Raw genomic sequence first — 72,089 nt, 5'->3', positions numbered from 1 at the left:
TTTGCCATTAGTGCACCCAGCTTCGTCGTTGAGTACACCGTCGCAGGCACTCCTGTCTGTGATGCAGCGTCAAGGGTAACCACAGCCATGGTCTCTGAGCTGATAGTCCATGCTGCTGCAAACGTCATTGAACTGTTCGTGCATATGGTTGTCGTCTTGCAAACGTCCCATCTGTTGACTCAGGGATCGAGACGTGGCTGCACGATCCATTACAGCCACGTGGATAAGATGCCTGTCATCTTGACTGCTAGTGATATGATGCCGTTGGCAACCAGCACGGCGTTCTGTATTACCCTCCTGAACCCACCCATTCCATATCCTGCTGACAGTCATTGGATCTCGACCAACGCGAGCAGCAATGTCGCGATACGATAAACCGCAATCGTGATAGGCTACAATCCAACCTTTATAAAAGTAGGAAACGTGATGGTACACATTTCTCCTCCTTACACAAGGCATCACAACAACATTTCACCAGGCAATGCCCGTCAACTGCTGTTTGTGTATGAGAAATGGGTTAAAAACTTTCCTCATGTCAGCACGTTGTAGGTGTCGCCACCGACGCCAACCTTGTGTGAATGCTCTGAAAAGCTAATCATCTGCATATCACAACATCTTCTTCCTGTCGGTTAAATTTCGCGTCTGTAGCATGTCATCTTCGTGGTGTTGCAATTTTCATGGCCAGTAGTGTAGTGTTTCAAAAGGCACTGTGTCAAAGATTTATAATGCATACATAGAGAGCAGAACATCATCATCTGCTAAGTCACAATGCAGGTGAAATTGTATGTTGAGTGATTGTGACAAACGGTCATTAAAGAGGGCTGTGATGGTAAAGAAGACGACAGCTGCAAGAGTCGCTGCACTCTCAGACCTCGTCAGCACCACAACAACATAAAGAGAGTGAGCTTCACAAGCAGGAAATTACAGGGCAAGCTGGAATTGGAAAACTGATCATCAGTGATGCAAAGTACCATAACAGGAAAACATGGTACCAAAACCATAAAACCTGGACTGTGTAGCAATAGAACAATGTCGTTTGGTCGGATGAGTCTTGTTTGACAGTGTTTCCAACTTCTGGTCAAGCACACTCACAAGAGTGAAACATGATGGGAGTTCGGTGACGATTTGTTCTGCCATGTCAGTGTATTCATTTCTTCTCATCCCATCTGGTAAGTCTCCCATGACCCAGGTTCTAGGTGACTTTTATCAACTCTACCCCTTTTCCTAAACCTCACGTCCTTTTCTTTCCCCTTCAACCCTTCTGGCAGAAGAAGCCATTGGCTCCAAAAGCTTGCATATGCATGAATAAAATGTCCGAGAAACAGTAAGGTTAGATTTGCAAACAAACTGAGAAAGTTTCTCCTTATCTCATCCTATTCTGTAAGAATTTCTCATTTCGTAATGTGTAAAAGGTGATCAGCAGGGACAGTACTTAGAAAAAAAATGTTGTTCATTAGAATGTAGCCATATTTACATATGAATGTGTACTGTGAATGTAAAATGACTCGTTCCAAATAATACAAATAAATAATCCACAGAACATGAAAGGCTATGCTTTGGTATTGGTTTTGATAAGTGAATGCAGCATCATCACTTGGCACTCTATTCAGTTAAACCATGTTTGCAACCACTCAGTAAGGTGTAGATCAGTAGCGCCGGCCGGGGTGGCCGAGCGGTTCTAGGCGCTACAGTCTGGAACCGCGCGACCGCTACGGTCGCAGGTTCGAATCCTGCCTCGGGCATGGATGTGTGTGATGTCCTTAGGTTAGTTAGGTTTAAGTAGTTCTAATGACTGTAGAAGGTAAGTCGCATAGTGCTCAGAGCCATTTGAACCATTTTTTAGATCAGCAGCTATTGTTCTGCTCAAGTCTTCACTGGCTTTGGTTAAATCTTTGGACATCTATCATACACAGTTTTCTGCCCACCTCCATAACTGAGTAGTCAGCTTAGATGGTAACCATGCAGAGGACCTGGATTCGATTCCTGATACAGCTCCTTGCTGGTAGGAGTGGTTCATGATACACTCAGCCTCATAATGCCAATTGAGAAGCTGCTTGAATGATAAATAGCAGGTCCAGGATCTGGAAAGTCGACAAAATGACTGGGAGAGCAGTTTTCTGACTATGTGACCGTCCATACTGCATCTGCACAACTCTGATCAGTAGAGGATGACACAGCAGCTGGACGACATACCTTAGGTCTTCAGGACCTTGGCAGGGAGTTTGCTATATGAAGATTATTGTGAATATCAGAGATAATTTGATGTTGTCAGGAAGTTACAGCAGTGGGACAGTCACTCCAGTAAGTATCAAACTGTGAGCTGCCGTGATCACATCATTATTATCACACGTACCATAAATCAGTAAAACCACACCCTGTGTCCTCAAACAAATAACCAGTACACTTTCTGCAGGAATGAATTCTATACTATACATGGTTATACACTGTCCAGCCACATCAATGTGACCACCTGTCAAAGGCCTGAATAACCACTACCTATTGAAGCAAGAACTACTGCAAGATGTGCAATGAGTTTCTACAAGGCACTGGCATGGATGGGGAGCCAGGCCAACTCCATTGCTGCAGCCAGCTGTGCTAGGTTTCTCAGTTGAGGATCCGTGGCATGAACAGCCTGATTGATTCTCGAGTTTCGACTGGGTTTAAATCTGGGGCCAGGGGAATACTGTAAACTCGTCCTAGAGCTCTCTGAACTCTGCACTTGCACTGTGAGGTGTGGCATGTCAGTAGATGTCATTGTGCCGAAGAAAAGCAAACTGCATGTAGGAGTAGACATGGTCCCCCAAGGATAGATGCATACTTGTGTCGACCCACTGTGTGTACTAGAAACAAGATATCATACAGGGAATGCAACAAAAGCATTTCCCAAACCATAACTGCAATTTAGCAAGTCAACCTGAACAGTAAATCAAACAGTGGAAACTCCAGGTTGGAATATCAATATTACAAAAAGGATAGACTCAAATCAAATAATGTAAAATCCAGGGTGTAATGTAACAATACCAGAGAAGGGAAGTTGCTACTCACCATATAGCGGGGATGCTGAGTCGCGACAGGCATCAACATCATCATCATTTAAGACTGATTATGCCTTTCAGCATTCAGTCTGGAGCATAGCCCCCCTTATACAGTTCCTCCATGATCCCCTATTCAGTGCTAACATTGGTGCCTCTTCTGATGTTAAACCTATTACTTCAAAATCATTCTTAACCAAATCCAGGTACCTTCTCCTCGGTCTGCCCCGACTCCTCCTACCCTCTACTACTGAATCCATGAGTCTCTTGGGTAACCTTGCTTCTCCCATGCGTGTAACATGACCCCACCATCTAAGCCTGTTCGCCCTGACTGCTACATCTATAGAGTTCATTCCCAGTTTTTCTTTGATTTCCTCATTGTGGACACCCTCCTGCCATTGTTCCCATCTGCTAGTACCTGCAATCATCCTAGCTACTTTCATATCCGTAACCTCAACCTTGTTGATAAGGTAACCTGAATCCAACCAGCTTTCGCTCCCATACAACAAAGTTGGTCGAAAGATTGAACGGTGCACAGATAACTTAGTCTTGGTACTGACTTCCTTCTTGCAGAAGAGAGTAGATCGTAGCTGAGCGCTCACTGCATTAGCTTTGCTACACCTCGCTTCCAGTTCTTTCACTATGTTGCCATCCTGTGAGAATATGCATCCTAAGTACTTGAAACCGTCCACTGGTTCTAACTTTGTTCCTCCTATTTGGCACTCACTCCGTTTATATTTCTTTCCCACTGACATTACTTGCGTTTTGGAGATGCTAATCTTCATACCATAGTCCTTACATTTCTGATCTAGCTCTGAAATATTACTTTGCAAACTTTCAATCGAATCTGCCATCACAACTAAGTCATCCGCATATGCAAGACTGCTTATTTTGTGTTCACATATCTTAATCTCACCCAGCCAGTCTATTGTTTTCAACTTATGATTCATAAATAATATGAACAACAGTGGAGACAGGTTGCAGCCTTGTCTTACCCCTGAAACTACTCTGAACCATGAACTCAATTTACCGTCAACTCTAACTGCTGCCTGACTATACATGTAAAGACCTTTAATTGCTTGCAAAAGTTTGCCTCCTATTCCATAATCTTGTAGAACAGACAATAACTTCCTCCTAGGAACCCGGTCATATGCCTTTTCTAGATCTATAAAGCAAAGATACAATTCCCTGTTCCACTCATAACACTTCTCCATTATTTGCCGTAAGCTAAAGATCTGGTCCTGACAACCTCTAAGAGGCCTAAACCCACACTGATTTTCATCCAATTGGTCCTCCACTAATACTCGCACTTTCCTTTCAACAATACCTGCGAAGATTTTACCCACAACGCTGATTAAAGAGATACCTCTGTAGTTGTTACAATCTTTTCTGTTTCCATGTTTTAAGATTGGTGTGATTACTGCTTTTGTCCAGTCTGATGGAACCTGTCCCGACTCCCAGGCCATTTCAATTATCCTGTGTAGCCATTTAAGACCTGACGTTCCACTGTATTTGATGAGTTCCGACTTAATTTCATCCACCCCAGCCGCTTTATTGCACTGCAATCTATTGACCATTTTTTCCACTTCCTCAAATGTGATCCTGTTTCCATCATTCCTATCCCATTCTACCTCGAAATCTGAAACATTACTGATCGCATTTTCACCTACATTGAGCAACTCTTCAAAATATTCCCTCCATCTGCCCAAGTCATCCACAGGATTCACCAGCAGTTTTCCTGACCTGTCCAAAATACTTGTCATTTCCTTCTTACCTCCCTTTCTAAGACTGCTAATTACACTCCAGAATGGTTTTCCAGCAGCTTGACCCATAGTCTCCAACCTGTTTCCAAAGTCTTCCCACGATTTCTTCTTCGATGCTGCAATTATCTGTTTGGCTTTGTTTCTTTCTTCAACATAACTTTATCTACCTGGGTTCTGGTATGTAGCCATTTTTGATACGCCTTCTTTTTCCTTTTACAGGCCGCCTTGACTGTATCATTCCACCAAGCTGTTTGCTTCATCCTACTTTTACACACTACTGTTCCAAGACATTCTTTAGCCACTTCTAGTACTGGGTCCCTGTACCTTGTCCATTCCTTTTCCAATGACTGTAATTGACTACATTCAACTAACTGGTACCTTTCTGAGATCGCTGTTATGTACTTGTGCCTGATTTCCTTATCCTGAAGTTTCTCCACTCTTATCCTCCTACATATGGACCTGACCTCCTGCACTTTCGGCCTCACAATCCCAATTTCACTGCAGATTAAATAATGATCAGTGTCATCAAAGAATCCCCTGAATACACGTGTGTCCCTCACAGCCTTCCTGAATTCCTGATCTGTTATTATATAGTCAATGACAGATCTGGTTCCCCTGCCTTCCCAAGTATATCGGTGAATGTTCTTATGTTTAAAAAAGGAGTTTGTGATTACTAAGCCCATACTGGCACAGAAATCCAAGAGTTGTTTCCCGTTCCTGTTGGCCTCCATATCCTCTCCAAATTTACCCATAACCTTTTCATACCCTTCTGTTCGATTTCCAATCCTGGCGTTAAAATCGTCCATGAGCAGAACACTGTCCTTGTCCTTTACTCTAACAACTACATCACTGAGTGCCTCATAAAAACTATCAATCTTATATTGATCTGTCCCTTCACAATGCGAATATACTGACACAATCCTAATTTTCTTGCTAGACACTGTCAAATCTATCCACATCAGTTGTTCGTTTACATACCTTATTGCAACTACGTTGGGTTCCATTTCTTTCCTGATGTAGAGCCCTACACCGCATTGTGCTATTCCTGCTTTGACTCCTGACAGGTAGACCTTGTATTCTCCCACTTCCTCTTCTTTCTCACCCCTTACCCGAATGTCACTAACAGCTAAAACGTCCAGCCCCATCTTACTTGCAGCCTCTGCCAGCTCTACCTTCTTCCCAGAGTCGCCCCCATTCATATTAATAGCTCCCCATCTCATTACCATTTGTTTGCCAAGTCGTATCTAATGAGTCCCTGGTTTGTCAGTTAGAGGTGGGACTCCGTCACCTCCAAAGGTCCGAGGCATTTTGCTCTGATTATTGCCAGCATCATATTTAAAGTACCAGGGAAGCAGGTTGCTAGCCTTACTTGCCCCGAGTCCCATTGGGTTTTACCCCTAACAGCTGAGGGACTAACCGGTGGATTTGGTAGTCTTTGCCGTATGAGTCGCGACAGGCACAACAAAAAAATTCACACAATTAAAGCTTTCGGCCATTAAAGCCTTTCTCAGCAGTAGACACACATACACACACACTCATGTAAAAGCAACTTGCACACACATCTGCAGCCTCAGAGAGCTGAAACCACACTGCGAACAGCAGCACCAGTGCATGATGGGAGTGGCGACTGGGTGGGGGTAAGGAGGAGGCTAGGGCTGAGAGGGGGAGGGATAGTGTGGTGGGAGTGGCGAACAGTGAAGTGTTGCAGTTTAGACGGAGGGCAGAAGAGGAGGTGCGGAGGGGGGAGGGGGCACGTAGCGGAAAGGAGAGAAATAAAAAGAAATTAAAAGACTGGGTGTCGCGGTGAAACGACGGCTGTGTAGTGCTGGAATGGGAACAGGGAGGGGGCTGGATGGGTGAAGACAGTGACGAATGAAGGTTGAGGCCAGGAGGGTTACGGGAACGTAGGACGTATTGCAGGGAAAGTTTCCACCTGCACAATTCAGAAAAGCTGGTGTTGGTGGAAAGGATCCATATGGCACGGGCTGTGAAGCAGTCATTGAGATGAGAGATATCATGTTTGGCAGAGTGTTCAGCAACAGGGTGGTCCACTTGTTTTTTGGCTACAATTTGTCTACATCTACATCTACATTTATACTCCGCAAGCCACCCAACGGTGTGTGGCGGAGGGCACTTTACGTGCCACTGTCATTACCTCCCTTTCCTGTTCCAGTCGCATATGGTTCGCGGGAAGAACGACTGTCTGAAAGCCTCCGTGCGCGCTCTAATCTCTCTAATTTTACATTCGTGATCTCCTCGGGAGGTATAAGTAGGGGGAAGCAATATATTCGATACTTCATCCAGAAACGCACCCTCACGAAACCTGGCGAGCAAGCTACACCGCGATGCACAGCGCCTCTCTTGCAGAGTCTGCCACTTGAGTTTGTTAAACATCTCCGTAACACTATCATGGTTACCAAATAACCCCGTGACGAAACGCGCCGCTGTTCTTTGGATCTTCTCTATCTCCTCCGTCAACCCGATCTGGTACGGGTCCCACACTGATGAGCAACACTCAAGTATAGGTCGAACGAGCGTTTTGTAAGCCACCTCCTTTGTTGATGGACTACATTTTCTAAGGACTCTCCCAATGAATCTCAACCTGGTACCCGCCTTACCAACAATTAATTTTATATGATCATTCCACTTCAAATCGTTCCGCACGCATACTCCCAGATATTTTACAGAAGTAACTGCTACCAGTGTTTGTTCCGCTATCATATAATCATACAATAAAGGATCCTTCTTTCTATGTATTCGCAATACATTCCATTTGTCTGTGTTAAGGGTCAGTTGCCACTCCCTGCACCAAGAGCCTATCCGCTGCAGATCTTCCTGCATTTCGCTACAATTTTCTAATGCTGCAACTTCTCTGTATACCACAGCATAATCCGCGAAAAGCCGCATGGAACTTCCGACACTATCTACTAGGTCATTTATATATATTGTGAAAAGCAATGGTCCCATAACACTCCCCTGTGGCACGCCAGAGGTTACTTTAACGGCTGTAGACGTCTCTCCGTTGATAACAACATGCTGTGTTCTGTTCGCTAAAAACTCTTCAATCCAGCCACACAGCTGGTCTGATATTCCGTAGGCTCTTACTTTGTTTATCAGGCGACAGTGCGGAACTGTATCGAATGCCTTCCGGAAGTCAAGAAAAATAGCATCTACCTGGGAGCCTGTATCTAATATTTTCTGGGTCTCATGAAAAAATAAAGCGAGTTGGGTCTCACACGATCGCTGTTTCCGGAATCCATGTTGATTCCTACATAGTAGATTCTGGGTTTCCAAAAACGACATGATACTCGAGCAAAAAACATGTTCTAAAATTCTACAACAGATCGACGTCAGAGATATAGGTCTATAGTTTTGCGCATCTGCTCGACGACCCTTCTTGAAGACTGGGACTACCTGTGCTCTTTTCCAATCATTTGGAACCTTCCGTTCCTCTAGAGACTTGCGGTACACGGCTGTTAGAAGGGGGGCAAGTTCTTTAGCGTACTCTGTGTAGAATCGAATTGGTATCCCGTCAGGCCCAGTGGACTTTCCTCTGTTGAGTGATTCCAGTTGCTTTTCTATTCCTTGGACACTTATTTCGATGTCAGCCATTTTTTCGTTTGTGCGAGGATTTAGAGAAGGAACTGCAGTGCGGTCCTCCTCTGTGAAACAGCTTTGGAAAATGGTGTTTAGTATTTCAGCTTTACGCGTGTCATCCTCTGTTTCAATGCCATCATCATCCCGGAGTGTCTGGATATGCTGTTTCGAGCCACTTACTGATTTAACGTAAGACCAGAACTTCCCAGGATTTTCTGCCAAGTCGGTACATAGAATTTTACTTTCGAATTCACTGAACGCTTTACGCATAGCCCTCCTTACGCTAACTTTGACATCGTTTAGCTTCTGTTTGTCTGAGAGGTTTTGGCTGCATTTAAACTTGGAGTGAAGCTCTCTTTGCTTTCGCAGTAGTTTCCTAACTTTGTTGTTGTACCACAGTGGGTTTTTCCCGTCCCTCACAGTTTTACTCGGCACGTACCTGTCTAAAACGCATTTTACGATTGCCTTGAACTTTTTCCATAAGCACTCAACATTGTCAGTGTCGGAACAGAAATTTTCGTTTTGATCTGTTAGGTAGTCTGAAATCTGCCTTCTATTACTCTTGCTAAACAGATAAACCTTCCTCCCTTTTTTTATATTCCTATTAACTTCCATATTCAGGGATGCTGAAACGGCCTTATGATCACCTTGTCGGTTGTCATGCCTACATAGAATGCAACACAGAAGCTGCAGCTTAGTTTGTAAATCACATGACTGGTTTCACAGGTAGCCCTGCCTTTGATGGGATATGTGATGTTAGTGACTGGACTGGAGTAGGTGGTGGTAGGAAGATATATGGGACAGGTCTTGCATCTAGGTCTATTACAGGGGTATGAGCCATGAGGTAAGGGTTTGGGAGCAGAGGTTGTGTAATAATGGACAAGTATATTGTGTAGGTTTGGTGGACGACAGAATACCATGGTAGGAGGGGGTGTGAAGGATAGTGGGCAGGACATTTCTCATTTCAGGGCACGGTGAGGTGATCAAAACCCTGGCGGTGAATGTAATTCAGTTGCTCCAGTCCCGGATGGTACTGAGTCGCAAGGGGAATGCTCCTCTGTGGCCGGACTGTGGGAGGTGGTGAGACTGGAAAGATATGGCACAGGAGATTTGTTTTTGTACAAGGATGGGAGGATAATTATGGTCAGTGAAGGCTTCAGTGAGACTGCTCGTCACTGCAGATGCGACGACCACAGGTGGCTAGGCTGTACGGAAGGGACTTCTTGGTATGGAATGGGTGGCAGCTGTCGAAGTGGAGGTATTGCTGGTGGTTAGTAGGTTTAATATGGACAGAGGTACTGATGTAGCTATCTCTGAGGTGAAGGTCAACATCTAGGACGGTGGCTTGAGTAGGACCAGGTGAAGCAAATGGGTGAGATTGGACGGGACAAGAAGGCAAATTGAATTACTCGTGGCATTATTAAGGTATCGGCTGCCACAACACTAATGATGGATGTTTCTCCATCAGGCCAGACACATGGTAGCAGTCTTCAGTTCCACTGGTCAAATGGTGTCAATCATGAGGGTCTGCTGTGGCCATTGCAGTCAACATGTTGCAGAATCATCTCAGAATTCACCCATGTTTAGCAATATCCCAAATCAGGATGGTAGGATGAGGGTCTGAATCACACTCCCAACAAATCATTTCATTACCATTTGATTCCATAAAATTAATTCAACTGATGTACAGCCCTGTTGCGCCTATGACCTTACCACAGTGGTACCACCAGATACCATCAGATCACTGAAGTGCTGTCAGGCTTGACTAGTACTTGGATGGGTGATCATCTGGCTCTGCCAAGTGCTATTGGCACACAGCCCTTGTGGAGCTAATTGAGGCACTACTTGAGTGAAAAGTAGTGGCTCCTGTCACGAAAACTGACAACACGGGTGGGGCCAGGGGATGCTGACCATGCGCCCCTCCATATCCCCATCCAGTGACACCTGTCAGCTGAGGGTGACTTGGCAGTCAGTCAGTACCGTTCGGCCTTCGGAGGATTGTTCAGATGGAGATTGTTGCTATAAAACACCTGTTGCATGGTAAGCTATGGTCCTCCTCACATCGGTTCCTCTTGTAGCACATTGTTCATAAAGGAGGAAAATGTTCACCTGCCTAAACATACTCTTAGATATCCAAGAAGTACGGTGATTTAACTACAGTGCCAATTTTACCAGTGTGATTGTTTCAAATGTTCTTTTACCTTTGCAAGGATAATTTACAGGTGTGGTTCCCTCACAAGTAGTTATAAAGTTGTAGGATCCCAATATCAGCAGTCCTTGCACATCGATACAAGGAGAGCTGGACCAAATGGAAATATCTGAACTGTCTTTGAACAGCTGTGGTTACCTTGGCTTTCCAAACCTTGTGGGTGAGGTGCAGTGCAGAGAGCTTCACATTTTACTCGTCTTCTGTTCCTTGTGCAGTGTTCCTGAGAAGGGCTTACAACACTGCAGTCCAGATCAGATGTGACCCATTTTTGAACTAAAACTCTATAATAGAAATCATTCATTACCTTATAAGTTTATTTATGAAATATGTATCTTGGATGAAATTCACCTGAATTTGATTTCCTTTGAAGACTGCCAGTAACTCAAGGTCACCCAATGTTAGTCCGTCCCCAGTAGCTGGGTGGTCAGCGTGACAATGTCAAACCTAAGGGCCCGGGTTCGATTCCTAGGTGGGTCGGAGATTTTCTCCACTCAGGGACTGGATGTTGTGTTGTCCTAATCATCATCACTTCACCCCATCGACACGCAAGTCGCGAAGTGGCTTCAAATCAAAAGACTTGCACGTGGCGAACGGTCTACCTGACGGGAGGCCCCAGTCACATGATATTTTTTTTACCTGATCTTAAGGGTATTGCTGGGTTAGCCCAGTAGTGCCTATGAGCACGCAGGATGTGCCTTCTGGGTTTTCTCCTCTATGGCAGTTGGCTTCTCTAAGCCTATACAGCCTGTCCAGCACTGATTTTCTACGTGGGTTTACTCCCTTAACCATTCAAGATTTTACAGCAGTGAAACTCTGGTCCTCACAAAGAGAAATGATAGCAAAATACAGGCAGATAAATCAGATTTACAGTGCAAGGTTCCACGCCCACTAGATTAGGAATGAACAAATTAACGAAGTGAATGTTGATGAGATAAACACAACAACAGGGAAAAACAAAAACAGGTGGAAATAACGTAGGAGCAGAATGGCAGAAGAAAGCCTGATGGAACTGCTGAGATACAGCTAGAGGGAGAAGTAACTCTGGTGGGTTCAAAGCCTCAGCAATAACCTTTGAAGATGGAACAAGCAGTAAGCCTAATTCCCAATTGAAGATGATAAAACAGTACTGCAATATATTTGATACTTCTCATAGGATCAGTAATTATTTTACATTAATGAAAGTCATTAAGTCCATTAGCAACTGATTGTTTTCTCCAAAAACTTTCTTTACATACACCACTTCCATCTTTTGCATTAGGTTGCTGAGCTTCTTGATGTATTTGATAAATACTACTTCACTACTTCCTGAAACCCTACATAAAAGAACATGGATTCATCTCTTTCCTCTTCATGTTCAGAAAAGTTCTAATTACTGTCCTAATTCTTCCACAATTAATTCTTTCCTATATGATCTTATTTCTTACAGCCATTAAATACTGGCATGCCCTCGTTCTATTATGGCACAATTTTCAGCAAATTTGCTGCTATTCCATTTTTTCTTAATATTGGTAACTGTACACACATCTATTCTTCAGTGTAGTTAGGACTTTAAAATTTCTTGTTCTTTGTAAATAGTTATCTGGAAATTTGTTGTTGCCAATCTAATTTTATCAGAAATCCATTTCTGGCTGTAGATCATTGGAGGTAAGTTTGGGAGCGATATTTCTACAATTGTTGATTATGATCATCTGCATGACCCTTACCATAGAGGACCCAGATTAAATTTTAACTCCCCTGACAGTGCAGAAGCCACTCATCTGTCATTCTTTGTTTTACATTACATATTATACAGTGCTGTTACCTTTAGCATGAAAGATTGCCACACTTTCACCCAAGATTATTCAGAAATACTTACATGGTTTTCATGCATAATGAGCTCCCCAGACAGAAAATTAAGTCACCGTAATGTGGACATACCATGCAGGGACTTTCATCTGAGAACTTAAGATACGGGCCACTATTAGTCACGCGTCCAACATTTCTCCCCCCAGCATGGAACTGCTGGTGGGGGCATCTCAGCAATCTTGAAATCACCTTTACAGATGGCATAGCAATCGAGTCACGTGCTCAATCACATGTGCATTGCCTCTGAGAATAAAGCAGTAGCAATCAGTGAGATATTTATGTTTCGAGAGGACACACATGTAAATATGGGTGACAAAGCAGAAAGTAAAGGGGCAATAATTTTTTGTCTTGCCCATGGCAATACAGTGAGTGAAGCTGCTAGATCTGTTGATGCTTCGTGGCAAACTGTTCAATGCATCCACAAGCAGTGGTGTAACATGTGGCTACGGAAACATGTCACAACTGTGGTTGGAAAAAGATGTTGACAGAGACCGGAGACGCATTTCATGGCTTGTGAATCAAAATTGCTTCCAAACCGGACAAAAAGTGCTGTAGGCAGTTGATGAAGATCCATTCCAACCTGGTAGCGAGGGAACTGCTTGCAGTGAACGTTTGGAGGCAGTCACCTCGCAAAAGGTCTTTGCTCACATACACACACAAAAACAGCAACAAAGTTCATAGGGCTAGAAGAATGAGACCGTTTTCTGAACACTCCTCCCCACCCTATTACATCTCGAATGACCTGCAAAAATCACTGACTTCAACCCCATAGAATATCTATGGGACATTTTGGAATAGCAAGTAACATGCTGACAGCATCAATGCAATTTGGTTGAATTGTGAAACCAAAACTTCAGCAAGTAGCTTAACCTGGACATGACACACCTGCACAACTTTGTGAACTCACTTCTAACCAGATTCACACTGTTACCCAATCCACAATTGGAATTGCACGGTATTAAACATTTCTCTTGGGGGGACTAATTTTTTGTCCAATGTGCTTACTTGTCGAGTTCCTTCCATGCAGGAACCTTCATCTGGGAACTAAAGATACAGATGCTATTAGCCACATGTCCAACATTTCTCCCACCTGCATGGAACTGGTGGTGGGGGCATTTCAACAATCTTGAAGACGCACGTGTGTCTCAAATGACTGCAAACAAGACTAATACCAAGTACATTGTCCAGAGAACACTTAAAAATAGCCAGAACGAATAAGGGTTCTGAAATACTATTGTGTTACCATGTGGTTACAAATGAACTGATGGTGTTCCGAGTACAAGTGGTGTACACATTAGGATGCTGAAACATTGTAGGTATGTTCATTTCTTGGTGCACTCTGAGTATACTGAAGGGGCAGGAGAAGAAAGAGGGGGGGGGGGGGGGGGGGGGAGAAGAACAGTTCCACTACATTCTATGCTTACACAATCATATTTTCACCTGGTGATAGAAAGTGGAACTAATATTTTCTTCGGCACATTCCACAAGCACACCAGTTAATGAGCATACCTGCAATATTCCAGCATCATACAGTGCGCATTGTAGCAGTCTAAATACAGTTTAATTATAATCAACTAATATACACCATACTTCAAAATTTTAAGAAAATATTGTAAAAATCAAGTATGATATCTAGTAATATAGTTGGGCTTGTTCATTCTTTGTGTTGAGTTCTTTCTGACCTTTATTGTAATTTTTATTTACAATTTGAATAAAATCTGATGTGTGGATGATCTTGTTAAGTATGAGAAGGCTTCTTTCACATGGCATAACAAATTAACAATGAAAATTATAAGTATCTGCTGCACTGTTTTGACAGTTGATGAAATGCTTGGAAGTGTTGGCTGCACTAGGCTAGTGTCCATGTAAGCTACAATGAATCTGATAATATAGTGTAAAAAAAGATAGGAAGTTCCTAATTCTTTAACATATACATTAACTATAAGGCTGAAGACATTTTGGTTCGGCTATTTTTGCCATGAGAATAACTGCTAACTGGAAATAAAAATCAGCAAACATTTGTCAGATTTCATTCACGTGTGTCCTACAGCATACTATACCTGTCCTCAATTTTTCGAAGTATTCATAGCACAAAAACAAAGTAATAAGAATTAAATGCAATGGTACACACATGTACATTTTACAATCATATGCAGAATGGTGACTTATCCAAAAGGAGGGTATAAGATGAACAATTAGATTAGGAAATGAGATGCTTGAAGTAGTAAATTAGTTTTGGTAGTTGGGGAGCACAATAACTGATTATGGTCGAAGTAGAGAGGATATAAAATGTAGACTGGCAATGGCAAGGAAAGTCTTTCTGAAGAAGAGAAATTTGTTAACATCTAGTATAGACTTAAGTGTCAAGAAGTCCTTTGTGAAAGTATTTATATGGAGTGTAGCCATGTATGGAAGTGAAACATGGACGATAAATAGTTTAGACAAGAAGAGAATAGAAGCTTTCGAAATGTGGTGCTACAGAAGAATGCTGAAGATTAGACGGTTAGATCACAGAACTAATGAGGAAGTACTGAATAGAATTGGGGAGAAGAGAAATTTGTGGTACAACTTCACTAGAAGAAGGGATCAGTTGATAGGCCATATTCTGAGGCATCAAGGGATCACCAATTTAGTATTGGAGGGCAGCGTGGAGGGTAAAAATCATAGAGGGAGACCAAGAGATGAATACGCTAAGCAGATTCAGAAGGATGTAGGTTGCCGTAGGTACTGGGAGATGAAGAAGCTTGCACACGATAAAGTAGCATGGAGAGCTGCATCAAATGCATCTCTGGACTGAACCACAACAACAATCCAAAAACTTCCATTAGACTTTAAATGTTTTTTCCAGTTAAAATTCCAAATTTCTCTGAATCAATAATGGTAGTGTATATAAGCTAGTTTTACTTTACATTCGATACCCGCAAACTATTTGGGTGCCACATCACTTTAGTGAGAATGTAATATCAAGAGCCTTGATTGCAAGGATCCATTTCAGTTAAAACATGACCTCTTCACACTAGTCATTGATGGCACGAAGTACAACACTCCACTTAGTGAAAATCAACAGAACGCCTAATATTCATTGCTGATTATGCAACTGTTCAAATGTGAATTTGCAAAATTCTGTGCCATTCTGCTTTCCATACAAGATCCAACAATCTATTGTTTCTGAAGCCGAACCTCAGCAATTGAAATGAAAATCTCTTTCTGTCAATGAACGGTTAAACTTTCACAAGTGCCTGAGACTTTCATAAGGGTTATATTCCCCGAGATTTACAAATTTTTCAGATAAGTCAAATCTGCTGATACGTTTAAGCAATTTGGAATATACATCACAGGTTCACCATATATTTATTCCATGGACAATATTTACTGGCCACAACCCACAGCAGTCTGGGAGCAATGGATACAAATAAAATACTACAAATGTCAGAGGTATTTAGAAATGTAGATTAAAATTTTTTTCTGCTTAACTTCTATAGGATATAAGCAAACAGTCAAAAACCAAAATCTAAGTGGCCAATATGAATTTATAGTAGCTGGTCTCAACAGACAATGAACTAAAGCTTGTTGGTCCCAGCACAAGACAGGGCTGCAGTAAGGCACATACTTGTCCAGTCATTGGCAAATACGGTCTTGCAGGCATACAAATGACCGTCAGATACATGGTTGCAATACACACATTGTTTTGCAGAATGATGTCAACTGAGCTTGATGTGATGATTGGTTTGTGCCACGCTCAACTGCGCGGTCATCAGCACCCGTACAAAGTCCCAATTGTTACACAGTTCACTCTAGCCACTGTCACAAATGATAAAGAAATGGAAACAAACACTGAGTCCCCAGGAAGAGAAAATCCCCAACCCAGCCAGAAATCTAACCTGGGACCCCGTGATCCATAGGCAGCAACGCTAGAACTTGACGTGACAACAGCAAAGCAAAAGAAAGGTGGGATAATAAATAGTGTGCCCTTTTAAAAGTATCATGCCACACTTGGCTTAGCTGATTTAGCCAAAATCTGGAGAGCTTTCTGGGGATGTAAACTGCCGCAATCCACAAATATTTGTCCAGCATCTTACCACTGCTCCATCTCACTCAGTCCAAGCCAACCCCACAACTTATAGCTGTGAGTTCAAGCAACTACCAAACACTTACGTGGATATAACCCAGTTCATTCAAGAGGAGCTGGGAGGGAACACTGGTCCTAATCCCAGATTTTACTCATAGTTCTGTGGTGTACAATATTAAGAGGCAATATTGAGTTCAAGGTAATTCCAAATGTGTATTACTTATGATATATCTTTTGACTCACTAATTTCAAAATTCAAAAAACTGCTCTCTCTCTCTCTCACACACACACACACACACACACACACACACACACACACACACACACCATAACAAAACTGCAATATTTAATAAAGCTATGGTGGCAGTAACACCCTTTTGTGACCCATTTTAAGCAAAATTAATCTGAAGGACAGCGATCTGTCCTGGCAATCAAAATACACAGCACATACTCTAACCTTTCACTGGTTATGCAAAACTGACATGCTGTAATTTACACACCTCAAGAGGAAAAATTCACTGGCTTGCAGCACTTTTATTTTAGACTGCTTACCATCAAATTGTCTCGTTACTAATGAGTGTAGTCTTCATATGAAGTGCTACTTACAGTCTGCTTTGATTTCTGTAAATGTGTGTAGTTGAAATGACAACAGGTAAATATCCCACCTAGTTCTTGTTTCACCATTAGGGTTAAGGTACCAACATAAACTCAATTCAAATCAAAGTGTTTTTTAGATATTGAAATTTGAGAATTTTAAAGAGTCAAGTGACTTGTACAATACCCCTTATATGATTTATAATTAATTTGCTGCAACCATAATTGGCTTCACATTATGTAGCGTATCAAATCCATCAACATATACCACCAATTAGATAAAAATTTACCAAACATGTTAGTCCATATTTGCCGGTGTCATTGTTATTCAAATTCAATGTGTAAGAGCCAATTTTGTACAAGAATTCTTCGTAGCCGTGGCTAGTAGTTTGGACATTTATTTTTCTCAAAAAGCCACAATTTACAACAGAACTGAAAGAAAATTAAGAAAATGCATCATTTCTTGGCAGCTGCAGTTGCTGCATCATCTTCACGTTGGTACGATTGTAGCAGCTCCTGCTTCTTTTTGCTGATTCTCTCCTCACGACGTTTACGTGCCTCTTTCACCTTTTGCCTTCTGGCCTCAGCTTGATCCCTGTAAGAAGAACGTGTAATTATATATACTTATCGGAAACAGCCATTTATTACTAAAGGATCTGATCTATGAAACCAAGGTTGATGCAATCTGCCTTTGTTCCAATTAGCATTACCTAATGTTACTGAAGCATGATAATACCAGCTCCTGAACCTTTAGTACTATCACCACAACATCAACTACACTGTAGGCCCCACATTATTCTAGGAGGCACAGGGACACAATCTTTCACTGAACTTCATTGTCATTTAAGACTTGTACTCACTTCAACATCTTTGTCCTAGCCTTCTCCGCCTTCTTCTTGTGGATGAACTCCATCAGCACACGCTTGTTCTTGAAAACATTACCTATGAAACAATTTTAGTCCAAAGTTACTCTTGTAAAATGTAAATTAGTTACAGCAATTCAGATCTACCTTTCCGTACTATGTACAAAATGAGACATTTCCAGAACTGTGGCAAATTCTACACACACACACACACACACACACACACACACACACACACTCTATCTGTGTGTGCTTTTTATCACTTTCAAAATATCTATAATTAAACTTACTGTTGTCTTAATTAAAAGGAATATCTGTAAAAGTATCAAGAGGAGGAATATGGCTTTCTGTTGCGTACTGTCACAGGTGCCAATTCGCAACAAACAACGAAGTGTGCAACTGGGTCAAGTCCTGGACCGACGGCAGCCTACTAGCTTCCTCAAGGATCGCAATGTGTCGCAATGGGACAAATGTGCCAACAGTTTTGTCAACTGTTTTTGAGTATGCTTACTGCATATAGCTACATTTTTGAGTTAGTAAAATAGTTACCATTACTTAGTGACTGGGTTTCATTTGAATGACCCTTATACATTTTTATCTATCCATTTATATTATCAATAATTAGCAAAACAATTGATTTTTAGCAAAGATTATGTACTTTATAACATGCTCAACATGTCTGCTGTAAAGCGACAATGTTGCGACATCACTGTACAGTATATCACTATGTATGTTGGGAAATTGCTACCAGATGAAGTCGTTAACATCCCTGATGACGTCAGGAGCAGGAAACTTTCGGCTACATGTGACAACGTACCAATAATCACGAAGACTGAGGTCTACGGACCTGGGATGCCAAGCAGGATAGAAGTGGTGGCTCAGCAAGCGATCCTCATCAATGTGCACACAAGATTTCCACATATGTAGTAATATTGGGTGGAGGGCTGCCTGACATGAAAGTCGTACCATACAGCAGGTGCTTTATCACAGCAGGTGCTTCATCAATCAGGCAAGGAATGATGCGATTCTGTAACATATCTGCATGCCTCGCACCAGTCACAATTTGAAAAGCAGCACCCTGCATTTCCTCTAAGAAAAAAGGTTCGATCAAGATTGACGGAAATCCACACCACACTGCAATTCATCATGGAACGGAGTTTCCACAACAGTTCCAAAATTTTCATTAGCCCAAATTCTGCACTAATGGGAACTGACGAAAGTCAGAGTGAAACAGGCTTTGTCGTTACAAAATCAGAGGCTATCAGTTCAAGACAATGCTGAATTTTTGTATGGACAACATTGGAGGGTAATGCCTCAGTGGTCTCCAAACAGTAGTGCATAGAATGCCAGTGTGATGCATGAAATCATTAGTGTTGACTTCACCGTGCACAAAACAACTCGCCAAAGTCTCCATTTCTTCCTGAACAGTCCATGCAGCAGTAGCACTAGTCTGTGGTCACCCACTGAGGGCCAATCATCTATAAAGAACCTATTATTTCGAACTGTTATGATTTTCTTCCTGCTGACACTTGTCACAGAACTTTCAATCATTCAAATCCCATTATTATGGTGACTGGCTCATGAAGCTGCACTAGCCGATTCTCCTTTCTGATAGTAAAACTTCAGAACATTGCTTTCTGTGGTTAAGTCAACATGCCACAATTGCGGATGCCTCCAACTCCCTCTCGGGCAGCTTGTTTAGTAAATGATTCTCATGCAGTGTCACTAATATGTTGCCGTCCATGACCACATGTTTGCTGGTGTCTGTACTCAACTATTGGCTTCAATAAAAGGCTGTATTATTTCTGGCATGTATGTCAAGTTTTACTTCTCTACACACACACATTCTGAAATCAGTACTTTTTCAAATGTTAATGGCCTTCTGGCTTGCCCTGTACATTCCCGACTAATGGTGAATGGACCCACTGCCTACACACACACACACACACACACACACACACACACACACAGGTTCGTGACACATTCTGTAATAATTGATACCAATCAGAAGTACACATCACTGAAGCAGAAGGTAATAACTGCACTGGCAATGCCTGAAATAATCCGCAAGATTTTTGGTGCATAAAAAATTTTTTATTATGAAAACTATACCAAAACTATTTTTTGAAGAAGAATGTTAGCTATTTGAGTGCATACTGCCTTCATCTTTGCAATATCTGTAGACTTCTTTGCAGTAACAGTGATGTTCTAAAAATATTTTTAATGAAACGTTTTCTAAACAACTGAACACTCACATTTGAAATCCATATGGTTCAAAAACATGAGGCTTCAGCAGGCCTACCACCCACTACTCGGCATTCCCACTTTCATAGTGGGTGGTAAGGGTTTTTAAAAAACTTCATGAAGTTTTCATGCAATTCTGACAAAATATTTGGTACGTAAGAATAATTACTATTATACATTTTAACTTTTAAAAAGTTTTCAAAATCAAATCACTTCCTTACTTTATAACCACTACTGTGGAACCAGTGAGGGGTTAGCAAATTTTGCTATTGGCAGACATACTGAAGTCTGTGGTAAGTAAAGAAAGGTTGACCATCCCTGAGCTAGAGAGATGCATTTGCACCATAATCCATGCTTCCATGCATCTGCACGTATTTATTTCAGCCACTTAATGAGCATAGAAGTGTGTTATATCTTTTATGGTAAATATTTAGGATAACTTGTGCTAGTGTTTTGATAAATGTGAGGGCATATCTGCTCAAAAACTGGCACTGACATATCAGTTTCGTACAAATACGAATGATGCAAGTCCAATGATTTACGAATAAGTTACTCACATAGCACATCTAGCATTGATTTTAACCATCAACTAGATCATGCAATATAACGCAACATCACACATACGTATGAGGATCTTTAATTTTTAGTAATAGTTTATCACTGATGACTTATCAAGTTGTTTCTCACCTTTTGCCTTCATGTACAGCTGGTGATAAAGATGCCTATCAATTTTCTTTGCTTCCCTGTACTTTTTCAATAGTCGCCTCAGAACTCTCATCCGCTGGATCCACAGGGTCTGCAAAATAAAATAACTAACACTGGCTCCTTTAACGAAGTAGATCAATCCATATAATAGGTTTTCCCTTTTTACACACCTATCAATGATTCAGCACCTGAATTATCTTCTCTTTTGTTACCTTCCCTTACTAAGTACAACATTTTTGTAAAATTGCAATGTTTTTACATTCTGTGTGTCATAATTAGTGACACTAGCTGAACATTCCACTACTGTACTATGAAACAAACATGACACAGTTATGAGTTAGAACTGTCAAATCTATGACAAACCATCAGTATTTTTTTAAATGACACAAAGTAGTATAAAATGTTTTGTGTAAACATGACTATAGATTTCAGGCTTTTAAATACTGAAACAGACTGCTACAGAATGGATATTATTACAAACTACAGACAGAGCCCTGAAAGTAACACTGGTATTCTAGCATCTTTTATCCAATTTCAGGTATAAAAGTGTGTTTTTATTGAATTTTTATGTGCCAGCAGACAAAGCACAAAGCTGAGTTGGTGAGCTCCTTCACAGACTGCACTGTAGAGTACAAGCTTTTACTCAATGTGAACACCACAGGAAATCAAATAATCATTAAAATGCAGGAGACTAGTTTCCTGGACAGACAAATTAGTACAATCTGAATGGTACAGAGCATCTGCTCTATTGTCTGATTGGATTCCCCATAAACTATTGACTTTTAGAATAGGCTTGAACATATAACTGACCTCTCCAATCACCAGTCATTCTCCAAGTACATGTTATGTTCAGCCTGCCTTCATATAGCTATGTACCTTATAAATCAAAGTGAAACATACATGCAACCGTCAAGGGTATCATGAACTCTAAACTACACTAAGTTTTCTGCTACCTCAATTATACAAACACCCCAATAGGGAGGGAGGGGGTGGGGCATCAACTGGATGTTTGACAAAATAAAACAATTTAAAGGAACAACCCAAGCCAAGCATTCCCGTGAAGCAACTAAAAATACATAAACTCATTTGGGCAGCCAAAAATGATATGTTAACAAGATACTGAGCCATTGTGCAAAAGCAGCAGCTGAGCTACATTATCTGCATCAACAGCATCAATTTCAGTGTAAAACCTCAAAACAAGGTTAAATAATATTGAAAGTCAGGAGGTCAAGTACAACAGGTGAAAGAATGACCTAAAAAAAACTGACAGCAGTCTACAAAACTGCTAAGATAAAAGAAATTACCTGCTGTATACAACAGAAGTTGCAAAATAAAGCTGAGCAGGTAATGGTGAAGTCATTATCTTACAGCATGAAAAAATTTACAAAATCAAAATTGCAACAAAAACTACATTCAACAGAGCTATGCACCACAAACCTTCTGTGGCATACGAGCATTAGCTGTTCCTTTCCTTTTTCCAAATCCACAGTGACGTCCTTTCCTCCTCGCTTCTGTATTCTTGCGAACACGCGCACGTGAGTGAACAGCAACAGGCTTCTTTATGATTAAACCATCTTTAATCAACTTCCTTATATTTTGCCCTACAAACAAAGTACAAATTAAAGGTACTACAGAGTTAATAAACTGTTTACACTATAACATAACAACAATATTTACACAAACTGTAAAAAATATTAAATATTTTACATTTGTCAACAATTTTCTCTGTCCAAGTTCCCAAAATTACACTGCAAAACCTATCACTTACTGGAATTGGTATTTGCAATTTCGTTGATTTCATTAGGATCCAACCACACCTTTTTTTTACCACATCGCATCACAGAGGCGGCAAGCCTCTTCTGGAGTTTTAGGGAACTGAAAAATAAAATAATTCAAAATGTACATAATCGCCAAAGCTGTCTTAAATAATTAAATCCAACATGGTGACAGAAGTAGAGAGCTTTATACCACAGGTAAACTTCGATACGAATACCACTTTCATTAATAACCGTCAACAGACTATCAGCCTTACATAAAAAACGAATGTAACAAAATCTAGACTGTCAGCAAACAAAATGAAGGTTACCGCGGCCAGTTGCAAACTCGAAGTACACGACCAGATACTCTTTCGTGTATATTTACCCTACGCAAGTGTTTTACCTTATATTGCGTGATACACGGCTGCCTGAAGTAACTACTCTCTTAACACTGACATCATATTGTCTGCAACCGCATCAGTTGGAAGATATATGCACGAAATCAATTTCTGCTTACATATTTGACTACATCCAACCCGACAAAGGCTTAACAAAATTTGTAAAAAAACTACTACTACTACTACTACTACTATTTTTTTACTACTGATGCAAGTCTGGGTAAACAAATGGGCATTGTTATTAAAACATAACCTTACTTCTAATGCTGCATTACTTTACGTGGCGCAATACCCATCTTGTCACACGTATCAACACTTCCTGCAAACTTTCATATAAAGCATTTTATGAATCATGCCGCCTTTAATTAATTTATAGCTGCAATGACGCCGCTTCATGCATATTGTTTAACGAGATGTAATAGATCAGTCGATAAGAACCGTCCATGTGGCAAAGAGACATCTTTGAAAAATAACTTATCAGTGCGTTAAACTCTAACAGATCGAGAAACATTTATAGACACACAGGTACGTGCAAAACGTATATAACAAATTAGCAGCTAAAGCAAACATGTTGTTTCTACTCTTCGAAAAATTATCCAACATCACTTACCTCATGGTCACTGAGTTCCTACCACCATCAAACAGAGATCAAAAACTGCACAATATGGCGTAGACCAGAGACATACCACAATGGTTCCGGAGAACAGTGCAGCCAAACTACAAACTTCACAAACGAGTGACTGTGGTAAATTGGTAATATCAAGACTTTTGGCACAAAATTTACCGTATTCTATAAAATAATATATTTAATTTAGACTGTAGTTGATCAGATATAAGATACTGAAATTGAGATAAGCTAATTATTAAGTACCACAGAAACCTCGTAGAATACATCAGCGTGTGGCACGTGGCAGACAGCTAATTTGAAATTCTATATAGCTGCTTTAACACTTAGCTCTCTTGTGTAACTCTAATAGTTTTTTGAGATGTAATCTCAGTTTTCTTCAGGCAATCTACATGTAAATTTCTATTTTCATGTACACTTGCATAGTTTTTTCTTTAAAATTCAAAAAAATTACAATTTGTATTAGAAAGTTGAAGCATTTCCTGAGAAGGGAAAAAACCTTCAGCGCCTCACTGAGGCAAAAAAATCTAAAGTCCATTTTCTGACTAGCCTGATATTTCTTTTAATTATTAAATGTACCGTACTATGTGTGTGCCACAGTCTATTACTGCAATGGCCTAATGAAAATAAAATTATTATTATTATTATTCAGATTCAAGTAACTGGTTTAACAATAAACAAAATAAATTTGTCTCAAATTATCTATGATGATCTGTGTACATTAATGACAACTCAAAGCCATTTCATCATTGTAGCTCTCAGGAATAACTAGTCCTGATTTATTCACAACATCCAATACGAGTTATTTAAATGATTCTTCTAAGATATTTTCATCATGTTCATAAGGTATACCAGCAAGGAAAGTTCCAAACTTTTTCTTAGGAAGTTTAACTACAAACAAAACATTTACTCAATAGAAACAACAAAATAGTTAAAATATCACTATGTCATTTGTAAAATAAAAAGTGATACATAATGAGTGATAGTATTTCAATTTCCATTCTTATTCAGTCACGATAATCCTCCAGCAATACATAAATTTACCGAGTGAAGTAGTGTAGTGGTAAGTAACTGGAATCGTATTCACAAGGACTGTGGTTAAAAACATTGCCAGCCCATTCAAATTTAAGTTTTGTATAGTTTCTGTAAATTGTTTAAGGTAAATGTTTGGGTGGGTTCTTAGAAAACGGAAATGGCTGATTTCCTTCCCAAACTTAGCTCGATTTCTGAATCTAATGATCTTGTAGCAACCGCGGCCGCCGACAGTTCTGTGCAGTCTTCAATGTAGTGTGCGAGTGTTTGACACAATCATCTCATGAAATCACTGGTTTGACTCGTGTGTTGTGCCGCAATGTTTGATTTCGCGCCGTCAATTCAGTTCCCGCGCCGACCGCCAGGAGCGCTGTGTTGAGCCATAACTGATATGCTCAGATCACTGGATGTGGTTCTTTGTTCTTTGTGTGTTGCAATGTATGCACTATGCAGTGATCTCTGTCTTTATACTACCTGGGTATTGAACTTCAGTTGTCTTATCGTGACAGCCATGGATGCTCATATTTCGTTCCTTGACAAACTACAATATGGCTGCTAGGAAATGTCACTAGAACTCTCCTACATCAGTCTATTACATCACATGTTGACATAAAGTTCTGCAATTTTTTGTGGTGTACAAGCCGATGGAAATTTGTTTGCCAAACTCCAACATGGCGGACGACGCAAAGAACATGAATCTACAGACATGCTGCAGTTCTATAGTCAGAGAACAGACTTCTACATCCAGGTTGTGAAAAGATCACTGAATGTCTGTGTTATGTTTTCTCCATGTCTTTACTGTTAGAGAATTGCGATTCACGATTTCTCATTGTACAGCTCAGTTACAGATAAAAAGTCAAGCTTATTCTCTCTCTATCTTTGGCTCATTATGCTTTCACTACATTTAACGACATACTGTAGTAGCTTGTCGACTCTGAGAATAAAGTTCCTTTCAGTCTCCGTAACCTACATAAACTGTGCATTATTTATTCTAGTCTAAACAGGGAGGCTAACCATTTGGATGGGCCAAACTCAGCACTATGGCCAAAGTGATGACCCCGATATGATTATCACCTATATTATGTAAGATTTTATTAAACATAATATGAGATGACAGAAAACCACCTACCTATCAACCCTGCTGTGTTCACGCTCACTGTATGATTACCACCTTTCTCTCCTCACTACCCTGCACTCTGTTCACTGAGGTCGAAGCAAGTTTCTTCTGTTTGGGAGTAGTTACCGACGCCACAATGCTCAAGCTGGTTGTGAGCGAACTTGCCCCTCAGGACACAACTGCAGTGCTAGATCTGATAACATTGACACCAGAGAGAGGTTCGAACGAGCATATCAAAGCAGAGCTCATCCGTTGTGTAACCACTTTGCAATGAGAATGTCTCTGCCAAATCCTGACGCAGAAAGACATCAGGGATCACAAACCATACCAGTACCTGCGGCAATTGAGAAGCAAAATCGACGGTGACACAGTACCAGACAGTCTGTTCTACTGATGTCGAAGTGAAGTGCAATAGTGAAGTTACCTGGTTGCGAATAACAGGTGTAGATGAAACCAGGCTAATTGTTGGATGTTTTTACCAGCCACCTGATTCCACTGTGGCGTTTCTAGAGCCATTCAAACAAAGTCTATGGTCAATAGGACGTAAATACTCAGCTCATGCAATACTAGTTGGAGGCGACTTTAAACTACCAAGAATAGACTGGGATGTCTATGGTTTCACTGCAAGGGGGGAGGGGGGGTGTCAGACAGACAGTCGTGTGATATACTTCTGAATACGTATTCTGAAAACTGTCTTGAGCAGCCAGGTCGGCAGCTCACATGCAATGGAAATATCTTAGACACTGTAGCAAGAAATAGGCCAGATCTTATCGACAGTTCAGTATACAAATGGGTATTGATCATGATATCATTGTAGCAACTATGGTTACGAAAGTTAATAAATTAGTCAACCAAGCTAGGAGATTGTCTGCTAGACAGGGCAGAAAAGCAGCTGTTAGCATCTCACTTAGAGAGTGAAATGACTTCACTTAGTTTCAGTAAGGTGAACGTAGAGGGATTATGGGCAAAGTTCAAGCAGACTGTAAATCGTGATCTGGAGAGTTATGTCCATAGTAAGAGGATGGTAAGACCACGATACCTGTAAAACAGGAGGTAACAGAAGAGGAAACTCAGCAAGATGATGGCAGTATTGGGACAAAGCAGACACGAGCCCACTCGGCACTGTTGCCAGATGCATCCAAGATGGCGGCGATGACGTCAATCAAGATGACAGCTTTATGGGAAGTTTGAATTTTGGCAGGAAAGTGACACGGCCCCCTCCCCTAGAAAAATGGCAGGATGTTAAAATTCCAACAGGACTATGGTTATCTCTACTATGCTAAGAAAGTCGCAGGAAGATAGGTTACTTGGGCTAACCAAAGTCATCCGACCACCACTTATTCCTATGAACTGGTACCAAATTTGAATTTCGGCAGTAAACAAATGTCAATTTGCGTATCTCTAATAACCTAAGAAAATGGCGCGAAAGAAAGGACACTTGTACTAACCTCAGTCACCCGGCTGCCACCTCCTCCTACGGATTCGTGGGAAAAGGACTTGGATATAAGTCGTTATTTAAACAATTTCAAGCAGTACGGCCATCCGGTGTGTTCACCATGAGGTCCGGACTCCAAATGACTTAGTACACAGTGCCATCACCAGAGGGCACTGTCGTCCAAGATGGCGGTCATGACGCAAGTACCGTAATACAAGATGATGGCAACCAATGCATTCACCATGAGGGCTGGACATAGTACGCAGTACCGGCACCAGAGGGCGCTACCGTGACGTCAGATGATGACGCAAGTACTGTTATCCAAGATGGTGGTAAACAGTGTATTCACCACAAGGTCTGGACCTAGTACCCAGTACCGGCACCAGAGGGCATTATCGTGACATCAGCTGATGACGTTCTGGGGCGGGGGAAATGGTGGGAACCAATAGGAAACCTTAATCCAGGCACGTGTTTGACTTCTGCCAGTAGGATGGAAGTATCTGGTGATGTCATTGTAGGAGATGTAGGTGAGGCTCAGCAGCTCCGGGGCCTCAGTCTTGTTCAGTCAATCAGCAGAAGAAGAAGAACCATGAAGTGTCAACAGCAGTTGCACTCCAGCACTGTCATGCAGAACAGGATTAAACGGAATAGGAAGTATCCCATGTCATATCATTCTCTCTGGTTAGCCTTATTACTATTATTATTCAAAGTTTTAACTTCTTGGTCCATATCTAATGCTTCCTCATCTTCGTTCAACAGGGTTGAGCACCAACATGCCTAGCTCTGCTGACACATCCAGACCTGTAGCAACCTCACCTGCCATCTCGTCGAAACATACAACAACCGCCTCCAGCACGTCTGAACCAGTAGTGACCATGTGGGATCTGGTAGCACACATAGCCCACTTGTTGGAGCAGGACAAGGAGCTGCTGTTGTCCGTACCACTCATCGATTTATGTGATGAGGACACGTGATCTGCCCCCAGCATAACAAATGCTGTCGCTGGCAGTGTTAAACAACAAGATGGAGGTCAGTACTGGTCACCAACATATGACCCATCCCAGCAGAACATCCCTGTAATAGCGCACCCACAGAGTGCAGATACTGTGGATAAGAAGGTGTCGAGTGCACCTACGCTTTTCACCTCCACATACAATTTAACTCCCAGTCAATCGAAACGTGTGAACATTGCTATAGAAGCACATGATGTCTGGGGGTTGCATGTGAGGATGGAGATTGAAAATGTATCCGAATGTTTTAAAAGTGCCAATTCCTGAGTTCGACTGGGATGAAATATGTTGTGCAGAACGTTACATCAATCATCATATGACTACAGAGTATTATGCAACTCATTCTCCCCCAGACATTCACCTTACTGGAGTGACACATTCTATTACAACATTTTATGATGACTGTGCATTATGTGTAAAATCGGGTAACAACTGTGTTTATCTAAGACATGCCTCAGTTATGAAGTTATACAATCTGGACACTGCCATATGTCTTGCACTGGACAGACTGAATCTATGGTTGCCTAGCATAGACTCTGCATAACATGATGTTGTAAACTCCCTACATGTGCACAGTATACATGTTGACGATCTTAAAGCGACACTTTTGTTCGCACATTAACGCTAAACCTAAAGAGAAACACATTAAATGTGTGTGTGAAAAACCTGAGTACTGTGAGTCATCTATTGGTTTGAGTGAGATACGTACTGAATTTATTGCTTGTCAAAAAGCTTTATTTGGCAAACACTGAGAGGTGCGAAAAAGAAGATACATACAGATTGTAATGATATTCCTGAAATACTACACCCCATGTATGATTTTTAAATAAATAATTTATGTATAATCTAAATCCGTGTTTGTGTTTTATATCATACATCTGTCATTATAATCAAAGTACTACAATTATTAATTTTTTTCAATGCTATGCATGTTACTGAGATGAGCATTGATCAAGTTACTATTCATTGATAAAGTATGTAGCTGTTATTTCTGTGTAGTCAATGTAGCTCAGTCGGTTAAGTGATGGAAGTATAGGGGCTACACATACTATTACTATACTTTCAAATATATTTTTTTATATATGTCAACTACTTGTCTGTTCCTGACGCAGTTAGTATCATGGTGGGCTGGTTGAAGCACCCTCACCACAAATATTTTGTTGTCAGTGACTGGTCCTGCGAAGATGCAAATGAAGATCTGAAGAAGAACAAGAAGAATGGAATTCTCCTTCCTGATAATACACGAGCAATTATTGTAGGTCCATCCAATTGTGGGAAGACTAACGTCCTCATGACTCTGCTAACACATGTAGATGGGGTCCGATCTGAACATATTTGTGTATTCTCAAAAACACTGTTTCAACTCAAGTATCAGATATTGCAGGAGATATTGCGTGGTGTAAGTGGTGTTACATACACGACATTCAGTGAAAGCGGCGATATCCCTCCACCTGAAAAAGCAAAGCCAAACACCGTCTTCATATTTGATGATGTTTCTGTGGAAAACCAAGACCAAATTCGAAAATATTTCTGTTTCGGCCTTCATATGGGTGCTGATTTGTTTTATCTAAGTCAAACATATTTCAGAATCCCCAAAGAGTTGGTTAGAGATAACACAACTTCATTATAGCCTTCAAACAAGACAACCTGAATTTAAAACACATTTACCAGGCACATGTCGGAACACCCATGTCGTTCAATGATTTTATAAAGATATGTGCAGATTGCTGGAATCATTCACAGTATGGGTTTCTCGTTATTGATAAAATAAGAAAACAGAGTGATGGTAGGTACAGGCGAAACTTTCAAGAGTTTTTGCATATGTAGCATGGTAAGAGAGATTAGTACATCAGTCTATGCTACACCATGGACAAATTCGAGCGTATGTCTACCTCTCAACCCGAGAGGATCGGTGTATACAGACAGAACATTCGCCTGTACATGGATGCGAAAATTCAGGCTATGGCGCATAAAGTTGCAGGTATGCGCAGGGAACTAGAGACGTATTACCAGACTTCTGAGAATGGTGAATGCGTTAAATGAGTTAGTTAATCAAGTCAGTAAGAAAGTAACTGACTTAACTGAAAAGGTCGGTGCTATTCAGGAGAAAACAGATGTAGACTTCCTTGTTGTTGAGAAGGGCGATCAGGATCATAGTAAGAGGAGGAAAAAAATGAACGGATATATAAAGCCTCATGTTGCAGAGAGGTCTTATTATATACACTGAGATGTCAACGAAGCAGAAAGTGATTCAGGTACGTAAAGCAGTTCGTGAGAAACTGTGGCTGCTGAGGTTAGGGCATATGGATCAACAGCAGGCACTAAGAGAGACCTTTAAGCCATTTACTGAATCTCCACAACAGCTCTCAGTAAAAACAAAAACACACGATAACGAGGAAGTTGCCATTAATGAATTCATTATTTGTCAAACCGCCGGTCAGATAGATAGAACATTCGGCGTTAGCAGGGAAGACCGCACATGTTGGTTACACACCTTATAACTGTAACTGAAGACACAATACAGATTGGTGATAGACGGTATGAGAGAACACCCAGCTTAATGAATCGTATTTTCCTAAGGCCTACCAAAAAATCTATAAATTATTCAGTTAATGATAGAGAAACGTACTGTGAAAACCTGCACATGACTGGTGTTCACAAGATCACGAAAAGCCTGAGCAACAAGAAATATAAAACCATTATAAAACCAATACTTGAAGGTGGAAACAACAACAGCAGGAGTGGTGATTGAATTGACATTGAGCATAAAGCAGTGAACATGATGATGATGATGAGTTGGGTTGAAGGGGCGCTCGACATCACGGTCATCAGCGCCCTGACGAAAATTCGACATGAAGTCTCATGGATGGGGACGGAGGCTGTCCCCACATGCAGAGCAGTTTATAACGTACTAATGTCTGCCGCCCTTCCCCACCAGTTTAGGGACGAGGCCTGATAGTTCACAAAATTTCACCACTCTGTTAACACTGGTATCGGTACCTATGAGGACGGTGGGAAGATCTCCAGCGACACCAAGGGCTGCTCTATTATCAGTATACAGGACACACAGAGCCACAATATGCTGAACTGAAAGCTGCACGCCACAAACTTCACAAGACACCAAGGCAGCAGTGCGTTCCATCCCTGGGTGTGTATCTTCATGCCCGAGATATCCAGATCCTTGAGGCAGGCCGTAGCACATATACCAAATGGCAGGGTCGCGTGGGGCCGATTCCTGAATAGTCGTTCGAAGGCGGGTTGGATCACTGAACTAAATGCCAACGACTGGGGTGACGCTGAGTTTTTCAGCGCCTGTCGAGCCAAAAGGATACGTCGCCGAATCCAGAGTGGTGGTTCACCAGCCTCTGCACACAGACTCTGAAATGGGCTGGTCCAAAAGGCTCCAGTTGATATCTGAATGCCCACATGGTGGACAGCATCTAACATCTGGAGGTAGGAAGGACGGGCCGATCCACAGACTGCGCTGTCATAGTCTAAATGTGATTGAACAAATCCCCTATAAAACTGTAGGAGGCGGGACCTGTGAGCTCCCCATGTTTTTCCGCCAAGGCATTTCAAAATGTTCAACAACTGGAAGCCCTTTGTTTGCAGGTATTTCAGGTGTGGGAGCCATGTTAATTTCGAGTCAAATAATAAACCCAAAAAGCGCACTGTGTCTCGAAAAAGTAAAATAAGGTACCCCATTGTAAGCTCTGGTTGGTTAAAACTCCGACGAGCACGATTAAAATTGACACACACAGTCTTCTCAGGTGAGAACCGAAAACCAGTTGTCTGGGCCCAGGTTTCCAGCCTCCTAATGGTCAGTTACAGCTGCCACGTCGTCGTCGTAAGATCAGAGGAAGTGTAGAAGATTGCAAAGTCATCCACAAACAAACAGCCTTTGACAGGGCTCCTGACTTCAGAGGAAATGCCATTGATAGCGATGGCAAACAATGTAACACTGAGGACACTGCCCTGGGGCACACCATTCTCCTGAACTTAGCCATCAGATATGGCATCGCCAATGCGATAACGAAAACGCCTGTCCTCGAGAAAGGATTGGATCAGAAGCAACAGGCGTCCACGTAGTTCCCATTCATGAAGTTGGCGAAGGATGTTGTTCCTCCAAGTAGTGTCATATGCTTTTTCGAGGTCAAAAAACAAACAAACTAAAAGGTTTCGGCGTAAGAAGGACTCCTGTATCGCCGTCTCCAGTAGAATTAAGTTGTCAAGAGTGGAACGGTAGAGCCTGAAACAACATGGGGAGCAGCTCAGGTAATCTTGGGATTCGAGCAGCCAGGCAAGGCGGCGGTTGAGCATGCATTCAAGAGTTTTACCCATACAACTAGTTAGGGCGACACTCCGATAACTGTTAGGGGCGCTCCGGTCCTTACCTGGTTTCCAGAATGGAATTAAGATTGCCTTCTTCCAGGTCGTGGGGTACTGTCCATCAAACCAAATCTGATAGAAACAAGAGAGGAGCTGACCTTTTGCTTCCTTTGATGACGAAGCATGATATAACGGATCTCATCAGGTCCTGGAGCAGTGTCTTTGGCTGCAGATGTAGCTGATTCCAGTTCCCACATGGAGAATGGAAGATTGCAGACTTCTTCATTACGTGAGAAAAAATTGAGCTTCCTCATCTCTGCAGTCCAACGGAATACCTGAACAGCAGGAGCTTCTCTGGATGACTTAGTAACAGTAAAGAAGTGCTCGGCTAAAACGTGAGCCATCTCTTCTGGCGTGTCTACCAAGACCCCATTATTTGACAAGGCCGTAAGGGAATGTGGACTACCCTTGCATGAAATCCGTCTTATTGATTCCCAAACGTGCGCAGCGAAAGTGGACCGATTAATGGAAATCGTGAATTCCCTCCAGGAAGCCCTCTTCCGTTCTTTGATCGCTCGCCTTGCATGTGCCAAGACATGAAGATTGTCTGTAGTTGGACACCGTTTGAAGTTCCAAAGAGCTGTCCGTCTAGCCCTGATTGCCAATCGACAGTCATCATTCCACCACGGTACAGGCCATCGCCCAAGGTGGTTACTAGACCTGGGGATGGACTCTGCAGCAGCCCTTTGGATCTCATGAGTGATATGGGCCACCGCCTCTTGTACACAATCCTTTGGTTCAAAAATAGCCTGTCAACTGTACTGTAACCAATTTGCCCTTTGTATCATCCACCTGTGTAGGCTCCTGCTGGTCACTGTCCTAGGTGGCAGACGAATCCACACTGGAAAGTGGACACTAGAATGTAAATCTGGAGCCACTTCCCACTGAACTGAATCTGCAATAGCTGAGGAACAAAAGCAAAGATCAATAGCTGAAAAAGACCCTGTAGCTGTGAAAAAGTGAGTCATCTGAGCTGCGTTCAGAAGGCAGATATCCTCAGAATGGACGAGTCGCTCGATCAGCCTATCTCTAGAGCAAGTAGTAGCCGAGCCCCACAGCACATTGTGGGCATTTAAGTTCCCCACAAGAAGGAATGGGCACGGGAGTGCCTGGAAGAGGTCTGCCAGTGTGGCCACATCCAAAGAGTCATGGGGGGCACGTACAAAGAACGCACTGTGATAGTAAACGGTGAGAAAACTTTCGAAAAATAGCCACTCCACCTTTAGCCCCGCCTACAGTAGTATCGTCTGTATATGTGGTAGCCTCGTAATGTAGGTGTGTCTGTGACTTTAAAATGCTTTCTTGCAAGCAGATGCAGAATGGTTTATCCTGGACCAGCAGCTGCAATTCTTCCAAAATCCACTGCAACACAGAAGTCCCTATGGAAGCCATTGGTTAGCCATGATGGTTCTTTCCTTTCTTCCTCATAGGTGGTGATTTGTCGGGGAGGTCAGGGGGAACATTAGCTGGTTCCGCATTCTCTATTTCTTCCAATTGGAAGTCCATATCTTCAAGAGCATAGTCGCCATCAGAAAGGGAGAGCGCTCGTCGATCCGAAGGCTTACCTACCGCTTACTTGGACTTAGAACTGCTTTTAGAAGAACGTTTTTCTTTACTGACGGGAGGAGGAGGCTGCCTGGGTTGCTGGGATGGCTTAGGTGGCTTCTGAAGTTGGGGAGTGGTATGTGGCTTAGGTGGAAAGCGACATCAGTTGCAAGTGGAGCGTTTCCCCTACAGGTACAGTGACAAGTGCATGTGCTCGTACTTGAATCTGTGGTCTGAGTGTGTGTGAAGCCATCACACTTAGCTATTGGTGTTTTAAGGACTGATGCAAAAGAAGTTGCAAAATCCGGTGGTTGCATGGCTTTGTAAGCCTTTTTAGCTTCAGTGTAGGGTATGCGCCTCTGTACTTTCAACTCTTGAATTTTCTTTTTCTCATTGTAAACCCCACACTTTCTGCTCCACACTGGGTGATCCCCAGAGCAGTTAACACATTTCGGAGGAAGTGTACAAGAAGTCCCTGACCCGTGAGCGGAGCCTCCACAATTTCCACATGTAGCCTTCCCGTTACATCCCATAGTGTTATGCTTACCCCTGACGTAGGCAATCCACAATGTAAGTTGATGCTCTCTTTACCCTGCTACTACTGTGTCAAATATTTCAAATGCTCGGCTTCTCTGTTTCGTTAAAATTAATTTCAGATACTTCTGTAGAATGTATAAGGCTGTTAACCTCCACTATACGTTTTTGGAATAATTTCCTCACATCTTAGTCTTTTGACAGTCTTAATGCAGTTTTCTGTTTCGAGCTGTCAGCGTCTTATGTCCACAGTGTTTTCTTTTGCAAGATGTAAAACGAGATTCTTCTACGTTGGAATATGGAACTGCAGAGCTGCAGTATAAAAATAAAAGTTTTATCATCCAGTATACTGCTTAGTCCAATCGCTCGATGTAAAGAATTGTCATCTGACCGTTAACTAAATGCTGCTCTCAGGTCTGTATAGTGAAGAACAGTGCTTTGTACAGGGCGTGAATGAAAAGTCCACTTTGTTTCACATGGACTTTGTAGCTTAAATCCCCTTTCTCTCTTTTATTGGAATGGCTAAAAAAATGCATGAAAACCTAACAGATTTGCCAGAAAAAGTTTACTTGCATAACTTTTTAAAATCATAGAGGACGACTAGGTTCAAATGATGTGCATAGCAGTGGATAAAGAGAGCAGAAGGATATGCTTGTTTCACAATAGAATGGACACCATAATTTTTCCCTGCAGCCATCATATGTTTGGTACACTAATTTGTTTTTATCAAAATTTCAGCTGCTTAGCACTTGCACAAAATAGTGGCTATGCCTTGTACACTCCAGTCTTTGGGTATGTCATAAAACCCTACGAACCTCTCTTGTATTTCTGCTGTTTCGTTATTTGCAAAACGAAGAATTACGCTCATTTGACTCTAATTGAGGCAACCATTATTTCGTCGGTTTGTACAGCTATAAAATAATTATTTTTAACTTCACTTGACATCAATCCTTTAACAACAAGCGTAATAGAAGCTATTAATTCATTCTGTATGTCAGAGAAAGTGCCTTTAAATACTCCATCGGATGCTAAATGATCTTTCACGTATGGTTCTTCTTCTGCCTAGAAATCCAAAAGTTGTAAATAAGTTCCTTTATTTATTGACACCCCAGATTGTCATGACCTCGAAGAGCTAACTCTCGCCATGCTTAAAAGCAGATAGTTCAATAAGTCTTCATTATATTTCTGTTTCGATTAACCTTCTCCTAATATTTCAAAGCTTCCAGGCATGTTGCTGCTAAAGGTCATGATCAATTCTTGATCCACCTAGCTGATTGTATTTAACAGCTGTTGTGTTTTGTGAAGTAGAACATTCATGCTTTTTAGCTTTCGAAAGGAAATTTTGAAGACTCTCTTCGCATACTCCTCTCTTACGTCATTCAAGACCATAATTTCTCATTCCACACAGTATACAGTAAAACCAAAAAAGATTGTTTCTTACAACACTGCTCTTGAATTGCACCATTGTGTCTGCAAACGTTTGCAAATTTTCCATAAAATTTTTAATAGACAGATTTGGCGTCGGCTTTCCACCAGGAGTTTATCTTCCAAAGAAAGCATGCTTTTCAATTTAAAAAATCAGTGGGTCTTGTGATGAAACAAACGCATCGATGGCGGTCTGGTGTAGTCAGCAATACCATGTGTTACAAGATAATAATTTAAATATTAGACGACTTACAGTTTTCCTTTCGACAACACAATGACACCTCACACATGACAGGGCACGCCGAAATATGCTTCACTAATCATTTAGTCACTACCACTTCTTACTACATTTTACCTACAAAATTCATGTTCCAAATTTCACGCCTAGTACAGTTGATATCAAAAGCTACAGGCACGTTACAGAACTGCCAACGTTTGAAATAAGTAAGGCTATTAAATTTCAATCTGAGGAAGAATAAAAATACATAGCCATTTCCTATCATCTTGCAACAACATCCAGTGACACATTCGCATTTATTTTCTATAAGTTCTGAATGTCTTCTAGTTCTTTGTGTTTTAAACAAATACTTGAATTTAAAGTCAATGGTTTGTCATTCTGTCGAGTCCGCAGTTAGTGGACTAGTGGCTAGAGTTGCTGCCTTTGGACCACGGGGTCCCGGGTTCGATTCCCAGCCGGGTTGGTGATTTTCTCTGCCCGGGGACTGGGTGTCTGTGTCGTCTTCCTCATTTCATCATCCTCATCATCATCATTCGTGACAGTGGCTCGATTAGACTACGGAAAAAAAATTGAACTGTGTACAAACTGGGACTTTGTACGGTGCTGGTGGCCGCGCAGTTGAGCGCCCCACAAGCCAAACATCATCATCATCATCATAATTCTGTCTGGCTTGCTGTTAGGGTGCTAGACGATGGAAAGTAGCACTATCTGTTAGAGAACTGCTGAATGACTTGTTATTCTATTTAAGCGTGTATCCACCTGCTGGCGAGAAACTGAAATAAAACAAACGCCAGCTTAAAAACCGCATCCACGTGAAAGAAACGGGCTTATTGGTCATGCTCGTAACAAGCCATGCTCGTAACAGCCGAATTCCGACCTGGGATTGGTGCAAAGCTAGAGGAGTGATGCACAGTATTGGCGGGTGCAAAAACGCAGTTCAGACGCAAAATGTCTGAAAACGTTTACGAAGGTGAATGATCAGGCCAAATTAAATTTATTTTGCATGAATTATTTTGGAATTCTTTGAGTTGGCTCAGCCGTAAATAAAGCCTTAATGATCGCTTCGCAACTGGTGATAATGATTACCGCTGATGACCAGCGGGCGAAGACGACGAATTGTGCACGAAACGTGGCCCGTACACAAAGCGTTGACAGGCGAATACAGAGATTGGTACTCGAAGTGACGATGGACAAAGATACACACCGACAAACACTGAAGTAACACTAGATTAGATTACATTAGATTAGATTAATACTAGTTCCATGGATCATGAATACGATATTTCGTAATGATGTGGAACGAGTCAAATTTTCCAATACATGACATAATTAAGTTAATTTAACAACATACTTAAGTAAATACAACAACTTTTTCATTTTTTGTGTTTTTTTATTTTTATTTTTTATTTTTTAATTTTTTTTGAAATTTATATCTAAAAATTCCTCTATGGAGTAGAAGAAGTTGTCATTCAGAAATTCTTTTAATTTCTTCTTAAATACTTGTTGGTTTAAGAAGAAATTAAAAGAATTTCTGAATGACAACTCCTTCTACTCCACAGAGGAAGAATCTACGCAATGTGGTCGACAGGTGAGGCGATACAGGTTCCCAACAAACAGATGGCAATAATCTTAATTAAAGGATTTTAATGTATGTCTCTACGACAGTTTTTGTACTAATTCTTCAGTAGACCTGTCACGTGCTAAAGATAAGACAAAGGATACAGCATCAAAACAATCGACATTCACCGATGGTCGATGGGAACGGAGGACGAACAAATAATTGGCCAATTTCAGTCACGTGGCGCATATCAGCAAGCACACAGCGCTGTCAGCTAGCGACATCTGTTAAGGATGACCGAATACGCTAGCGTAGCCTGCCGGTGGTTCACGTAATTACTACGGCGAAAGTTTGCCACGAGGCGAATGAAAGTATCAACTCAGTGTTCATTAGTTTTTCTACGGATTTCACAATATCCCGATGTGAAATATCATCTCGGCGCTCTCTACACTGTCTTTATGCCAGAGGCAGAATTGCTGCGCAATTAGTGTAAAAATGTTAAGATACTTACCAGCACTGCCAGTGCTCTTGATTTATACCACTCTTTCTTTTTTTCCAATAAACTTGCAGGACAGAATTTCCTTTTGCATATGTGAATCGTCCGGTGCAATAAAAAAATGATATTCCGGTCACTGTGGAGCGAGCAATTGCCAGTAGGCAAAGAGTTTGTAGTGCAAATACACACTATATATATGATCGTTTAATCTAGATGTCAAAAAAGGGCAAGAAAAAATTCAACTTTGAGTCACCTCATCCTTTAATGATGTTCAATTTTAATAGCGACAGAAGTTAATGGGAACCTTCTTTTCTCATCTCGCGACACTTGACAGCAGAGCAAAAGCATTTGCGAATTCTTTACAAGGCGAAAACCGCAGGAAGACGGGTGTCGTCCCGCCATTTTGACGGCGATAAAAGAAAATCACAGGAACAAAACTTTAAGAACAAATCTTAATAGTTTCTTTCTACGGCATTAATTAAACGTTGTTTTTTGTGTTCCATCACCATCTTATTACATAGGTGGCACATGTCATGACTAAATCATTATATCAGAATATCATGTAATAGTTGATAATAGGTCATACTGTCACATGACAGCAACTGGCAATAAATACATTTTAGACTACAGAGGAAAACAGATAAAGTATCTGTGCAAATACTTTCTGAAATGAAACTTCTTGCTAACATTCCAGTTACATAATAGACCTATATTCCACACAGTAAAAGTTAAACAACTAGTATTCAGGGTGGTCCATTGATAGTGACCGGGCCAAATATCTTACGAAATAAGCATCAAATGAAAAAACTACAAAGAACGAAAGTCGTCTAGCTTGAAGGGGGAAAACAGATGGTGCTAAGGTTGGTCCGATAGATGGCGCTGCCATAGCTCAAATGGATATCAACTGTGTTTCTTTAAATAGGAACCCCCATTTTTTATTACATATTCGTGTAGTGCGTAAAGAAATATGAATGTTTTAGTTGAACCACTTTTTTCGCTTAGTGATAGATGGCGCTGTAATAGTCACAAACGTATAAGTACGTGGTATCAGGTAACATTCCGCCAGTGCGGACGGTATTTGCTTCGTGATATATTGCTCGTGTTAAAATGGACCGTTTACCAATTGCGGAAAACATCGATATCGTGTTGATGTATGGCTATTGCGATCAAAATACCCAACGCGCGTGTGCTATGTATGGCTCAAATGGCTCTGAGCACTATGGGACTTAACATCTGAGGTCATCAGTCCCCTAGAACTTAGAACTACTTAAACCTAACTAACCTAAGGACATCATACACATCCATGCCCGAGGTAGGATTCGAACCTGCGACCGTAGCGGTCGCGCAGTTCCAGACTGAAGCGCCTAGAACCGCTCGTCCACCAAGGCCGGCCGTGCTATGTATGCTGCTCGGTATCCTGGACGACATCATCCAAGTGTCCGGACCGTTCGCCGGATAGTTACGTTATTTAAGGGAACAGGAAGTGTTCGGCCTGATGTGAAACGTCAACCACGACCTGCAACAAATGATGATGTCCAAGTAGGTGTTTTAGCGGCTAATCCGCACATCAGTAGCAGACAAATTGCGCAAGAATCGGGAATCTCAAAAACGTCGGTGTTGAGAATGCTACTTCAACATCGATTGCACCCGTACCATATTTCTATGCTCCAGGAATTGCATGGCTGCGGTAGCGTTCTCGCTTCCCGCTCCCGGCTTCCCGGGTTCGATTCCCGGCGGGGTCAGGAATTTTCTCTGCCTCGTGATGCCTGGGTGTTGTGTGCTGTCCTTAGGTTAGTTAGGTTTAAGTAGTTCTAAGTTCTAGGGACTGATGGCCATAGATGTTAAGTCCCATAGTGCTCAGAGCCATTTGATTTTTGAATTGCATGGCGACGACTTTGAACGTCGTGTACAGTTCTAACACTGGGCACAAGAGAAATCACGGGACGATGACAGATTTTTTGCACGCGTTCTATTTAGCGACGAAGCGTCATTCACCAACAGCAGTAATGTAAACCGGCATAATATGCACTATTGGGCAACGGAAAATCCACGATGGCTGTGACAAGTGGAATATCAGCGACCTTGGCGGGTTAGTGTATGGTGCGGCATTATGGGAGGAAGGATAATTGGCCCCCATTTTATCGATGGTAATCTAAATGGTGCGATGTATGCTGATTTCTTATGTAATGTTCCACCGATGTTACTACAAGATGTTTCACTGCATGACAGAATGGCGATGTACTTCCAACATGATCGATGTCCGGCACATAGCTCGCGTGCGGTTGAAGCGGTATTGAATAGCATATTTCATGACAGGTGGATTGGTCGTCGAAGCACCATACCATAACCCGCACGTTCTCCGGATCTGACGTCCCCGGATATCTTTCTGTGGGGAAAGTTGAAGGATATTTGCTACCGTAATCCACCGACAACGCCTGACAACATGCACCAGCGCATTGTCAATGCTTGTGCGAACATTACGGAAGGTGTACTACTCGCTGTTGAGAGGAATGTCGTTACACGTATTGCCAAATGCATTGAGGTTGACGGACATCATTTTGAGCATTTATTGCATTAATGTGGTATTTACAGGTAATCACTCTGTAACAACATGCGTTCTCAGAAATAATAAGTTCACAAAGGTACATGTATCTCGTTGGAACAACCGAAATAAAATGTTGAAACGTACCTGCATTCTGTATTTTAATTTAAAAAACGTACCTGTTACCAACTGTTCCTCTAAAATTGTGAGCCATATGTTTGTGAGTATTACAGCGCCATCTGTCACAAAGCGAAAAAAATGGTGCAACTAAAACATTCATATTTCTTTACGTACTACACGAATACGTAATAAAAAATGGGGGTTGCTATTTAAAAAAAACGCAGTTGATATCCGTTTGACCTATGGCAGCGCCATCTAGCGGGACAACCATAGCGCCATCTGGTTTCCCCCTTCAAGCTAGACGAGTTTCGATCTTTCTAGTTTTTTCGTTTGACGCTTATTCCGGTCAAGATCAATGGACCACCCTGTATACGGCACTAACGCCTGGCAGAGTGCCCTTTGGATGGTTGAGTAGCCCTACATTGGAATAGGCAATTATAGACGCAGGCTACCAGTTCTTAATAAATCCATGATAATTCTCTAAGTTGTTACAGTTTCTAATAGGAGGAGGGTTCTGATAATAGTCGAAATAGTCGAATAATCTACACCTACGTGATTACTCTGCAATTCACAATTAAGTGCCTGGCAGAGGGCTCATCGAACCACCTTCAAGTAATTTCTCTACCGCTCCGCTCGTGAACGGCGCGCGGTAAAAACGAGCACTTAAATCTTTCTGTTCGAGCTCTGATTTCTCTTATTTTATCATGATGATCATTTCTTCCTGTGAAGGTGGGCGCCAACAGAATAATTTCGCAATCTGAGGAGAAAGTAGGTGATTGAAATTTCACGGGGAGATCCAGCCGCAACGAAAAACGCCTTTGTTTTAGCGATTACCACATCAATTCATGTATCATGTCCGTAACATTCTCTCCCCTATTTCGCGCTAGTACAAAATGAGCTGCCCTTGTTTGAACTTTTTCGCTGTCCACCTCCCGTTCCATCTGATCCAGATCCCACACCCTACAGCAGTACTCTAGAACAGGGCGGACGAGTGCTGCGTAATAAGTATCTTTAGCAGACCTGTTGCACATTTCCAAATGATCTGCCAGTAAATCGGAGTCTTTGGTTTCCTTTATGCACAACATTATCTATCAACATCAGCGCTCGTATGTGACTTCACACTTTCCATTATTTAAAGCCAATTGCCAGTTTTCGCACCATACAGATATCCTGTGTAAATGGTTTTGCAATTGATTTTGATCATATGATGAGTTTACAAGAAGGTAAATGCCAGCATCACCTGCAAACAATCTCAGAGGGCTGCTCAGATTATCTCCATAATCGTTTAAGTAGCTCAAGAACAGCAGGGGGCCTATGATTTACGTGGGGAACGCCAGATATTACTTCTGTTTTACTCGATGACTTTTCGTCAATTGCTACAAACTATGACCTGGAATCCAGTCTCATAATTGTGCCGATATTCCACAGGCACGCAATTCATTGGAAAACTCTTGAGAGAAACAGCGTTAAAAACCTTTTGGAAATCTAAAAATATAGAATCAATTTAGCATTACCTGTCGATAGCACTCATTACTTCGTGAGAATAAAGAGGTAGTTGTGTCTCACAAGAACGAATTTTCTGAATCCGTGCTGATTATATGTCAATGAATCGTTTTCTTCTAGATAGTTCATAATGTTCTAACACAGTTATGTTGCAAAACCCTACTACAAATCGGCATTACCGATACGAGTCTGTAATTCAGCGGATTACTCCTATTTCCTTACTTGAGTGTTGGGGTGAAGTGTGCAACTTTCAAGTTTTTAGTTCTTCTAGAAAGTAAGTTTTCGATTCGAATAAAACCTCACACAGAAAGAATAAGTGATTTACATCACCTACTGAATTAAGCTGAGTCAGAGTGAGACTACGTGACGGCTTTCTGCGGATGTGGCTAAGAAGTTGCTGTGACTGATGGGTGCCGTCAACTGCGTGACCAATCCGTAAAGCGCGATTTTCCGGGGACAGAATGCAGTTTACAGAAATGGCAGTCTGTGCTGCTTGCTTGCATTTCTTCTCAGGCCTCTTTCCATGCGCTATATGCCTGGCTTTAAGTTGAGGTATTGTGATGGGATACATTGAAACAAAAGTTCAAACAAGTTCTCGGTTTGCTTCCTTTATGATGAGGACTTCGTTTGTCCCCTATTCTCTTTTCCACTTCGTCTGCATAAGCCAGTAGACGACAGAAATAATTGCTAACTAGTGCGGAGAGACATATGAGTTGCGCGTTGTTCGCTTAAATCGTCGTCTCGAATGATGAACGCACTAGTGAAATTTTTTTGTCCACTCTTTATCGAGTATCGGTCAGTCAGTCCCGTGTAATTTGGCCACTAGAAGGCAGTAGCAACGTGAATACATAGACTCAAGGTAAGCACTGCCTACTCCAGCGACAACTGGAAACAATGGCGAAACTACTGGATGTTAGCCGCGCGGGGTAGTCGCCAACGTGATATTTCCCAGCGATTTCGCACACCTTACTGTACAAAAAATGGCGTGTATTTGAGATATCTTTAATGCGGTACATCAATTAAGATATTTTTGTAGTATGTATGAACAACATGAAAAACATCTCATACAGCACTTTAGTTTTGCAAACATACAGATCAACATGGCATCTGATACCTTCCAAACCAACCTAGGTCCCGTCCTATGCAACATTTCATCTTGTCGGCACATACTTTATTCACAAAACAGTAAAATTAATATTGAATAAACGTTTAAATAAATGTGTTTTATCACCACAAACATATCTGGATGACATCACACCTCCTTTGCTGCCAATAGCTGAAATAAGCAAACCAAGCGGGCATGATGTTTACGTGTTTGTGAATCTTAAGTTCCATATTTGGTAATCTTCGTATTTATACTTGTGTCTACAAAAATATACAGTTTGACTGATGCAGAACATTAAAGATTTCTTCAAATCATGTCGTTTTTGGAATGATATGCTGCGCAAAATATCAGAAAATCTCACATTGCTCGGTAAAACATTACATACATTTCAAGTTAAAACTAAAGTTTCCTTCATTCTTGTCGGAGAAAGGATTTTTGGCGATTAATCCAGAAAGTTGTTGAGAAATACATAGGGACAATTACTTCAGGCAGAGGTAAAGGAAGCACCGAAATGTACTGTGTTGCAACTTCAGATTTGGCTAACAACCCTTATGGCTACACATCCATGCATTAAATCTGTGTTTACAGCTCTAGGCTCTTGTTTCAAGCATGGGAGTGATAATGAAGTTCATTACTGTTGATACAGCAATGTGTCTATTGTGTGTACCTAGAATGAAAACCACCTCAGCTGCATTATTACATATTTATTGTGTTACAACTGGTTCCGTTCCTTGAAAATCTTCAGGTTGCCAGTTTTAGTCTTGTCCATTGAACTGCCAGGGGTGCTTGTTTTTGCTTGGTCAAGCAGACAGGAAATAGCCTTGATCATGCTGAAAACCACAGCTGATACTAATGCTAAGGATTAATGAATACCAGGCAAAAACGAACAGCCTTTGCAGTTTGTCACTGTCCACGCGGCTCCCCCCGTCGGAGGTTCGAGTCCTCCCTCGGGCATGGGTGTGTGTTGTCCTTAGCGTAACTTAGTTTAAGTTAGATGAAGTAGTGCGTAAGCTTAGGGACCGATGACCTCAGCAGTTTGGTCCCATAATACCTTACCACAAATTTCAATTTACCTGGATGTTGCAATTTAAAAACGCTCCTTTCACGAGTTGACAATTGCGATATTATATAATATTTCTGGATTAGTACTGCCAATTTTCATGGTCCTGAACTAAGTTCTATATCTGCATCTATAACACGGGAGCCACCTTAGGGTGTGTGGTGAGGGGTATTTTTTATACACTATGTGATCAAAAGTATCCGGACACCTGGCTGAAAATGACTTACAAGTTCGTGGCGATCTCCATCGGTAATGTTGGAATTCAGTATGGCGTTGGCCCACCCTTAGCCTTGATGACGGCTTCCACTCTCGCAGGCATACGTTTAATCAGGTGCTGGAAGATTTCTTGGGGAATGGCAGCCCTTTCTTCACGGAATGCTGCACTGAGGAGAGGTATCGATGTCGGTCGCTGAGGCCTGGCACGAAGTCGGCGGTCCAAAACATCCCAAAGGTGTTCTATAGGATTCAGGTTAGGACTCTGTGTAGGCCAGTCCATTACAGGGATGTTATTGTCGTGTTAACCACTCCGACATAGGCCGTGCATTATGAACCGGTGCTCGATCGTGTTGAAAGATGCAATCGACATCCCTGAATTGCTCTTCAACAGTGGGAAGCAAGAAGGTGCTTAAAACATCAATGTAGGCCTGTGCTGTGATAGTTCGACGCAAAACAACAATGGGTGCAAGCCCCATCCACGAAAAACACGACCACACCATAACTACACCGCCTCCGAATTTTACTGTTGACACTACACACGCTGGCAGATGACGTCCACCGGGCACTCGCCACACCCACACCCTGCCATCGGATCGCCACATTGTGGAAAGTGATTCGTCACTCCACACAATGATTTCCACTGTTCAGTCGTCCAATGTTTATGCTCCTTACAGCAAGCGAGGCGTCGTTTGGCATTCACTGGAGTAATATGTGGCTTATGACCAGCCGCTCGACCATGAAATACAAGTTTTCTCACCTCCCGCCTAACTGTCATAGTACTTATGGTGGATCCTGACGCTGTTTGGAATTGCTGTGTGATGGTCTGAATAGATGTCTGCCTATTACCCACTACAACTCTCTTCTACTGTCGGCGGTCTCTGTCAGTCAACAGACAGGTGTTCTATAGGATTCAGATCAGGACTCTGTGCAGGCCAATCCCTTACAGGGATGTTATTGTCGTGTTAACCACTCCTCCACAGGCCGTACAACTGTACGCTTATGTGCTGTACATGTCCCTTCACGTTTCCACTTCACTATCACATCGAAACAGTGGACCTAGGGATGTTTAGGAGTGTGGAAATCTGGCATACAGACATATGACACAAGTGACACCCAATCACCTGACCACGTTCGAAGTCCGTGAGTTCCGTGGAGCACCCCATTCTGCTCTCTAACGATGTCTAATGACTAATGAGGTCGCTGATATGGAGTACCTGGCAGTAGGTGGCAGCACAATGCACCTAAAACAAAAAACATATGTTTTTGGGGGTGTCCGGATACTTCTGATCACACAGTGTATGAGTGTCACATTACCCTTTCAGGCTCCAGTTGCTTATGGTTCGCGGAAAGAACAATTGCTTCTAAACCACCCTACGAACTCGAACGTTCATAATTTTGTTTTTGTGATCTTTTCGTGACATGTGCACAGGACGAAGCAATATATTGGTTGACTCTTCCAGCGACGTATGCTCTAGGAACTTTTAAAATTAGATCACAACGCGAAGTAAATATTACTGAATTCCAATCAAGAACAACGGCTAAGATGAGAAACATAGAAGTAGATATCCTCGGTGCAGCAAAGCAACTTAAATCATTTAATAAAGGAAAGACCTCCAGTCCAGATTGTATACCAGTCAGGTTCGTTTCAGAGTATTCTGATACAGTAGCTCCAAATTTAGCAATTATATAAACCGCTCGCTCACAGGAAGATCCGTACCTAAAGACTGGAAAATTGTTCAAGTCACACTAATACCCAAAAAGGAAAGTAGGAGTAATCCGCTGAATTACAGGCCCATATCAAAATGGCTCTGAGCACTATGGGACTTAACTGCTGACGTCATCAGTCCCCTAGAACTCAGAACTACTTAAACCTAGCTAGCCTAATGGACATCACACACATCCATGCCCGAGGCACGATTCGAACCTGCGACCGTAGCGGTCGCGCGATTCCAGACTGTAGCGCCTAGAACCGCTCGGCCACCCCGGCCGGCACAGGCCCATATCACTAACGTCGATTTGCAGTAGGGTTTTGGAACATATACTGTGTTCGAACATTATGAAGATTTATTGACACATAGTCTGCACGGATTCAGAAAATATAGTTCTTGTGAAACACAACTAGATCTTTATACTCATTAATTAATGAGTGCTATCGACAGGGAATGTCAAATTGATTCCATATTTTTAGATTTACTTGCGGCTTTCGACCTCAGAAGTGTCTTCTAACCAAACTGCGTGCCTATGGAAATCGCCTCAGTTGTGCGACTGGATTCGTGATTTCCTGTCAGAAAGGTTACAGTTCGTACTATTAAAACAAAAGTAATGTCTGGCGTTACCCAGGGAAGTGTCGTAGGCCCTCTATTGTTCCTGATCTACATTAACGACATACGAGACGATCTGAGTAGCCGTCTTAGATTGTTTGCAGATAATGCTGTCAATTACCGTCTTTTAAAGTCCTCAGATGACCAAAACAAATTGCAAAATGATTCAGGTAAGATATCTGTATGGCACGAAAAGTGGCAATTGACCCTGAATAAAAAAAAGTGTGAAGTTATTCAAATAAGTACTAAAAGAAATCCGCTAAATTTCGATTACGCCGTAAGTTACACAAATCTTAAGGCTGTAAATTCAACTAAATACGTCTTAGGGATTAGAATTACAAATAAACTAAATTCAAACGATCACGGAGATAATCTTGTGGGTAGAGCAAACCAAAGACTGTGATACACTGGCAGAACACTAAGAAAGTGCAACAGGTCTACTAAAGAGACTGCTTACACTACGCTTGTCCGCCCTAATCTGGAGTACTGCTGTGCGATGTGGGATCCGCATCAGGTGGGACTGACGGATGACATAGAAAAAGTTCAAAGAAGGGCAGCTATTTTGTCTTATTGGCGAAATAGGGGAGATAGTGCCACAGACGTGATACGTGAATTGGAGTGGCAGTCATTAACACAAAGGCGTTTTTCGTTGCGACAGAATCTTCTCATGAAATTTCAATCACCAGTTCCCTCCTCCTATTGCGGAAGCATTCTGTTGGCACCCACCTACATAGGGAGAAATGATCATCACGATAAAATAAGAGAACCCCGGGGGTACGGGGTGGCGGCAGGAACGGCATCCGGCCACCCCTTCAGATTAACCATGCCAAATCCGACTGTAACAATGCCGACCCTGCGAAAACTGCAGGACAAGGCACATTCAAAAGAAGGAAGAAGAACAATCAGATGAAGACTGATTAGCAATTAATACTGCATATGAAACGCCGGCCGCGGTGGTCTAGCGGTTCTAGGCGCTCAGTCCGGAACCGCGCAACTGCTACGGTCGCAGGTTCGAATCCTGCCTCGGGCATGGATGTGTGTGATGCCCTTAGGTTGGTTAGGTTTAAGTAGTTCTAAGTTCAAGGGGACTGATGACCACAGATGTTAAGTCCCATAGTGCTCAGAGCCATTTTGCATATGAAACGGTAAATGGCATCCTAGTTCCACAAATAAAGAACGAAGAATTGGAATGTTTCGCCCATCGTAGTAACACAGGAACACTTGTAGAAGATCAAACCTTGGTTCAGGGACAGACAGTCGACCGTCATCATAACCAATTGTAGCGTGCTGCGCATAAATATGCAGAAAGACACGTTACTGTATGCAGGAGCTATCACTGGAAGCAGTCACATCCATAAAATATCTCGTAGTACGCGTACAGAATGATTTAAAGTGAAGCGGCCACATGCAACTAATCTTAAGAGTGGCAGATGCAAGGCTGAAATTCACTGGAAGATTTTCAGGGAGTGTAGTCCATCCTCAAAGGAGATAGTTACAAAACCCTCGTTTGACCAATACTAGAATATTGCTCGTGAGTCTGGGATTCATATAACAAAGGATTGATAGAGGAAATAGAGAAGATCCAGAGAAGAGCAGCGCGTTTCGTCATTGGTTCGTTTAGCGAGCGTGGAAGTGTCACGCAGGTGCTCGGCCAACTGCAGTGGCAGACGCTGCAACAGAGGCGTTGTGCAGCAAGGTGCGGCTCACAGTTCAAAATCGACAGAGGACGTTCCCAGAAAAGTCAACCAATATATTGCTTCCTCGTTCCCAGAAGAGTCAACCGATATATCCTTTCCTTCTATGTACGAGGGTTGCCCAGAAAGTAATGCACTGCATTTTTTATCTTCAACAATTCTTTATCGAACATAACAAGAATTACGCACGTGAGACAATGGTGTTTTATCTACATATCCTATTTTTCCACGTAATCTATATCCCATTCTACGGCCTTCCTCGAGCGCGAAACAAGGGCGTGTTGCCTTGTCAGTACCAATCTTTGTCCTGGTGGCGGACCCAGTGCTTCACTGTGTGAATCACCTCCTCATCGTCGTCAAAATGTCTTCCACTAATGGCATCCTTCAATGGCCCAGACAACATCAGTTCGCTGCAACATGTCAGGTGTGACAGCATTGGATGGTCTCCCTGAGAGCTGCAAATCGTGGAATTATGGTGAACCGCCTTCTGATGACCTCACCTTCCGTGCCCAGCGACTAACTGTACTTCTGCCGACTTTGCACAACCGTTTGTGAGGCAGTGAGAAATTTAATGCTTGTAACATACATCACTACAGACGACATTTTCAAATTGTCCTGCAGCTACAATATCTGTCCAGGGGCGATTCTAGAAATCGGTCAATGGGGGGGTGAGGGGGGGGGGGGGGTGCTAATGGCGGGGGAGGGGGGAGGGAGGGAGGGGAGGGGTGTTGGGGAATGGAAAATCGCTTAACAAAAGGAGAGTTGGGGTCCTCCACCGACAAACTGGTAAAATTTGGTGTTGGTTAAAGTATTTTGTGGTAACTGTTTTGGAGCTCACGGTACAAACGTGTCTACAGAATGTGTGTCCGGGAAAATAATACGATTTGACCCAGATGTCCCGCGATTTCGAAGTTTTTTGTCTGGGGTCAGCAGTATAAGTGTTGGTAGGCATACACGGCATATTTAGCTTTCTTGATTATTGTAAGTGGTTGTTGTTGTTGTGGTCTTCAGTCCAGCAACTGGTTTGATGCATCTCTCCATGCTACTCTATCCTGTGCAAGCTTCTTCATCACCCAGTACCTACTGCAACTTACATCCTTCTGAATCTGCTTGCGTATTCATCTCTTGGTCTCTCTCTACGATTTTTACCCTCCACGCTGCCCTCCAATACTAAATTGCTGATCCCTTGATGCTTCAAAACATGTCCTACCAACCGATTCCTTCTTCTAGTCAAGTTTTGCCATAAATTTCTCTTTTCCCCAATTGCATTCAGTACCTCCTCATTAGTTATGTGATCTACCGATATAATCTTCAGCATTCTTCTGTAGCACCAGATTTCGAAAGCTTCTATTCTCTTCTTGTCTCACCGAGCGAGGTGTCGCAGTGGTAACACACTGGACTCGCATTCGGGAGGACGACGGTTCAATCCCGTCTCCAGCCATCCTGATTTAGGTTTTCCGTGAATTCCCTAAATCGTTTCAGGCAAATTCCGGGATGGTTCCTTTGACAGGGCACGGCCGATTTCTTTCCCCATCCTTCCTTAACCCGAGCTTGCGCTCCGTCTCTAATGGTTCAAATGGCTCTGAGCACTATGGGACTCAACATCTTAGGTCATAAGTCCCCTAGAACTTAGAACTACTTAAACCTAACTAACCTAAGGACATCACACACACCCATGCCCGAGGCAGGATTCGAACCTGCGACCGTAGCAGTCCCGCGGTTCCGGACTGCAGCGCCAGAACCGCTAGACCACCGCGGCCGGCCCTTAGGTTAGTTAGGTTTAAGTAGTTCTAAGTTGTAGGGGACTGATGACCACAGCAGTTGAGTCCCATAGTGCTCAGAGCCATTTTTTTTTTTTTTTTGTTAAAATGTTTTTCAAATACATTGCAACCTATATTGCTACAAAATTATTTTTTTGAGTGAATCTGTTGAAGTAACATATTCTCTGATTTTTAAAGTCATTTTATCTAGTGTAATATGATACTCCATTGGTGGGGGGGGGGGCTATAGCCCCCATGGCACCACCTCCCCCCCCCCCCCGCCCCTTGTCACCGATCGTGTATCTGTTGGAAGTGATTGAGATTGGCGCGCTCACTGAGGAGACGTGAAATAATACATACGTAACGTTTTGCATTCGTTGCATTGTTTTCGGCTCAGAAAAAAAAATGCGGTGCATTACTTTCTGAGCAACCCTCGTATATCTCGTGTAAGACCATGAAGGTAAATTTAGAGATTTCGGCCTCACACACAGAGGATTACCAACAATTGTTCTTCCCGTGGACCTTTCGCAACTGGAACGGGAAAACGATAAATGACACTAGTACATTAAGCGCCCTCTGCTACACACGATAATATGGCTTCCTGAGTGTTAAATATCTGATCAAAAGTATTCGGACACCTATTAGTGGACATTAATCTGTGTGTACTCTTCACCTTTTTGACGGCTTGAACTCTGAAGGGCAGACTGTCAGTGACGTGTCTGAGTGTGTGTAAAGGATTGCCAACTCTTTCTTCCTCAAGAGAAAAAAAAACCACCGATGGGAGTGATGTTGGGTCTGGAGCTAAGTCGACTTACCGTCTGAGGTCATCAGTCCCCTAGAACTTAGAACTACTTAAACCTAACTAACCTAAGGACATCACACACATCCGTGCCCGAGGCAGGATTCGAACCTGTGACCGTAGCAGCAGCGCAATTCCGGACTGAAGCGCCTAGAACCGCTCGGCCACAGCGAAGTAGATGAAGTTGAGGAATTCTGCTACCTAGGCAGCAAAATAACCAATAACGAACGGACATCAAAAGTAGACTAGCACTGTCAAAAAGGGCATTTCTGGCCAAGAGAAGTCTACTAGTATCAAACGTAGGTCTTAATTTGAGGAAGAAATTTCTGAGAGTGCACGTTTGGAGCGCAGCATTGTATGGTAGTGAAACATGGACTGTGGGAAAACCGGAACAGAAGAGAATCGAAGCATTTGAGATGTAGTGCGACAGATGAATGTTGAAAATTAGGACAGGATGATAGGACATCTGTTAAGACATGAGGGAATGATTTCCATGAAACTAGAGGAAGCTGTAGAGGGCAAAAACTGTAGTGGAAGACAGAAACTGGAATTCATGCAAGAGGAATTCGTGGCGAGTTGCTTCAAACCAGTCAGAAGACTGAAAAAAAACTTCGAGAAAATTTTTAACAATGTTGACTGGAATATTCCCTTTGAAATTCTGAGGTAGCGTAGGTAAAATACTTGGTGCGACGGCAGTTATACGAGTCGAGAAGCGTGAAAGAGAAGCAGTGGTTGAGAATCGAGTGAGACAGGGCTGTAGCCTATCCGCGATGTTATTCAGTCTGTAAGTTGAGCAAGTATTAATAGCATCCAAAGAAATATTTGGAATAGGAATTAAAGTTCAGGGAGAAGAAATAAAAACTTTAAGGTTTGGCAATGACATTGAAACTATCTCAGAGACAGCAAAGGACTTGCAAGAGCAGTTGAAAGGAATGGACCGCGTCTTGAAAGGAACATATAAAATGAACATCAACAAAAGCAGAGCAAGGGTAATAGAACATAGTCGAATAAAATAAGAGATGCTGACGGAATTAGGTTAGGAAACGAGACACTGAAGTAGGAAATGAGCTTTGTTATTTGGCCAGCAAAGTAATATGATGGGTCGAAGTACTTTGTAGAAAGGATATAAAATGTAGACTGTCAATGGCAAGAAAAGCGTTTCTGAACAAGAGAAATATGTTAACATAGAATACAGATTTAAGACTAAGGGAATCTTTTCTGAAGGTATTTATATGGAGTGTAGCCATGTGTGAAAGTGAAAGACGGCCAGTAAGCTGTTTAGATAAGAGGGGAATAAAAGCTTTTGAAATGCAGCGCTACAGAAGAATCATGAAGATTAGATGGGTAGATCGCGTAACTAGTGAGGAAGTACTGAATAAAATTGGGGGAAAAATTTGTGGCGCAGCCTGAGTAGAAGAAAGATTGGATGACAGGACCTATTCTGAGACATCGAGGGATCACCGGTTTATGATTGGGGAGGGTGTGGAGGGTAAATATGGTAGAAGGTGACGAAGAGATGGATACAGTAAGGAGCTTCAGAAAGATGTAGGTTGCAGTAGTTATTCGGAGATGAAGCAGCTTGCACAGGATAGAGTCGCATGAAGAGCTGCATCAAACCAGTCCTCGGACTCAAGACCACATCAGCAGTAGTGTTGAAAATCCCTGTTGGATTTGCTACGGAGGTAACATCCAGTACTCAATACACTTTCCAAGTCGCTGAGATCTCTTCGATGAGCCACTCTCCTGTTGTTACTCCTCTACTGACAACACAGTATGCCACGACTCTCGAAACACCTAATGGTGGATTCCGCTTTACGTAGGGTTACTTTCGATCAGGTAATGTACATGTAGTTGTAAACATGGCGGCCGGATATTCTTCGTCGAAGTGTGCTGATTTCTCTTATTTTATTACGATGGTAATTCATTCCTTTGTATGTGGGCGTAACAAAACATTTTACCATTCGGAGGAGAAATTTGGTGATCGAAATTTTGTGAAAAGATCTCGCCGCAACTAAACTCGCCTTTGTTTTCACGATCCCACGCCTATTCTCTTATATCCTAAAGAGTCTCTCCTGTATTTCGCAATAATACGAAACGAGCTGCCCTTCTCTGAACTTTTTCGATGTCCTCCGTCAATCCTATCTGGTAAGGATCCCATACAGCACAGCAACACACCAGCAGAGAAGGAACAAGCGTAGTGTGGGCAGTCTCTTTAGTAGACCTGCTGCAATCTTTAAGTTTTCTAACAATAAAACATAAGTCTTTGGTTTGCTTTTCCCACAACGTAATCTAAGTGACGATTCCAATTTTAGTTATACAAACATGTAATCACTAAGTACTTAGCTGAAGTTACAGCCTTTAGGTTTGTGTGATTTGTCGTGAAATCGAACTTTAACGGAATTTTTCTAGTATTCCTGTGGAGGACCTCACACTTTTCTTTGCTTAAGATAAGTTGCCGCTTTTTCTGTCATATGGATATCTTGTCTGAATGATTTTGCAATTCGTTTTTGATCTACTGATGACTTTACTAGACGGTAAGTGATAAGATCATCTTCAAACAGCCTAATAGAGCTGCTCAGCTTGTCTCCTGAATCGTTTACATATATTAAGAACAGCAGAGTGTATATAGTAATTTCTTGCGGAGGCCTAAATCTTATTTCTGTTTCACCGATATTTTGTCGTCGGTTACTACGAATTGTGACCTTCCTGGTAGGAAATCACGAACCCTGTCGTACAACTGCGCCGATTGTGAGGACCGGTTTAAAAAGCCTTCTGGAAATACAGAAGTCTCGAATCAACTTGAGATCCCGTCTCAGTGGTACCCAATAACTTCGTGTGAGCAGTGAACCATTTGTGTTTAATAAGATTGATATTTTCGGAATCCGTGCGGGTTATGTGCCAATAAATAGTTTCCTTCGATGTATTTCTCAATATTGGAACACAACATATAATCCAAAATCCTATTGCAAACCAATGTCAGTGATTTGGGTCTATAATTCAGTGAATTATTTATCTTTTTTGTGCAACTTTCCAGTCTTTGGATCGTTCGTCGAACGACCCGTTGAATACGATTACTAAAAGTGGAGGTATTACGTAAGTGACTTAAACTGCTTCGCTGCACTGAGGGTATCTACTTCTACGTTAATCGTGTTGGTATCTCGTCTTGATTCTAATTCTGGAATATGTATTGTATCTTCTTCTATGGAGGAACTTCGGAGAAACGTGTTTAGTAACTGCGCTTTAGTGCCGCTGTCATCGATAACATTACTATTGCTATCTCTTTGGGCTTTCTGCCAGCTCTCAAGAGTTTCGGTGTGGAAGGAATTAAAGACCTCTGCATTGAAGTACGCGGTAAGTTTCCGATTTCTGTAAAAAATCGCCAATTTCGGAGATTTAGTGTTCTTTTAAGCCTGGCACATGCTTTTATTGTTGCCTCTGCAATAGTGTCCTGGCTTGTTTTGTGTACCATGCGTGATCTGTTTCGTCTGCTGTTAATTTACTTGTTACAAAACTCTCAGTTGTTGTCAACGCTATTTCGCTGAATTCAACCCGCATGTGTTCGACGTTAGCATAGGGACTTTGGAAGGAATAGAATCTGTCTCTTTCGAAAGTTTAAATGGTTCAAATGGCTCTGAGCACTACGTGACCTAACATCTGAGATCATCAGTCCCCTAGAACTTAGAACTACTTAAGCCTAACCAACCTAAGGACATCACACACATCCATGCCCGTGGCAGGATTCGAACCTGCGACCGTATCGGTCGCGCGGTTCCATACTGAAGCGCCTAGAACCGCTCGGTCACAAAGGCCGGCTCTTTCGAAAGTGTCACGCGATATTTTATCAGCTTTTTTACATGGATATATTTTGCGCTTACCTTTGATGGATATGGATGCAACGCCATTCACTCTCACTACAACGACCTTGTGGTCACTAATTCCTGTATCCGTTTTGACGCTCTCTGTTTGATCAGGACTGTTTGTTGCTAAAATATCTAGCACGTTATCGCAACCATTTACAGTTCGAGTGAGCTTCTGGGCTAATTTTTAACACGCATTTTCGTCAGCATATCGAAGGTAGATTGAAGTCACCGCCAGCTATAGTCGAGGCACTGAGAACCGTAAGGACCGAAAGCACGAAGTTTTGAGAAAAATAAATTTTGTGAAATTCAGATTTGTAGACAAATCACGAGTCAACTGAAGAATGGGGCACAACTCGTCGGCTTTGACCAATGACGTTATATTTTATTCATAGAAATTAATTTGTTTATTTTCGAGCCGTAGAAAATAAATAAGTTATCTTTTGTGGCGGCTCGTCATAACCGTAAATAGAAACAAGTGACTGTGTTATTAAGAGATAAATATTGTGCACGCTTTTTGTCACTGGTGGTAATTTTAAATCATTTGTGTACATGTTTTGATTTACACCTTTGTCTGACAGTAAGTCGTTGAAGTTGCTGTTCCCTCTGCAATTGATTCGTATATTTTATTATGTAGGTCAACTGAAGAATAGGATAGTAGTACCAGCGAAGGCGAAAACAGCGACAAACGTAAAATTTGTATCCTGTATTTCACTTGATCTATATAGATCAACTAAAGAACGGGATACTAGTACAAGCGAAAGAAGAAAAAGTGACGTACGTAACCCAGGCATCTTGTACCTCGGCTGATCTAGGAAGGTTGTATCCTGTTCTTTAGGTGACCTATATTGGTCAGCTTAAGTACAGGATACAAATTTTACATTTGTCGCTTTTTTCGCCTTCGCTAGTACTAGTATTCTGTGCTTCAGTTGATACTAGCACTGACAGAGAAGAAAAAACCAACATACATAAAATATGTACCGGTATATAAACTACTAGCCATTAAAATTGCTACACCAAGAAGAAATGCAGATGATAAATGGGTATTCATTGGACAAATATATTATACTAGAACTGACATGTGATTACATTTTCCCGCAATTTGGGTGCATACATCCTGAGAAATCAGTACCCAGAACAACCACCTCTGGCCGTAATAACGGCCTTGATACGCCTGGACATTGAGTCAAACAGAGCTTGGATGGTGTGAACAGGTACAGCTGCCCATGCAGCTTCAATACGATACCACAGTTCATCAAAAGTAGTGACTGGCGTATTGTGACGAGCCAGTTGCTCGGCCACCATTGACCAGACGTTTTCAATTGGTGATCGATCTGGAGAATGTGCTGGCCAGGGCAGCAGTCGAACATTTTCTGTATCCAGAAAGGCACGTACAGGACCTGCAACATGCGGTCGTGCATTATCCTGCTGAAATGTAGGGTTTCGCAGGGATCGAATGAAGGGTAGAGCCACGGGTCGTAACACATCTGAAATGTAATGTCCACTGTTCAAAGTGCCATCAATGCGAACAAGAGGTGACCGAGACGCGTAACCAATGGCAAATCACGCAGGGTGATACACCAGTATGGCGATGACGAATACACGCTTCCAATGTGCGTTCACCGCGATGTCGCCAAACACAGATGCAACCATCACGACGCTGTAAACAGAACCTGGATTCATCCGAAAAAGTGACGTTTTGCCATTCGTGCACCCAAGTTCGTCGTTGAGTACACCATCGCACGCGCTCCTGTCTGTGATGCAGCGTCAAGGGTAACCGCAGCCATTGCCTCCGAGCTGATAGTCCATGCTGCTGCAAACGTCATCGAACTGTTCGTGCAGATGGTTGTTGTCTTGCAAACGTCCCCATCTGTTGACTCAGGGATCGAGACGTGGGTGCACGATCCGTTACAGCCTTGCGGATAAGATGCCTGACATCTCGACTACTAGTGATACGAGGCCGTTGGGAACCAGCACGGCGTTCCGTATTACCTTCCTGAACCCACCAATTCCATATTCTGCTAACAGTCATGAATCTCGACCAACGCTAGCAGCAATGTCGCTATACGATAAACCGCAATCGCGACAGGCTACAATCCGACCTTTATCAAAGTGGGAAACGTGATGGTACGCATTTCTCCTCCTTACACGAGGCATCACAACAACGTTTCACCAGGTAAAGCCGATCAACTGCTGATTGTGTATGAGAAATCGGTTGGAAACTTTCCTCATGTCATCACGTTGTTGGTGCCGCCACCGGCGCCAACCTTGTGTGAATGCTCTGAAAAGCTAATCATTTGCATATCACAGCATCTTCTTTCTGTCGGTTAAATTTCGCGTCTGTACCACGTCATCTTCGTGGTGTAGCAATTTTAATGGCCAGTAGCGTATGTCAACTGAGATACTCCAAGCCAATGTTACGTATGTCTTTTTTTTTTTTTTTTGGCTTTGACTTTCACTGTGAAGAACACTACATTCAAAATATGGATGTACCTGATATATGTGCATGATCTGTTTTGTCTGTACTACAATCGTTTGCTTCTCAGCATTCGTCTATGCTCTTAAAATTTTGCAGAGCATCAGCTGCGGTAACTTGTGACGTCATTGGTCAAAGCCAGCGAATTGTATCCCATTCTTCAACAGGCCCCAAACCACAACTGTAGGTCTGTCTTGTTTTTGACCAAGTCTCAACATCCTATATTTCCTATGAAAATACGATCTACCTACTTTATGTTATGAAATATTAATTAATATTTAGGATTATATTTGTTATTGATGTTATTCACAACATTACCACATATAGGCTAGTGAAAATAATGTGTTTCGAAGTTGTAACTAATGAGAACACAAAGAACAAATACTAAAGTCACTACACACACAATTATGACCTGTTCCAACACTTCATGGTCTCCGTTATCATAATATCTATTAAGAGCATTCTGTGGCTTGGGGTTCAGATACAACTGCCAGTATACCTCTAGCTAGAAAGTACTACTACTATGAACACCGCATTATTTTGGCAACCCTAGATAAGAATTGAGAGGCACAGAGTAACAATATAATTATCCAGGGCCATATGGAAATCAATATCGGAAAAATCGGTCAGCCAGGTTTTCGTGAATGTTTTGTATTCGGTGCCGGCCAACAGCACAAACAAAGTCGGTTCACTGTAAGATCCATAGATGTCAGGAGTATACATACTTACATGATACAGTCTCAAAATCTACGACGGAGTGCCTTAGGCCGTTATTCTCAGCGCCTCAATTGCATGAGCCGAGTACCTGCTCGAAATGAGACTCAAATTTTCAATGAACCTTTCAGCAACTGTATCATCTGAGTCGGTCGATAGGTAAAAGAAACCATTTATTAATTTAGTCAGATTGTCAAGTATAGGCCTAAGCTTTTTGCTTCATCACCCTGCTTGCTCAGGCCCCGGGCAGTAGCCGCGGGTTCAGCTGTCCAAGGACGCCCGCTGGGAGCCGGTGTCTTGGAGGTTTTGCTGTACATCTGCACGGTCCATCGGCACTGCAGCCGCTTTTCTGCTTCTGGCCTAGCTCTCACACGCCACTCTCTCGCAACGCACAAGCGCTGATACACTACTGGTCATTAAAATTGCTACACCATGAAGATGACGTGCTACAGACGCGAAATTTAACCGACAGGAAAAAGATGCTGTGGTATGTAAATGATTAGCTTTTCGAAGCATTCACACAAGGTTGGCGCCGGTGGCGACACCTACAACGTGCTGACACGAGGAAAGTTTCCAATCGATTTCTCATACACAAACAGCAGTTGACCGGCGTTGCCCGGTGAAACGTTGTTGTGATGCCTCGTGTAAGGAGGAGAAATGCGTACCATCACGTTTCCGACTTTGATAAAGGTCGGATTGTAGCCTATCGCGATTGCGGTTTATCGTATCGCGACATTGCTGCTCGCGTTGGTCGAGATCTAATCACTGTTAGCAGAATATGGAGTCGGTGGGTTCAGGAGGGTAATACAGAATGCCGTGCTGGATCCCAACGGCCTCGTATCACTAGGAGTCGTGATGACAGGCATCTTATCCGCATGGCTGTAACGGATCGTGCACCCACGTCTCGATCCCTGAGTCAGCAGATAGGGACGTTTGCAAGACAACAACCATCGACGACGTTTGGAGCAGCATGGACTATCAGCTCGGAGACCATGGCTGCGGTTACCCTTGACGCTGCATCACAGACAGGAGCGTCTGCGATGGTGTACTCAACGACGAACCTGGAAGCACGAATGGCAAAACGTCACTTTTTCGGATGAATCCAGGTTCTCTTTACAACATCATGATGGTTACATCCGTGTTTGGCGACATCGCGGTGAACGCACATTGGAAGGGCGTATTCGTCATCGCCATTGGTTACACGTCTCCGTCACCTCTTGTTCGCATTGACGGCACTTTGAACAGTGGACGTTACATTTCAGATGTGTTACGACCCGTGGCTCTACCCTTCATTCGATCCATGCGAAACCCTACATTTCAGCAGGATAATACACGACCGCATGTTGCAGGTCCTGTACGTGCCTTTCTGGATACAGAAAATGTTCGACTGCTGCCCTGGCCAGCACATTCTCCAGATCGATCACCAATTGAAAACGTCTGGTCAATGGTGGCCGAGCAACTGGCTCTTCACAATACGCCAGTCACTACTCTTGATGAACTGTGGTAACGTGTTGAAGGTGCATGGGCAGTTGTACCTGTACACGCCATCCAAGCTCTGTTTGACTCAATGCTCAGGCGTATCAAGGCCGTTATTACGGCCAGAGGTGGTTGTTCCGGGTACTTATTTCTCAGGATCTATGCACCAGAATTGTGTGAAAATGTAATAAAAAAAAATGGTTCAAATGGCTCTGAGCACTATGGGACTCAACTGCTGAGGTCATTAGTCCCCTAGAACTTAGAACTAGTTAAACCTCACTAACCTAAGGACATCACAAACATCCATGCCCGAGGCAGGATTCGAACCTGCGACCGTAGCGGTCTTGGCGGTTCCAGACTGCAGCGCCTTTAACCGCACGGCCACTTCGGCCGGCTAAAATGTAATCACATGTCAGTTCTATTATAATATATTTGTCCAATGAATACCCGTTTATCATCTGCATTTCTTCTTGGTGCAGCAATTTTAATGGCCAGTAGTGTAGTAAGTAGATGCAGTATCTCTCATCCCTGACGTGCCACTACTGCCTGTGCTCACATGTTGATTACAGCAGTTCTGAAAATGCTGCACTACAACTCGTGAAACACCACAGGTGAACGAAGTACCAGTAAGGAGTTACATCCTTGGTCTGCAGTCCAAACATTGGTTTCATGTATCTCTCCACGCTAGGCTATCCTGTGGAAGTCTCTTCATATCCGAGTGACTACTGCAAACAAAACCCATTTGAAAATGCTTCCTGTAGTCAAGTTTCGATCGCCCTCTGTGATTCTTATCACAAACAATTCTCTTAATTACCAAACAGAGTGGTCCTTGGTGGTTCAAGAAGAGTTATACAAAGTGTCCCAGAAGGAATGCACGACATTCAGAAATATGACAGGAACGATCACTCGAAGCAAAAAAGGTCTATTTAACATGGGCTTTAAAAGAGTCATGAGCACTTGGCCAGTAGAAGAGTTGTGTTTCTCAATAGCGAAGGCAAACAAGTATTCGTAGGTCTTAAGTTATACACTTTAGAGCTCATATTTACCGGACACTGTTTTCCTTGTTTGGGCCATACTACCAACTCTCAAAATATTTAAAACAAACATAGCTTGCAGTAGAAAATATTTCTTTCTTAGTATCGAAGTTTAAACAGATTGTAAATCTTGCTCTGGACAATTATGTGCCTAGAAAGTGGAGTATGGAAGAAAAAGAACACCGTGGTTTACCAACGAAATTTGGAAAACGCTCAGGAAGCAAAGACAGTTGCACTCTGGGTTCAAAAGAGAACGCCCAAATGACGACAGGCAAAGCTTCGTAGAGATTCGTGTGTCTGTGAAAAGATCTATACGCAAATCATACGACGTCTGTTCAAAAAATTCCGGAACATACGTAATTTCGCGCCAATGGAGTCCTGAAGCGAAATGCAGTTGGCATCACTGCACACACCTGTAAATGTGTAACCGCCGGAAGTTTCTTTGTTGTATGTCAGTTAGTTATTGTGCAGTGTTCTATCGAGTAGAATGTTTTGTCGCACAGTTTGCGAATATCGAGATGGCAGAGATAGAGGAGCAACGCGTCTGCAGTAAATTTTGCGCGAAACTCGAGAAAATCTGTACAGGGACACACCAGAGATGCAGGAAGCTACGGTGATGATCCCTTAGGTCGTACTCGGTGTTACGAGTGGTTCACACGGTTTGAAAATGGCCGGACGGAAATTAAACATGACCTTTGTTCCGGACGCCCTTAGACGTCTACAGACGACGCTCATATACGGAACGTTAACGAAATTGTGCGTGCCAATCGAAGACTGATTGTCCGAGAAATTGCAGAAGAACGTGACATTGTAGTTGGATCATGTTGTGAAACCCCGACACAGCATCTTGGAACGCGTCTTGTTGAAGCCATGTTCGTCCCAAGTCTAATGAGTCCAGACCAGAAAGACCTTTGCCTTCCAATTTGTGAAGAGCTTTTGGATCGCGTATATGGGAACGAGATGTTTCTTAACAGAATCATAACCGGTGACGAGACGTGGGTCTACGGTTATGATGTTGAGACCAAGGTTCAACCTTCACAGAGGGTCGGGTAATGTTCTCCAAGACGAAAAAAGCTCGTCAGGTCAGGTCAAATGTCAAAGCCGTGCTGATAGTTTTCTTTGACTTTGAAATATTAGTTCATCATGAATTCGTGACACAGGAACAAACTGTTAATCGATCGTACTATCGGGATGTACAGCAACGCCTACGAGAAAATGTGAGAAGTAAACGGCATGAAACGTGGCGAGACAATTCGCGGCTCTTGCTTCACCACAACGCATTCGTACATTCATCACTACTGGTGCGTGATTATTCCACAAAAAATGAAATCACTGTGCTCTCTCACCCTCCGAACTCTCCATACTTGGCCCCTGCCGATTTTTTTTTCCAGAGTTGAAAACGCCTTCGAAAGGACCAAGATTTGCAACGATAGATAACATATGAAAGAAAATTCGCAGACAGCGATTCGCGCGATCCAGCAAAAGGCGTACCAAGACTGGTTCTGGAAGTGAAAAAGGCTTTGGGAGAGGTGTATCAATTGTGCAGCAGAGTATTACGAAGGAGACCGTACTCAATAAGTAAAAGATAAGCGAAGAAAAATTTTGTGAACAAAGTTTTGGAATTTTTTGAACACCTCAGCAAAAGATCTGACCGAGAATCCGTGAAAATTGTGCTCCTACATAAAATCGCTAAGCAGATTTAAGGCCTCCCTCCAGTCACTCGCTGACCAGTCTGGTGTGGCAGTTGAAGGTAGCAAAGCAAAAGCCGAAGTTTCAAGTTTAAGAAATCGTTCGCGCAGGAGAATCGTACAAACATACCGGCGTTTGACCATCGCAAGGGAGTCACATTTTGACGACATCGTAGTAAGCATCCATGGCGTAGAGAGACAACTGAAAGAGTTAAAAACAAGTAATTCACCAGGTGCGGAGGCAATCCGAAAGAGTATTCCAGTCATTGGTCCCTAACCAAGCTCGCATTTATCACGAATCTCTCGCGCAGCGCTAAGTCCCAAGCGTCCCTCCTGTATATTTTCTTTCTTTCTTTTAGTGTTCAACACTGAGGTTGGTTTGCAGCAGAGCGCCATTCCTCTCTTCTGTCTGCCTTCCTCTTCATTGCCACCTATGTGTTGCATCCGACGTCATTCATGATCTGTTGCATGTATGATATCCTTGGTCGCCCCCACCGACTCCTTCCCTCAAAAGCTCCTTCTGCCATCGTTGCAATGATGTTGGTTTGTCAGTGGATGTGCCTTACGAGTTTGTCTCTTCTTGTTTGGATGTGCCTCCACAGAGATCTGGTTTCCTGTACTCTTCTAAGCACCTCTTCTTTTGTTACTTTGTCTCTCTGGCTGATCTTCATCATCCTTCTATAGCACAACATCTCCAGGGCCTCTAGCCGTCTTCTCTCTTCTCTTCCAATTGTCCAAGTTTCACACCCGTATAGGGCCACACTCCAAACGAAACATTGCATGATACGTTTCCTTATTTTCAGACTGATGTTGTTGCCGGTGAGTAAGTCCCTTCTCCGATTAAATGCAATTTTGGCATTTTGTATTCTGGTCGCAATTTCTTTCCGGCTTCTACCATCTCTTGTGATTTTTCTTCTCAGGCAAGTAAATTCCTTTATCACTTCCAGCACCTCTCTTCCAATTCTCATTCTCAGAGGTTCATATTCTGCTCCTGTACTGCATACCATCACTTTAGTCTTTTCCATGGTTATTCTCATTCCATACTGATTGCATAGAATTTTTTCCATTATTCTGACTACTTCTTCTAGATCTTCTTTTGTCTCCGTGACTATAGCAATATCATCTGCATAACGTAGCATGTCCTGTATATAAGAAGGGTAAAAGAACGGACACGCAAAATTACAGACCAATATCCTTAACATCGGTTTGCTATAGAATCCTAAAACATTCTGAGTTGGAATATAATAAATTTCCTAGAGACCGAAAAGCTTATGTCCACGAACCAGCACAGTGTCAGAAAACATCGCTCTTGTGTAACTGAGATTGCCCTTTTCTCTCAGTTGATATTCCGCGAATTGTGGATGAAGGGCAACAGGCAGAGCCCGTATTTCTAAATTCCCGAAAACCATTTGACGTAGTACCCCCACTACAGATTGTTAACGAAGCTACGAGCATACGAGTTTCCCAGATACGTAACTAACTCGAAAACGTCTTAAGTAATAGAACCCAGTATCTTGTCCTCGACGGCGAGTGTTCATCACAGACAAGGGTATCGCCAGGAGGCCCCAGAGAAGTGTGACAAGAACGCTATTATTTTCTATACAGGGTGTTACAAAAAGGTACGGCCAAACTTTCAGGAAACATTTCTCACACACAAATAAATAAATAATGTTATGTGGACATGTGTCCGGAAACGCTTAATTTCCATGTTCGAGCTCATTTTAGTTTCGTCAGTATGTACTGTACTTCTTCGATTTTCCGCCAGTTGGCCCAATTGAAGGAAGGTAATGTTGACTTCGATGCTTGTGTTGACATGCGACTCATTGCTCTACAGTACTAGCATCAAGCACATCAGTACGTAGCATCAACGAACAAGGTTTTGCAGTCAGTGCAATGTTTACAAATGCGGAGTTGGCTGATGCCCATTTGATGTATGGATTAGCACGGGCAATAGCCGTGGCGCGGTAGTTTGTATCGAGACAGATTTCCAGAACGAAGGTGTCCCGACAGGAAGACGTTCGAAGCAATTGATGGGCGTTCAAATGGCTCTGAGCGCTATGGGACTTAACAGCTATGGTCATCAGTCCCCATTGGCGACTTAGGGAGCACGGAACATTCCAGCCTATGATTCGCGACTGGGGAAGACCTAGAACGACGAGGACACCTGCAATGGACTAGGCAACTCTTCGTGCAGTTGACGATAACCCTGTATGGAGAGTGCTACGGGACAACCAGTTGTTTCCGTACCATGTACAGCATGTGCAGGCACTATCAGCAGCTGATTGGCCTCCACGGGTACACTTCTGCGAACGGTTCATCCAACAATGTGTCATTTCAGTGCAAGTGTTCTCTTTACGGATGAGGCTTCATTCCAACGTAATCAAATTGTAAATTTTCACAATCAACATGTGTGGGCTGGCGAGAATCCGCACGCAATTGTGCAATCACGTCATCAACACAGATTTTCTGCGAACGTTTGGGCAGGCATTATTGGTGATGTCTTGATTGGGCCCCATGTTCTTCCACCTACGCTCAATGGAGCATGTTATCATGATTTCATACGGGATACTCTACCTGTGCTGCTAGAACATGTTCCTTTACAAGCACGACACAGCATGTGGTTCATGCACGATGGAGCTCCTGCACATTTCAGTCGAAATGTTCGTACGCTTCTCAACAAGATTCGGTGACCGATGGATGGTAGAGGCGGACCAATTCCATGGTCTCCACGCTCTCCTGACCTCAACCCTCTTGAGTTTCATTTATGGGGGCATTTGAAAGCTCTTGTCTACGCAACCCCGGTAGCAAATGTAGAGACTCTTCGTGCTCATATTGTGGACGGCTGTGATACAATACGCCATTCTCCAGGGCTGCATCAGCGCATCAGGAATTCCATGCGACGGAGGGTGGATGCATGTATCCTCGCTAACGGAGGACATTTTGAACATTTCCTGTGACAAAGTGTTTGAAGTCACGCTGGTACGTTCTGTTGCTGTGTGTTTCCATTCCATGATTAATGTGATTTGAAGAGAAGTAATAAAATGAGCTCTAACATGGAAAGTAAGCATTTCCGGACACATGTCCACATAACATATTTTCTTTCTTTTTGTGTGAAGAATGTTTCCTGAAAGTTTGGCCGTACCTTTTTGTAACACTCTGTATACGTAAATGATCTGGCAGACAGGGTGGGCAGTAATCTGCAGCTCTTTGCTGATGATGCTGTGGTGTACGGGAAGATGATGAGTATAGGACGATACAAGATAACTTAGACAAAATTGCTAGTTGGTGTGGTGAATGGCAACTGGCTGTAAACGTAAGTTAACGCGGAAGAGTAGGAAAAACAAATGTATAATGTTCGGATACAGCGTTAGTGATTGTTGCTTGACACAGTCAAGTCGTTTAAGTATCTGGGCGTAAAGTTGAAAAGCGATTTGAGGTGGGACGAGCATGTGAGAACTGTAGTAGGGAAGGTGAACGTTTGACGTCGGTTTATTGGGACAATTTTAGGAAATAGTGGTTCCCCTGTTGCAAATGGTTCAAATGGCTCTGAGCACTACGGGACTTAACTTCTGAGGTCATCAGTCCCCTACAACTTAGAACTACTTAAACTTAACTAACCTAAGGACATCACACACATCCATGTCCGAGGCAGGATTCGAACCTGCGACCGTAGCGGTCGCGCGGTTCCAGACTGTAGCGCCTAAAACAGCTCGGCCACACCGACTGGCTGGTTGCCCTATAAAGGAGATCGCATACAGCACGCTGGTGGGACACATTCTTGAGTACTGCTCAAGTGTTTGCGATCCGTATCAGGTCGGACTGAAGGAAGACATCGAAGCAATTCAGAGGCGGGCTGCTAGATTCGTTACCGGTAAGTTGGAACAACCCGTAAGCGCCACGGAGATGCTTCAGAAACCTAAATGGGAATCCCTGGAGGGAGGGCAACGTTTTTTTCGAGAATGACTATTGAAAAAATTTAGAGCACCGGCATTTGAAGCTGACTGCCGACCGATTCTACTGCCGCCAACATACATTGCGCGTAAGGACCACGAAGATAAGATTGGAGAAATTAGGGCTCATACGGAGACAGATAGATAGTGTATTGCCCCTCGCTCTATCCGCGAATGGAACAGGGAAGGAAACGACAAGTAGTGGTACAGGGTACCCTCCGCCACGCACCGTACGGTGGTTTGCGGAGTATCTTTGTAGACGCAGATGTAGAAGATAAAGTGCTCATAGCTCTTATGGCGCGCATTTTAGAGTCCGTGTTTACTAGACGTTTTTGATCCTAATGATTGTTCCTGTCGCAATACTGAATAGTGACCATTCCCCCTGGAACATCCTATATCACGCGATATCTTCTTTTAGTAAAGTGGAGCCATTAATTTCTTTTTTCCCCGATTATATGCAGTACCTTCTAATTCGTTCTTCGACCTACACACCTAATCTGCAGCAGTTTTTTATATAATCACATAGCAAAATCTGCTGTTGTCTTCTCGTATGAGCTGTCATGGTCCACTATTAACTTCCGTACAAGGATACACTTCAGACAGGCACCTAATATCTAAATTGTCATTTGATGTTAACAGATGTCTCTTTTTCAAAAATGGTTCCCTTGCTATTGCCAGACGGCGTATTATATCCCTATACTTCGTCTTATTTTGCTATCCAAACGACAAAACACGACTGCAACTTTCGTGTCTAATTCTGTAATTCATTTCGCTTCCCAACGCCTGGTTAAATTACCCTTGCTCTAATTTTATTGGTGTTCACTTTATATCATCGTTTTCAAGATACTTTTCATTGCGTACTACTGCTCTTCTAAGTCCTTCGCTGTCTCTGGCAGAACTGAAATGTCATCGGAAAACACGATAATTTTTATTTCTTCTTCGTAGGCTTTAATTCCATTTCCAAATTTCTCCTCTGTTTCCTTCACAGATGCTCAGTGCACAGATCTAGTAATACTGAGGGAAGGCTACAGTCTCGCGTTACCCCGTTTTCAACTACTGCTTCCCTTTCATGTCCTCTGACTCTTATTACTGCAGTCTAGTTTCTGGACAACTTGTAGTTGACTTTTTTTTTATTCCTGTTATCTTCATAATCTCAGACCCTAATCTAGGGAACATTGTCGGAAGTTTTCTCCAAATCTACGAATGCTGTAAACGTAGGCCTGTCTTTCTTCTCTATTCTAAGATTGATCGATGAGTCAGTGTTGCCTCGCATTTCTCCGTAGCCCAAGCTGATCTTCCCTGTGGTCGGCTTTTCCATTTTCTTCTTTCCCATTCGTCCGTAAATATTCGTCTCATTGTTTTGCGCACATGACTTCTTAAAGTGATGGTTCGGTAAAATTCACACCTGTCAGAGCTGCCGTCTTTGGAATAGGAACTGTTACATGCTTCTTGAAGTGAGAGGCTATTTCGCCAGTTTCATGTATCTTGCAAACCAGCTGGAATAGTTTTGTCGTGGATGGCTCTCCCAAGGTTATCAGTAATTCGTCTGTTCCAGAGGCGCTATTTCGACTTATCGATGGTAGGCAATGAAAACGTCGTAACTCCATCTGTCTGCGAAAACATTGTGATGTCAGTAACCAGTGACTCCGTTACCAAAGAGAGATTTAAAAGTGCATAGATTTCTCTAATCTGTCAGTAACTAGGCGTTTAGTATATAGTTACACATGTATCAACATTATATGTATCAGTTTATACACTTTCTTTATGAAATCGTTTTTGCTTCTACTGCAAAATTTAACAAAACGGAGTTACGAGGTTTTCATTGGCTACCATCGTTATGACTTTCAGTGCTCTGTCAGATTCTATTCGCAAGATCACATCTCTCGTCGCATCTTCATTTACTTCATCTTTCCTGTTTAAAATATTATCTTCAGGGTAGGTTCCCTTATGTAAGGCTACATAAGGGAACCTACCCTGAAGATATATTTTAAACATGTCTATCTATTCCTTCCGCCTTTCGCCTCCCATTCTTTGCTTAGTACTGGCTTGCCATCTGAGCTCTTAATACTTGTACACTTGCCTCTCTTTTCCAAGCTTCTCTTTAATTTTTCTATAAGCGGCATTTATCTTTTCCAATGACATGCATGTTTCTGCAGCTCTGCATTTCTCCTCTAGCCACTGGTGCTTTGCCGTTTTGCACTTACCACCAGTCTCATTGTTTTAGACATCTTTTATCTGGTCCATTTCCTGCATTTTTATATTTTCTCCTTTCATCAATTAAATTCAATATCACGTTTGCTATCCAAGGCTTTCTACTGGGCTTTATCTTTTTCCCTATCTGATCTTCTTTTCCCTTCGCTATGTCATCTTTCAAGGCTATCGATTTGTCTTCTATTCTTTTGCTTACACTTTTTCTGTCAGTAGTTACCTCTATCTAAGAAGCTAAATAACACCCGGCTGAAATTTATGCTAGCCCCGTCTCTTAAACATCCTACCTTCCTGGACTTTCTTGAGTTAAATTTGCTGTTCACAACCAATTAGTGGCCACATCTGCGCCTGTGAATGTTTTACAGTTTAAAATTTGCCATCGAAATCTCTGTCTTACTATTATGTGCCGGCTGGAGTGGCCGAGTGGTTAAAGGCGCTACAGTCTGGAACCGCACGACCGCTACGGTCGCAGGTTCGAATCCTGCCTCGGGCATGGATGTGTGTGATGTCCTTCGGTTAGTTAGGTTTAAGTAGTTCTAAGTTCTAGGGGACTTATGACCACAGCAGTTGAGTCCCATAGTGCTCAGAGCCATTTGAACCATTTTTACTATTATGTAATCCGTATGCAACTGTATGATGTCTCAAGGTCTGTTCCACATCTAGTGTTAATAACTGGATAGTGTTAGCTGCTATAACATAATATTATCCTGAAAACAAGGTTTGTAAATAATATACTATAAATCTATGTAGATCCTATACTGTATAGGGTCTGTAACCCAATTGATTGATCTTTTTTAACTGCAATCATTCTATTCGAATATTGTAACAAACAAATATTTCTTATGTGAAATAGATGCAGCCATGTGTATAAAAACAACGAAGTCCGTCCTTCAGTTTCATAATATTTTTGTTCAGTATATTCCTGACACTTGAGTGATGACAACAAGTAGTTTGTGGACAAAAATTATATTCAAGGAATTCCGGAATACCACGTAGACTTGAAAATCCGTCCCCGCTGAGTTTTGGAATTGACACGCCGCATTTAAAAGTTCTTACTCTCTTTTATCTGGACACCATATTACATTTTTTCTACGTTTTGTAATTCAGGAAATATCACCACAGCAAAATACTGTTGTTTAATTATACGAATTACAGAATGCAAACTTAAAAAAAACTAGTTTTTCTTATTAGCATAGTTGTCTGGGACTTCAGCGAAACATTATCAGTGTCAACCACGAAAGCGCTTAAACTACGTCAAGTGAAGCTTGTCTAAGATAAGTAAATTTTCTTATACCGTTTTGTGCGGCTTTCTCTCATACCTTTTGGTAACTAAAAGTGCGATTACGCCGTCTCGTTACGTGTACACGTGGAGGAGAGAGCAAAAGTTTCAATGTAGAGAGTAGCAACAATGAAACTCGGTCGCTAAGTGTTTTCGACGTTTCGTGGAAACGTAATCTAAACAATAAATAAAGTATTAGAATCAGGACTGTGCGGACGTTTTCATCACGATGGAGCACCAGAAAACATACGCAACCTTGGTACGAATTATAAGTAATACATCCAGCTGTCTATATTTATTGTGTTATAACAACCAGTTTTACTTATCATCCGTCTTGACGGAGTCGAAATACAGCAAATAAAGACATACAACAAACAGAAATGCGTAGAGTACATTAAATTGATATGTCAGGTTGTATAAACTAATATTTACCAAAAATCTTAGTTACGTGTCAGGTCTCGTTTCGACATGCCAAGGTTAATAGTATAGCCTTTCGTCTCATCAGAACTGCAGAACATGAAAGTGACAAACCTCAATATTAAGTTATTTAACAAGGCTTATCTCACTAGGGGTAAGATAGATACTGCCTACAGGAAAATTAAAGAGACCTTTGGAGAAAAGAGAACCACTTGTATGAATATCAAGAGCTCAGATGGAAACCCAGTTCTAAGCAAAGAAGGAAAAGCAGGAAGGTGGAAGGAGTATATAGAGGGTCTATACAAGGGCGATGTACTTGAGGACAATATTATGGAAATGGAGGAGGATGTAGATGAAGGTGAAATGGGAGTTATGATACTGCGTGAAGAGTTTGACAGAGCATTGAAAGACCTGAGTCGAAACAAGAGCCCGGGAGTAGACAACAGTCCATTAGAACTCCTGACAGCCTTGGGAGAGCCAGTCCTGACAAAACTCTACCCTCTGGTGAGCAAGATGTACGAGACAGGCGAAATACCCTCAGACTTCAAGAAGGATATAATAATTCCAATCCCAAAGAAAGCAGGTGTTGACAGATGTGAAAATTACCGAACTGTCAGTTTAATAAGTCACAGCTGCAAAGTACTAACGCGAATTCTTTACAGATGAATGGAAAAACTGGTAGAAGCCGACCTCGGGGAAGATCAATTTGGATTCCGTAGAAATGTTGGAACACGTGAGGCAATACTGACCCTACGCCTCATCTTAGAAGAAAGATTAAGGAAAGGCAAACCTACATTTCTAGCGTTTGTAGACTTAGAGAAAGCTTTTGACAATGTTGACTGGAATATTCTCTTTTAAATTCTAAACGTGGCAGGGGTAAAATACAGGGACCGAAAGGCTATTTACAATTTGTACAGAAACCAGATGGCAATTATAAGAGTCGAGGAACATGAAAGGGAAGCAATGGTTGGGAAGGGTGTGAGACAGGGTTGTAGTCTCTCCCTGATGTTATTCAATCTGTATATTGAACAAGCAGTAAAGGAAACAAAAGAAAAATTCGGAGTAGGTATTAAAATCCATGGAGAAGAAATAAAAACTTTGAATTCCTCCGATGACATTGTAATTATGTCAGAGACAGCAAAGGACTTGGAAGAGCAGTTGAACGAAATGGAAAGTGTCTTGAAAGGAGAATGTAAGATGAACATCAACAAAAACAAAACGAGGATAATGGAATGTAGTCGAATTAAGGCGGGTGATGCTGAGGGAATTAGATTAGGAAATGAGACACTTAAAGTAGTAAAGGAGTTTTGCTATTTGGGGAGCAAAATAACTGCCACTGGCAGTGGCAAGGAAAGCGTTTCTGAAGAAGAGAAATTTGTTAACATCGAGT

At 42.2% G+C, this 72,089-nt stretch overlaps 1 protein-coding gene across 1 annotated transcript; it reads right to left on the bottom strand.

The window, feature by feature from the left end:
- Positions 1–17,491: 17,491 nt before the first annotated feature.
- LOC126093577 (60S ribosomal protein L19) lies at positions 17,492–23,789 on the bottom strand. Its single transcript, XM_049908730.1, has 6 exons — positions 23,687–23,789; positions 22,690–22,796; positions 22,359–22,522; positions 20,904–21,012; positions 17,970–18,051; positions 17,492–17,704 (listed from the first exon to the last, which is right to left on the bottom strand). Exons 1-6 carry the CDS (start codon positions 23,689–23,691, stop codon positions 17,566–17,568), a joined length of 606 nt encoding a protein of 201 aa, XP_049764687.1. The 5' UTR covers positions 23,692–23,789; the 3' UTR covers positions 17,492–17,565.
- Positions 23,790–72,089: the final 48,300 nt, after the last annotated feature.

This window comes from Schistocerca cancellata, chromosome 1 (assembly GCF_023864275.1).
Source record: "Schistocerca cancellata isolate TAMUIC-IGC-003103 chromosome 1, iqSchCanc2.1, whole genome shotgun sequence".
NCBI lineage: Eukaryota > Metazoa > Arthropoda > Insecta > Orthoptera > Acrididae > Schistocerca > Schistocerca cancellata.
The sequence above is the reverse complement of the archived record's forward strand: the minus strand, read 5'-3'. Positions and strand labels throughout refer to the sequence as shown.

Excerpts from the sequence above, each read along its gene's own strand:
- LOC126093577 (XM_049908730.1), bottom strand. Across the intron at positions 22,523-22,689 it reads AATTGCAAATACCAATTCCA|GGCAAAATATAAGGAAGTTG; the intron begins GTAAGTGATAGG and ends CTTTGTTTGTAG. Across the intron at positions 18,052-20,903 it reads GCTGTACATGAAGGCAAAAG|GTAATGTTTTCAAGAACAAG; the intron begins GTGAGAAACAAC and ends ATTGTTTCATAG.